This window comes from Aristolochia californica, unplaced genomic scaffold (assembly GCF_029961685.1).
Source record: "Aristolochia californica isolate CCGP_79_NKW_82.1479 unplaced genomic scaffold, dmAriCali1.0.hap1 SCAF_1, whole genome shotgun sequence".
Lineage (NCBI taxonomy): Eukaryota > Viridiplantae > Streptophyta > Magnoliopsida > Piperales > Aristolochiaceae > Aristolochia > Aristolochia californica.
In genome coordinates this window covers 53,870,286-53,940,791 of record NW_027181770.1, presented here as the reverse complement: position 1 = coordinate 53,940,791, position 70,506 = coordinate 53,870,286, and the positions used below count along the sequence as shown (strand labels likewise).

General features: G+C 37.2%; 7 protein-coding genes across 12 annotated transcripts in view; 4 read left to right on the top strand and 3 right to left on the bottom strand.

The window, feature by feature from the left end:
* Positions 1-3,509, bottom strand: part of LOC137951195 (protein atp11, mitochondrial) — a 9,007-nt gene extending 5,498 nt beyond the window's left edge. The window contains exons 1-2 of one of the 2 annotated variants that reach the window (XM_068797787.1): positions 3,420-3,509; positions 1,967-2,046 (exon numbers count right to left, since the gene is read on the bottom strand). In XM_068797787.1, coding sequence (XP_068653888.1) covers positions 1,967-2,046; positions 3,420-3,455 — 116 coding nt within the window. In that variant the 5' untranslated portion in view covers positions 3,456-3,509. Of the gene's footprint in view, positions 1-1,966; positions 2,047-2,664; positions 3,068-3,419 lie in introns of those variants that run through there. The other variant, XM_068797782.1, reaches the window with a different exon arrangement.
* Positions 3,510-4,624: 1,115 nt separating this feature from the next.
* LOC137961218 (peroxidase 19) lies at positions 4,625-6,827 on the top strand. The gene is made up of 3 exons (XM_068808361.1): positions 4,625-4,870; positions 5,142-5,339; positions 6,192-6,827. The coding sequence occupies exons 1-3, from the start codon at positions 4,625-4,627 to the stop codon at positions 6,765-6,767; spliced, it is 1,020 nt and encodes a 339-aa protein (XP_068664462.1). The 3' UTR covers positions 6,768-6,827.
* A 168-nt stretch (positions 6,828-6,995) lies between these two features.
* Positions 6,996-18,269, bottom strand: LOC137960549 (uncharacterized). 2 transcript variants are annotated; one of them, XM_068808210.1, is made up of 8 exons: positions 18,184-18,269; positions 17,986-18,077; positions 11,788-11,854; positions 11,515-11,545; positions 11,255-11,395; positions 7,528-7,553; positions 7,386-7,444; positions 6,996-7,310 (listed from the first exon to the last, which is right to left on the bottom strand). In XM_068808210.1, the coding sequence occupies exons 1-8, from the start codon at positions 18,223-18,225 to the stop codon at positions 7,307-7,309; spliced, it is 462 nt and encodes a 153-aa protein (XP_068664311.1). In that variant the 5' UTR covers positions 18,226-18,269; the 3' UTR covers positions 6,996-7,306. The 2 variants fall into 2 exon arrangements, with proteins under 2 accessions (XP_068664311.1, XP_068664304.1); XM_068808203.1 differs by having other exon boundaries at positions 6,996-7,287.
* An 11,178-nt stretch (positions 18,270-29,447) lies between these two features.
* Positions 29,448-32,307, top strand: LOC137960530 (uncharacterized). Its single transcript, XM_068808180.1, has 6 exons — positions 29,448-29,719; positions 30,287-30,723; positions 30,840-30,892; positions 31,127-31,164; positions 31,347-31,779; positions 31,997-32,307. Exons 1-6 carry the CDS (start codon positions 29,703-29,705, stop codon positions 32,192-32,194), a joined length of 1,176 nt encoding a protein of 391 aa, XP_068664281.1. The 5' UTR covers positions 29,448-29,702; the 3' UTR covers positions 32,195-32,307.
* A 259-nt stretch (positions 32,308-32,566) lies between these two features.
* On the bottom strand, positions 32,567-39,297 carry LOC137960520 (ubiquitin-like modifier-activating enzyme atg7). The gene is made up of 14 exons (XM_068808170.1): positions 39,094-39,297; positions 37,112-37,329; positions 36,700-36,891; positions 36,564-36,618; positions 36,391-36,485; positions 35,283-35,472; positions 35,067-35,172; positions 34,843-34,987; positions 34,615-34,773; positions 34,336-34,524; positions 33,915-34,097; positions 33,631-33,746; positions 33,304-33,460; positions 32,567-32,910 (listed from the first exon to the last, which is right to left on the bottom strand). The coding sequence occupies exons 1-14, from the start codon at positions 39,260-39,262 to the stop codon at positions 32,749-32,751; spliced, it is 2,136 nt and encodes a 711-aa protein (XP_068664271.1). The 5' UTR covers positions 39,263-39,297; the 3' UTR covers positions 32,567-32,748.
* Positions 39,298-46,591: 7,294 nt separating this feature from the next.
* On the top strand, positions 46,592-48,785 carry LOC137960513 (U-box domain-containing protein 45). The gene is made up of 2 exons (XM_068808159.1): positions 46,592-47,061; positions 47,823-48,785. Exons 1-2 carry the CDS (start codon positions 46,670-46,672, stop codon positions 48,673-48,675), a joined length of 1,245 nt encoding a protein of 414 aa, XP_068664260.1. The 5' UTR covers positions 46,592-46,669; the 3' UTR covers positions 48,676-48,785.
* Positions 48,786-60,263: 11,478 nt separating this feature from the next.
* On the top strand, positions 60,264-67,285 carry LOC137951171 (UBP1-associated protein 2C-like). Of its 4 annotated transcripts, none has more exons than XM_068797765.1 (2): positions 60,264-61,664; positions 66,010-67,285. In XM_068797765.1, the coding sequence occupies exon 1, from the start codon at positions 60,341-60,343 to the stop codon at positions 61,661-61,663; it is 1,323 nt and encodes a 440-aa protein (XP_068653866.1). In that variant the 5' UTR covers positions 60,264-60,340; the 3' UTR covers position 61,664; positions 66,010-67,285. The 4 variants fall into 4 exon arrangements, with proteins under 4 accessions (XP_068653866.1, XP_068653868.1, XP_068653863.1 ...); XM_068797767.1 differs by lacking the exon at positions 66,010-67,285 and adding an exon at positions 64,748-64,915; XM_068797762.1 differs by lacking the exon at positions 66,010-67,285 and adding an exon at positions 64,408-64,708.
* The last annotated feature ends 3,221 nt before the right edge of the window (positions 67,286-70,506 follow it).

Sequence of the window (70,506 nt, the reverse complement as noted above, 5' to 3'; positions counted from 1 at the left end):
CTGGATATCACTGGGCAAACACTATAATACCGAGCAAATGGTTACGTTGAGCAAAATAAAGGTAAGTTGGTAGCAAAGGGATACTCTCAAACATATGGCATTGATGTGTTTGAAACCTTCTCACCAGTTGCCCAACTGACTTTGGTATGTATCCTGGTATCTGTTGTTGTGAATCAAGGTTGGCCATTGTTTCAATTAGATCTCAAAAATGCCTTCTTGTATGGTGACCTAAATGATTAAGTATATATAGAGCAACCTCTTGGGTATGTTGCTCAAGGGGAGATTCAAAAGGTGTGTACACTCAAGAAGGCATAGTCTAAACAGAGCCCTATAGCCTAGTTTGAGAAGTTTAGCCAGGTTGTCATGTCTTTTAGGTTCTCTCGAAGCCACTGTAATCAATCCCTATTTGTCACGAAGAGGCCATCTAGTATTGTTGTCTTGCAAATATACTCAGATGATATCATTTTATCTGAGAGTAATATAGAAAATATTGAGGAGATAAAGATACATCTTTCAAAGCATTTTCAGACTAAAGATTTAGGTTCCTTGAAGTATTTTCTTTGTATTGAGGTGGGTAGAAGCAAGGCAGGACTCGTACTGACACAGAAGAAATATGTGTCTAATATGTTACAGAAGTATAGCTTGTCAGGGGTGAAACCAGTGGAGACTCCTATGGAAGTTGGTCATGACCTTCATGATGAGAACAATGATGAGCTCAAGGACAAGAGAGTATATCGCAAACTAGTGGGAAAACTGATTTATGCCACAGTTACCCGTCCTGATATATCCTTCTCTATCAGTGTGGTCAGTCAATTCATGGATCGTCCACACAAGGTACATCTCGAAGCTACAAAGAGAACATTGAGATATTTGAGGGGTCTCTTGGAAAGGAGTTGTTTTTTAAACCTTATGATCACTTATAGAACCTTCTCAAATACTGATTATACTGGCTCTAAACTGGACAAAACGTCTACTACTGGCTATTGTGTGTTATTGGGAGGAAACTTGATAAATTGGAGGAACAAGAAATAGAATGATGTGGCATGATCTAGTGCTAAAGTTGAGTATAGAGCTATGACTCATACAGTTAGTGATTTGAAGTGGGCTAGGTAAATTGCCCAAGAATCAAACCTAAAGAGCAATGGGCCTATGACTATGTATTGTGATAATTAGTATACTATATTCATTGCAAGAAACACAAATTGCATAGTGTCATAAATAGCTATTCCGGGGATTACCCACCCGCCGGGAGAGTTTATAAACAAATAAAGATCCCTGGTCGCATCCTCTATACTGAGATATATCATGAGACCTACAATTTGATTTGAGATCTCGCTATCAATCTCTTGCCCTAAAAAAAGTAATCTTTCTCGATGAAGTCGGTTGACATATAGAAGTTGGTTGTTACTTTGTTCGAGATGCAGTGATGAAGAAGTAGTGGTTACCCCCTATGTTCAATCTGGTGATTAAGTTGTTGATATGTTTACAAAAACCTTAGGTAAACGTGAATTTGGAGCTTTCTGTAACAAGTTGGAGCTTATGGACATTAATGCTCCAACTTGAGGGGAAGTGTTAGAAAACAGTATGAAGGGTAATTTGGTAATTTTACACAGTCCATACCTCCAAGATAGGGTATTTCTTTACTCAACATGTTTAAGTTTCCATACAGTTTCATTTTCATGTAATTTGGAGGTGTAGCGTGGGATTTAAAGGAGTTAATGGAATAAGGGTATTTTTATCTTTGTACTCTAATTTTTCACTTAAGTTATAAGAGGTGTTAGGGGTCAACAACCCTATGAGAGCTCTGCTTTTGGCTCTCTTGCTGCAGCCATCTTCTCTCTCTCTCTCTCTCCTTCTCTCCTCCTCAATCTTCTTTATTCTATTAGTTCACAGTTATAGTTAAAACAATGAAGAAAAAAGAGAGAGAGAAAGAAATACAGAAGTACAAATGGTGAAAGTAGATTACCAAGAGGCTGATCTTTCCACCAACAGACGGTGCAATTTTCCTGTCATGGACGCACCAATATGACCTCTACCCAAGTGGTACTGTTATATTAAGGAAAAAATTGTCAGTCCTCTGAAGCACCAAAACGTCCACATTCATACCTGATAATAAGGAAGTAGGAACACTATAAAGATGAGCTAATTTCATGATATCGGATAGCACTAGGAAACATTACACTGTCTGAAACAATGCAAATAACAGATTAAATCCGGGGAATGTATTATACAAAATCAATGCATTCAAATAAAAACTTTTAGCAAAATATTTGACATTAATTCTTTGAAAAGTACATCCCCCTTTCCTAAAGTATTGCTAATTGATCAACACTCTGTTCTATAATGACGCACTCAACCACATCTTACTTGTATATACGAGTAAATGAATTATTTTCTTTATCTTTTGGGGGAGAAAGAAGTAATGGCAAATCTAAATGCGATTCCGTTCATAATTTCAGATCGACAGCACTTATACTCGCTTTTCATCCATTTTAAATTTCCAAAATCATAACAAAGGTAGTAGATATGCAGAAGATACTTTTAGCTTCAACAGAATAAGACTATGGGTCCTGGATGAGTAAACTATATGAGAAGAAATGTATGGACAAAAATATAAAAAAAATTCTGTTATTTCAAAGTCGGGAAGTGGCTTTGAAGACTCACATCATCCCATATACTAATAAGATCTTCCGGCGACTGGAGTTTAGCCCTTTCCATGTCAATGATGGAATCCAAGGGCTTATGTTTGAGAGGCGAGAAACCCGTCGCAAATCTCGACCCTCTGCAGGGTCCCAGAGAAGACCATCTTACAAACCGGCTTGGAAGAGACTGCAATTGCTCTTGAGACGCTCGTAGTGACAAGCCACTAAGGGATGACTTCTGAATGGAAATTGAATCTGAAATCGATGAAGAAACACGGTAGGCATTGACTAGTTCGGGAAGGAAGGACCGAAAGTTGTGAGCAGTAGCTTTCATTATGCGTTGCATTGTCGCTTATCAAATGAGAAGCGGAAGAGGGGCGGCTTCTGCTGCTCTGATGATTCAAGCTTTGCTGTGTAACCCCAACCCGTTTCGGAAGTAATGAAACGGTTATCTAATATGAGCCTTACCGGAATATAAGAAAGTATATGGTATTAATAATAAATAATATCATTTTAATATATAAAAATAATTAAAAAAATATTTAAAATTATTTAAAAATGACTAAAATTGTATAAATATCACAATTTACTCAAATAAAAATATTAAATTATCATTATATATTACCAGGTATTGCTTAATAAGCTATCTGTAAAAGAAGCCACCATGAGATTCATCCAACATTTCCCATTACGAGATTCAGTGATGTTCGTAGATTACGAATTGAATACCTGTTCATGCTCTAGAGAAAAAAAAACATTAATTCTCAGTGTCTTTACCTGATCAGAAATCTTGCACACAAGGTATTCGTCCATTTGCTTGCCAAGAAAAACATTCAGTCAGTCCTTTCGTCGCCGCAAACACTATACACCACCGCATTTTTCCAGAGAATGCCCGTTCCTATAGATGTGCCTGCTGCAGAAGAAGTCAGAGTAACGTCTGAGAGCCTGCTTTTGGGTACAAAGGGACGGACCCCAATTAAAGCTGCAGCTTTCAAGTGAAGGGGGGAAAAAGGAGAGTAGTTCCAGAGAATCCAGACTACAGAGCTTTTTATCGTAGAGACCACCGGGAACCGGAAAGGTCACCCACATGAAAAGGGGCGTCCAGCATCGCCATAAACAAATCTGTGCAAGACTGGATTTACTCCACCAATTGAAGTTGACTGGCCACCATGTGCGCAGCATTCATTTCATATATACTCTCCCTTGCCTTCGCTTTCGTCCCAACTTTTAATTGCTTGCACATGGACCTCACAGACCAACGCTCGCCTCCCCTTACCTCACCTCCGATACCCACTAAGAATCATACTTATCGATATTGATACAGTGATACCTTCATTTGATTAAGGAAACAGTATCGTTTTCACCAAATGATTCTTATAATCATAGCTGTTAGCGACACAATCTGCCCAAAAGAACCTTTCCTTCACTGGTATTACAGTCAGTAATGGAAAGCTCTCCAATCTCCATTGTCCATGAGAGTGACTTTTGTACGTATGTTGTTGGCGTGCTTTCAGCACATGGTGTATTTGTTTCCAAGCACGGTGTCGCTATATGGAAAACGATCTACCACGAAAGAATGCGGATCATCGTCAGAGCTAATTCAGGTAATTGAAGCCAGCCTCTCGTTCACGTAAACATCCGCAGATTGTCTCTTCGTCGTCAGACACTCAGAAGATTTCTAGAGTTCAAGTTGCTGCAAGTAATTTCTACCAATGACAAGGGTGTTTTGGGCGTGCTGGTCAAATTAATGCATCCTCATCTTCTTCTGTGGTGTCCTTTTGTTAGAAGGAAAAAAAAAAAAGGAACGAAATCAACCCCTTCTGTGTTCTGTTATATATTTTTTTCATCACGGGTATCCGTATGTGTTTCTCTCTCCATTGATAATATATTCTGCGTACATATAGATTATAGACAGGGAGCAAATGGTTATGTAATAGTTCCCCTTCTGGTTCTCCTGGGTGGAGTTCCCAAGCTGCAAAAACATGTCTATATTGCTTTCAGCCATATCGGCCGTCTTCTCTGTCTTCTTCATCTTTCTGCCGTCCACGGAGTCGTATCACAATCTTACCAGCAATGGCTACTCTTCCCAGCTCGCCGTCGATTTCTACTCCAAGACTTGTCCTCAGCTCGAACAGCTCGTGCTGTCGGTCACTTCCCAGCAGTTGAGAGACTCTCCAGTTTCCGGGCCCGCCACGATTCGCCTCTTCTTCCATGATTGTTTTGTCGAAGTACACGCACGCTTTCTTAGATTTCATTTTTCAACTGCATTAAACTCCGTTGATATGCCTGGTTTTTTGAATTTTAAGTCTGTAGGTCGTCAACTTTGCTTTGTCTACTAGAGACATCCTTCTTCTATTGGTGGCCAGTACTACTCCTAGTGACGAGCCTGGATTGTGATTTTTGCAGACTTACATATTATTTTTTCTCTCAGACATTGAACTGAATGGTTTGGTTTGTTTTTCTTCTCCTTCACATTGTTTTTCTCGTTTTCTGCTGCAGGGTTGCGATGCTTCGATATTGATATCATCTAAACAAGGAAGCCCTCTGGCTGAGAGATACGCTCGGTACAACAAGAACCTTCGGCCGGAGGCGTTTTCTACTGTTGAAAAAGCCAAGGATTTGGTCGAAAGCAAGTGTCCGGGCGTCGTCTCCTGCGCAGACATCCTCGCTATTGCTGCTAGAGACTTTGTTCACCTGGTATTTTAATTATTTTCCTTCCACTGATACATGGTAAATCAAACAATCACAGATGAAGTTACAAGAAGTAGGTCAGTAAGGTGCCTTTCTCTACCTTCCTCCTGTCAGCTTCCGTTTCCTATCGGCGAAGACTTCGTCAGAAGTTACAATTTGTTGCTTACTAAAACTGAAATTACAGGCCAAAAAGGACAGAGAGAGGTTTCCTGCACGGTGAGTCCACCCCAAAGGACAGTTGACGATCTTAACACTTGTTTTTATCGAAATGACCGGAAAATCGCCCTTCACGAGAATCGAATATCTTAGCATGCGGTCGGAAATTTCTTGATTGGACGTAGTTTGTCTTTTCCAACGGTGGTCAAACCCATCGGAACTACTTCTCCGGTTTTTATTACTGTTCCTAATCTCCTCCTCAGCCTGTCGTATCGGTTTCTGAAAACTTTTCCGAGTTAAACAGTCCGTCTTCCGATGTGTCTTCTTCCGGACCATATTATTTTAAAAAACTGAGAAGAGCCGACGGGCAGTTGCAATTGCAGAGGCGAGTAGTTTTATCGATTAGTCTGGGAGGAAAGACCCGGCTACTGTATGTGGACTGTGGAGTTTGAAAGCTAGGTATAGTAGCGTCACTCTCTCGGCTTCCCCCAGAAAAAAAAGACCAGGGTGTTTCTGATTCTCTCATTAATACTCCATGGAAGTCACGGCCTCCTCGGTTTTTCATTAGGATAGGAGAAACGGCTTGCCATTTATTCACCTGGTCGTATTCAATTACATAAAGAATACGACTGAGACTTAACAGAAGCATCTTGTAATTGAAAGAACTCTTTATGTTTGTCATCTCTTTGTATCTTGTTGCAGACCGGAGGGCCATACTACGTGGTGAAGAAAGGAAGGAGAGATGGTCGAGTTTCACTGGCGTCCAAGGTGAAGCCCAACCTCCCCGGTTCCAACTCCACAGTGAACGAGCTGCTCGGCCTCTTTGGCTCCAAGGGGCTGAGCCAGGAGGACTTGGTGGTGCTCTCCGGTGCTCACACCATCGGGTTCGCGCACTGTAATCAGTTCACCGGCCGACTGTACAACTACCGCCAAACCAAGAAGGCCGACCCCTCCATCGATCCCAGGCTCCTCAAGGCCCTCAGGATGTCCTGCCCGCACAGGGGCGGCAACAAGGACATCGTCGCCCCCTTCGACGTCAACACGCCCTTCCTCTTCGATCACGCCTATTACAGCAATTTAGAGGCCAAGTTAGGATTGTTGGCGACGGATCAAGGGTTGTTCATGGATCCAAGGACTGTGCCTCTCGTACAGGCTCTCGGCAAGGATAAGGCCAAGTTCTTTCAGGCCTTCTCCTTGGCCATGGAGAAGATGGGCTCCATCGGGGTAAAAGTGGGAAATCAGGGCGAAATAAGGAAGGACTGCTCTCGGCTTACATAATCCACAGCCCTAAAATCTGTTTCCATTTTTCTTCATTCTTCCATTTACAACTGACCTCAAGAGTTGCCGACGTTCTATTTGTTTGTCTTCCTTAAACATCGAATGTCGATTCCATTTTTACACATGCAAACCCCTTTGAGAATTAGAGTCAAGACTGGAAAAACTCAGATAGATAAGAATTAACATAATTTGAGAGTGAAAACACACTTCTACACTCTTAAACATGTAGAACCCATGTCATATCCATTTGTATAAAAAAGAATCTGAAGGCACTTTGTGCATTCCATACTATCTAGCTTACCTCTCGAGAAGAGGTGATTGTAGTTAAAAGTGCTCAATACACTAATAACTCATTTTGCTGGTAAATTATAAACGTATATTTCCTCAAGTAAATGAATCTGTATAAGATGGTGTCCACAGAATTATATTACTGGCTCATTAATTCTATGTTCACCAAGATATTGTGATACCTTAGTATTTTAATCATGGATCAGTAGCTTCTGCACCTTCACTTTTGCTCCTGATACATTCCATGAACATTAACTAAGAAGTTTTGGTGTTTATAAGCAACAGAAATAAATGACAGTGATCGCATTTTCCATCAGGAAATATACTCACTTGCACGACTGTGATGAATCAAGTTGCACAGTAACTGGACCATCATTGACCAAATGAACCTTCAGGTGACAAGAGAAAATTCAGAATTTGCTAGTCAGAATCGAAATGCCCTGCATGAAAATTTGTAATTGCAATTGCTAACCTTCATCATTGCTCCAAAGACACCATCTATTAAAAAATGGCCCAAAGTGTGGCATTTATGACAGGAACCCACAATAAAAGAACATCAGTCTGATTCCAGTCTTAACATGCATAAATAACAAAAATATAAACAGATAATGCTTAATAATGAATTCAGAGTATCTACTGCAATTACCGTACTTCCTTTTCCACAATTGGTTAGTTTATTGATCATTGGTTTCTTTTAAAGTTTATCATTCAGTAAAATCGACATAAAAAAAATAAAAAAAAATTCATTTTTATAAATAAGAATTTGGCACTCTTTTTTTCCAAAACAAAAAGCCCAAAGCAAAATGAGATATGCAACATAAATGTGTTTTTCGAGGACTCAAATCAGTTCCATGTCTTCAACAAGCAAAATGACAGAACTGCTGTTCAACCATATCAGCTTACAGTATGCTAGTTTCAAGCCTTTTGATGTCATTGAAGTACCAGAAACTTCAATATTTATGTACCAGACAAAAAAGAAACAATTTTTAGAAGGTTTTCACAATAACCTTGATGGATTCTAGGGTTTCATGTCTGAAAGTGTTAACTAATGAGAAGAAAAAGAAGGAGAAAAGAGGAGTAAAAGAGAGAGGACAAGAGAAGGAAGATTGAAGAAGAACAAAGGACTAGTGAGAGAGAGATGATTAGGGAAATGTATTAAGTGATGTCTCAAAGCCTATGTAATACATGCTAATAATACCAGCTTGCTAATTTTTAGGTATGTAATACATGCTTATAATACCAGCTTGAGGTTTCTCTTGAACAAAATGATAGGCAATCTCTATGTGTTTAGCTCTTTCATGAAAGACCAAGTTGGTGACAATGTGAATTGCTGCTTGGTTACCACAAAGGAGTAGCATCAAACTTGCTGAAAAAACAAGCTCAGCAAGTAATGATCTAAGCCATAACATTTCACTAACAGCAGAAGCTATAGCACAATATTCTACTTCAACACTTGATCTTGACACCACTCTTTGTTTCTTACTCAGTCAAGTGACAAGATTTCCTCCAACCACTAGATAGTAATTAGAGGTTGTTTTTTGTCATCAAGAGAACCGGTCCAATCTACATTTGCAAAGTCTTCAATGTTGGTGTGACCATAGCATTTATAAAGCAATCCTTGACCAAGATTCTTTTTTAAATACCAGAGGATTCTCTCCAAAGTTTGCCAATGAGAACTTTGTGGTTGATGCATGAATTGACTAATAACACTAACAGCAAATGAGATATCTGGCCTTGAGACTGTTATATAAATAAGCTCACCAACCAAGTGCTTAAATCTGCCCACATCAACTTCATTTCCAAACTCGGCCACATAACTTGACATTAGGATCCATTGGAGTCGTAGTAAGTCTACAACAAAGCATACCTATTTCTTTTAGGAAGTCTGGGGCACTTCAAATAGGACTATACCATGACTGGATTGTAACACTTCTATTCCAAAGAAATATTTCAATAGCCTAAGGTCATCAGTTTGAAAATCCTTTGCTAAGTCTTCTTTTATCCATTGAATAACAATTTTATCACTCCCTCTTATAATAATGTCGTCAACATACACCGCCATAAGAATAACACCCTGACTTGTATGTTTAATGAAAGCAGAATGTTCAACTTCACATCTCTTGAAGCCAAAATGAAGAACAACTTTGCTGAATTTATCAAATAATTGCTCCAACCTATAAATAGAGTTAATCAGCAACCTTCCCCACCTAAACAACATAGCCGGGTGGCTACAACATGTACACCTGCTAAGTAAGATCACCATTAAGAAAGGTATTTTTATTATCTAATTGATCAAAAGCCAATTGAAATTTGCAGTAAGAAAGATAATAACCCGAATGGAATTGAATTTAGCAACTAGAAAAAAAGTTTCCTCATAATCAATGCCAAGGGATTGAGTACACCCTTTTATAACTAACCTAGCCTTATTTTTTAAGAAGAAGAAGAAGAGTGTGCTTATATTTCAGCAAAAGAGATACTAAACTAGCCTTATAACATGCTATACTACCATCAAGATTGTGCTTGAGGGAAAATACCCGCTGGTACCCAACAACCCTCACATTTGGAAGGACAGAGGTCAACTCCCAAGTCTTGTTATCATATATAGCCGCCATTTCTTCATCCATGGCAGCTTTCTACTTTGGAGTAATCCTCTCAATCGTGCAAAATAATCGTGTAGATTATCCCCTTGCTTAGTATTGTATCATTCTGGGAAAACATCATAGAGCTTCTAAAGACTATCGGGAGCAAAATATAATTTAGAGCTTGTGTCCCAAATTGATTGTATTGTGACTAAATGTACTAAATTGTTTGTAACTAACTCTTCCAATTGTTGATGAACCAACTAATAACTAGAGTGTCTTCCTTCAACCATCTCTAATAAGAAGGATCAACTTCATTAGCAGAGGGGGTAACTTTGAGAGGTAACCAATCAAGTCTCAGGAAATTAAAAAAAATAATTGTTTCCCTTGAGAATAATTGTTGTAATCTTCAAAAAATCATGTTTCCCTGGTTCATTAAGGAAACTCATTGACTTGTTTACACTTTTAGCTATGTTTGACAAGAGACTTGACCAAAAATTGAAGGAAAAATTGACCACGAATTTGAGAATAAATGCTAAGTAGCAAGATGATCGGTACCTACTATATGCATGAGGGAAAAAAAATAAGAACTTAACTAATGCATGTAGGACATGAAGAGCTGGATTTCAAAGGTAAGTATGGCCGACTTAAGGCATTAGCAAGTCACTCTTTTGAGGCTGTAATGGATGTGGGTTAGATGCAAAATATCTGAGTAACATTAACTTATGGGTAAAGAGTTTGAAAAACAAATACTACATGCATAAATATGTAGTTAACTATGGCTGGAATATATCAAACCCTAATTTAGGGTTTCAACCCACAAAAACTAATACAACTCTCAAAAGTGTAACAGAATAAGGAAGCCATGAAAGAAGAATATTTGAAATCTATTCTGCCATGCAAAGCAAGAAGAAAAAAACATGATTTGATCAATTCCACTAGAAAACAAAGAACTGGGTTTTTGGAGATGTAAACTCTCAGGCAAGTACATCAAAGGAAACCAGTAACAAGGGACTGAAGGGTACTCAAATACTGTAATGACCTGGGATAGAATAAAACAACTTGATTTTAATTGAAACTTATCTGGCAAACATGGATAAACTTGAGCTTTAATTTGAAATGTTGAGGAGCTTCAATAAAACCGTAGAACCCCTGCTCTGGTACCATGTTACTTCTAGGTTTGAAAGTGTTAAGTAATAAGAAGAAAAAGGAGAAAAGAGGAGTAAAAGAGAGAAGACAAAAGATGGAAGATTGAAAAGGAAGAGAGGATGAATGCGAGACAGATGATTAGGGCAACATGAGAAGTGCTATCTCAAAACCTAGCACTTCCATTCTCCTTTTATTTATATATCACCATCTTTATAAATACCTATATACCCTTGTCCTTAAACCAAAAATTAACAAGAAATAAATATAAGTGCTGAAATAACTATTCTAAAACAACGTTTTCTTTAACAAACCTCAAGAGGTAAGATTCTCATTTTTATAGACTAACAAGACTTCATAGAAAATGTTCAACTTGCTACTTAAACATCAAATGGTAGCAGAAACATCTCATTTGCCTATAAAAAAGAAATGTAGAAGGACTAAACGGTAAGAAATGACCAAAGAGTATCTTACCCTTTACAGCTTCTGTACTGTATGATTGACGAAATTTATCTACTAGTGATGAGTAGAAGGTCTTTGCCTTCTCAGGTGACATGGCCACATGAAAATCTGGTTTGTTACCCTTAAGAATTCCGTACAAAGTAAACTGGCTCACTGCACAACGACACCAAGACAAGTACTAATGATAAGACTAAATCCTTATGCTTCTATATAGTGGTATCAAGTAGAACCAAAGATTATAAGCTTCACAAATATTTAGTGTGTCCAAATACCCATAAGAACTTCAAAACTTCTCTGGATGACCTGCACATGTAAGGAGGTTATGTTTTAATAACTCCAAGGCAGAACAAGTCAGATAAATAATACTTTCTTTTTTTTTTTTTTTTTTGAAGAAAGATAAATAATACTTGAGAGAGCAAAGACTGCAAGCAAGATGGCTGAAACTCTGAGCACTAGGCCTTTGGCTCAATGACCACATGGGGTAGTTTCTAATGTAAGGTCTTGGGTGGTTGAATGTGAAATAAAAAATAAAAAAACAGGCTTACACTTTGATCCCATGCTTTTCCAGACCTGTCATTTGGAAAGAGCCTCATATTCAGTACCTTCCTGCATCTGCAGAGCAAATAAAAAAGGTGTCATTTCAATAAAAGAACAATTGACAAAGATATCATTTTCTTCAGTTATAATTTGCAGTCAAAGAATTAATAGAGCTTAGTAAAATTTCACCACACGAACTTCAAGTTCTGCTCCTCTGTTTGAAAAGCGTCAACAATACATTAAGCAGATAAAGAGCATATGCAAGAGTCAATTCGTTTTTCTTGGAAGGTGAATGAGAAATTCATTATAAAAAACAAAGAATACAAAAGCCCACAGAAAGGAAAAGAGAAATAAAAATGGAAAGAAATTAAAATTAATCCAGCAAACAAAGCAACTAAAGAGGAAATGAGTTGGCCACAAAGCATTGTCAAGCAAAAACCATCCCTAGCAAGCAAATTGCCACCACATTAGCTGATCTTGGGGTATGAATGCAAGAGATAGAAAGCTGATCCATGTCTTTAAATGGAGAAGGTCAACTTCTAACTAGCAGGGCCAGAACATTTGCACAAGATATAACAACATCTAGTTCTTCTTTCAGAAAAGTATACTAGAATTAAGAGTTCTATACAACTAAGGCTTCTGAAGAAGGCCCAAAACACAGCATCTGTGAACCTGTTTCACGAAGAGGACCAGAGTAGATCAGCAAGACAACTCATGTGACCTTTGTCATCCAGAATAACTCCTAAAACTGCTGGACCCGGATTGCCTTGAGCTTGGGTCCAAGTTGAGTTTAAGATGGCCAACTGGAAAAGTATCCAAGAGAAGTGCTACAAAATACTGGGAACAGTAGCTCTATTTTCTCTAACAACAGAATTTGGGAAATTACCAGAACACCTTATAAAAATTATGAAGTAGATCATGGAGTGCTCTTCATGGAAAGATCCTCATGGCGGACAATCTTAGAAGGAGAGGCAATACCGCCCCTTCCAGGCTCTGCCCACTATGCTCCCACACTGATGAAACGATCCAACATTTGCTGCTCCATTGCCAATTCTCGCGGCAAATATGGACTCCGATCCTCCGTCACATTGGCATTACTTTTGGTATGCCTTAGCATTTACCAGATTGCCTTGAACTTGGGTCCAAGTTGAGTTTAAGATGGCCAACTGGAAAAGTATCCAAGAGAAGTGCTACAAAATACTAGGAAGAATAGCTCTACTTTATCTAACAACAGAATTTGGAAAATTACCAGAACACCTTATAAAAAGGATGTGGTAGATCAAGGAGTGCTCTTCATGGAAAGATCCTCACGGAGGACAATCTTAGGAGTGGCAATACCGCCCCTTGCAGGCTCTGCCCACTATGCACCCACAATGATGAAACGATCCAACATTTGCTGCTCCATTGCCAATTCTCGCGGCAAATATGGACTTGGATCCTCTGTCGCACTGGCATTACTTTTGGTATGCCTCAGCATTTACCGGATTGCCTTGAGCTTGGGTCCAAGTTGAGTCTAAGATGACCAACTGGAAAAGTATCCAAGAGAAGTGCTACAAAATACTGGGAACAGAAGCTCTATTTTCTCTAACAACAGAATTTGGGAAATTACCAAAACACCTTATAAAAAGGATGTAGTAGATCATGGAGTGCTCTTCATGGAAAGATCCTCACGTCGGACAATCTTAGAAGGAGAGGCAATACCGCCCCTTGCAGGCTTTGCCCACTATGCTCCCACAATGATGAAACGATCCAACATTTGCCGCTCCATTGCCAATTCTCGCGGAAAATATGGACTCGGATCCTCCGTCGCATTGGTATTACTTTTGGTATGCCTCAGCATTTACCAGATTGCCTTGAGCTTGGGTCCAAGATGGCCAACTGGAAAAGTATCCAAGAGAAGTGCTAAAAAATACTGGGAACAGTAGCTCTATTTTCTCTAACAACAGAATTTGGGAAATTACCAGAACACCTTATAAAAAGGATGTAGTAGATCATGGAGTGCTCTTCATGGAAAGATCCTCACGACAAACAATCTTAGAAGGAGAGGCAATACCGCCCCTTGCAGGCTTTGCCCACTATGCTCCCACAATGATGAAATGATCCAACATTTGTTGCTCCATTGCCAATTCTCGCGGCAAATATGGACTCGGATCATCCGTCGCATTGGCATTACTTTTGGTATGCCTCAGCATTTACCGGATTGCCTTGAGCTTGGGTCCAAGATGGCCAACTGGAAAAGTATCCAAGAGAAGTGCTACAAAATACTGGGAACAGTAGCTCTATTTTCTCTAACAACAGAATTTGGGAAATTACCAAAACACATTATAAAAAGGATGTAGTAGATCATGGAGTGCTCTTCATGGAAAGATCCTCACGGCGGACAATCTTAGAAGGAGAGGCAATACCACCCCTTGCAGGCTCTGCACACTATGCTCCAACAATGATGAAATGATCCAACATTTGCTGCTCCACTGCCAATTTTCGCGGCAAATATGGGCTCGGATCCTCCGTCGCATTGGCATTACTTTTGGTATGCCTCAGCAGTTATCGGATGCGGGTCTATTCCTACTGCACCTCCCCATACCCAAGTTGGGGCGTATGATTGCGTCGGCTTGCCTTGGGTACATCCCATGGCTGATCTAGCAAGAGAGACACAATAGACATTTTAACTCTAAACTTCTCTCTATTGAGGCCATCATAGAAATGATTGTGGGTCAGATCTCAGCTTGGCTTGGCACCAAGAAGGACTTCGGCTCTTTTAGTGGCTCCTCCCTGAGTTACATCCTCTTCTCATACGCAAAGCCAATGGGAATTTCTGATTCCACGGCTGCAGAGATCCGGGTCTTATATCACGGTTTAGCCACTTTAAGAGACCATTGCCCATGGCCCCTTCATTGTTGAAGGAAACTCTAGTGTTATTATTCATTGGTGCTTCACCGCTAGCCGCACCCCCCCCCCCCCCCCCCCCCCCCCCTCTCTCTCTCTCTCTCTCTCTCTCTCTCTCTCTCTCTCTCTCTCTCTCACACACACACACACACACACACACACACATGGAGACACTGGCCTTTCTATCATCGTGTTCTAGACATTGTGGCCAACCTTTCTTGTACATGGTCTCCTATTCCCCGTGCCGCCAATTCCTTGGCAGACGGGCTTGCTAAACATGGGACCTCCCTTCCCGCAATGGTTGTAATGGGAGACCCCCTTAGTTTGTAATTTTCTTTTCTTTTTTATACATTACCACTTTTATAAAAAAAAAAGGATGTACTAGATCATCTTTTGAATTACTTCACTGATGAGTAAGATTAAGCTGAAAAAGTTCACCCTATCTTTCAAATCATAGACACCAGAACACTACCTTGGTTATAAGTGTCAAAAGAGCTTGCCATGCTGAGCATAGAAGTTTTAAGAATCTCCTCAATGAGGCTAGAAAGAGCATTTGGGAAGCAGAAGCTTGACTAAAACCTAGGGATTGCAGGAGCCACTTAAATGGGAATTAAGGTTGGGTCAAGATCCGTCCCAAAATGACTAGCCAAAGTTAGGAGATTTTTTTCCCACTGATAACCATATAATTCATATGAGATTACTACCACCAACACTGGCATCAACTAGACAGTAGGAGTGATGATCATCCTCCCAAACCTCTTTTCAAATTCTCCAATATGCATGTTGCAAAGTGATGATCATTCATTCCTTTACTACCAATTTTCACTGTCAAACTGAAGTTCCTTTCTCGATGATATGCATAGGGATGGTAAATGGGCCTGATCAAGGGACCAGGGCAGAAGGAAAGCAGAGTGGTGGGAGCCTCCCTCTTCTTCGCGGCATGTGTGCAGAGTGGAGGAGCTTTCTCTTTGTATGGTGGAGAGAAGGGGGAGGCCCCCTCTCGCCTCCACTACTCCTGCCACTGAACAAGGAGGATGGCATCCTCTCTGTTATAGCCAAAGGAGTGAAGAGATGCCCCCCTTCTCCCTTGGTTGAGCAGAGCTAAGCATCCACATTTGACATCTCACTTCTCTCTCACTTTTTCTCCCTCTCCGTTTCATCTATAAGGGCCAAGGTCAATGAAACCCATCCTCAACAAAATCTAGGCAGTCTTTTATGCCAGACCCATCCACAAACAGCAGAGGGAGATGGCCTCCTCGTATCTATGTTAAGTAGGGAAAAGCAGAGCTGCTTTCTCGTTGATAATGGAGGTGATCCCACATGAATTAGTATGAAAAAAAAATTGTATGGTAATTAGTTGGGAAAAACCTCCTACTTCGGCTCGCCCAACTTTAGCCTGGTACTGAAGTAGGGCAACCCAATTTTGTGCTTCGTTTAGTTTGTACCATGTTTGTGTTATTCACGTCAAAGTACCAAAACAAAGTACTTTTGTCAGACAGTAACTTTCCAGTAATAGAAACAACAGTAATTTAATCTTTTTTTCCTTTTCATCTTCCTTCTTTCATATGTCTTTAATTGTTGTAAATGACTTTCTTCTTCTACAAGTGAATCATGTACTACATCAGTTTGGGCGCCTGAGGACCTAACATGCAGTGAGCCGCCAACACATCAATGGGAGAGAGTTGATAAGTCCTTGGACCTTAATCATTATTAGTATATTCTCGAACTTTAATGTCATTTATCTTGTTAATGGGGATAGTCCCACTTAGATAAGTGTTAAGAAAGTTTGTCAGTTTATAAGCTTGAATTATAGGCCTCCTAAGTGGCTAGTTATTTTAGAATGGAATTAGACTCAATCTTAACATGGTATTAAAGCATGATGTCTAAATGTTGGCCCCAATTTGATCCCATTAAGTTTGTATCCCCTATATTTTGGCCACGTCTTAGGCCCGTTATTCAAGTGTGTAAGCCTGGATGTAACAGAGAGTGTTAGTGGTAATAGTTCCACTTATAGATAAGTGTTAAGAAAATTCGATGGTTTATAAAATTGAGCAGTATGCCTCCTAATTGGCTAGCCATTTTTGGATGGAACCAAGCTCAATCTTAATAGATCATAAAATTTTCTCCATACATGAAGATTCTAGCTTTTTCCATTCTTGTTCATCTCGTTACTCTCAAGCCCTTGCGTTCTTAGCATTTCAAATTTAGCTCCTAGAAATTAAAGACGTACATTTTTTGCCTTATCAACTATTTGGAAGATTTTTTTAGAATATCCAAGGCTTACTTGGATGAATTGAGCGTCTAACAGTTTGTTGAACTTTGTTTCATTAAGATCAAGTAAAACGACTCCTTTCTTTTAGAACTCCTTCAAGGTTTTCCCCAAAGCCTCGGTTAAACTTGCTAGTGCATTCAGTACCCAATCACCTCAATCAGTAATGTGGGGCCCACCAAGCTTTGATGTCAATCATTGAAAACACTTGTGGATCAAAACAGACATAAAGCAGCACATGTATTGATAAAATGTGCTCTCTCTCTCACAACACCTTTATAGAAGGACTCTCTCTGAGAACTTTCAAAGCTCCTTAAGAGTTTTAACAACTCTCTGAAAACCTCTTTCTCCCAACCCAACTTATGTTCTTCCTCTCTAACTCATGATGCTACATGAGGAAGGCCAGCCCCCTATTAATAAGAGACTTTGCAGCCTAAGGAAGGTTGGTCAAAGCCAACTTTGCTAAGTAGGTTTTGAAACCTACTCTCTTTACCACCAACCAGATAATTCAGGAGAGGCAGTTTGAAACTTTTAACAAACTTGGCCAAATTGGTGTTTCTAGACCGGGACACTTTTAATGCATGACTAACACTCCAGTCCCCCGTCCCGGCTCCAATAGCCTGTCTAGATTTCTACAAAATCTGAGACATCTTGGTCGAGATGCCAAAGAATGTAAAATATGGTAAAATGCTGATGTCTGATACATGGCAAGGTCAGGATTTTGGTTCAACTGTAAACCAAAGCCAATGAATTAGAACTTGAGGCTTGTGTACCAGTTAACATTCGGACAAACACCATCAAAATGCCCGACTTCTGCCAAGTTCCAAAACATTACGCGGAATGATGTCAAAAACAGCAAATACAGCAATGCCAAGTAAAAATAAACAAAGAACAATGTCAAAGACAAAGCAATCAACGAGTTTCTGCTTGATTAACTCGGTCAAACGTAGGCATAGAGGGACATTTACCCACCAAGTTTAAATCGTGAGCGATTAGGGAATAGAACTTGGTGAAGACAGAAAAATGACAGTTAAGAGGTTCGTCGACTCACAGATAATCTGCGTCAGATTCAACATCAGATTCGTGAATTCCAACAAGAACGAGGATGCCTGGTCCAATCTCCGAAACAACGCGCCCATCAACCTGAAATTAGTGATAGCGTGATTGTGAAGATCAAGAGCATCCCCTCTAGTCTCCATAAGAGGATACCGTCCGGTTACTAGAAAAAGACCAAGTGCACGAGAGTCACCTCAACACTTGCAGAAAGTACCCGCTGAACAACAGCTCGCATTGCGCTGCGCCTCTGGAGGACAAATGAGTAGGACGACAGGCGTCTCCGATAGTACGTCAATGACCCGCCCCTGACGCCCAACTCTCTAAAAGGTCTGGTATCGCGCACAGTGGTTGGTTTGGTGGGCTCCATATACGTACCGAGTAGTGAAATTTCGTTATGTATCGGGCAAATCGGGCACTGAAAATCAGATACATTAGGGTGTATGTGTATCAGGTTAACGGACAGGATGTATCTAATAATGATTAGGTAGATAAAGGCGACAAGTTGACAGGGGGTAAAAAACATTTTTAGGCAATTAAAATTTATAATAGATTATTGACTTGGTATGCTCAAAATAAGCAATTATCAATTTTTCAAAAAAAACCATACAAAGAAAAAAAATATATAGAATATTCACACACCACAAAAACCCGTACTTGGAAAATCCCACTAATTTATGTCTATTAGTTGGAATTTACATAAAAGAGATTCTGATTATATTTAAGCCATGTATAACTCAAATATATGTTTTTACAAACAATTTCCCCAAGAGTTTGGTTAGATTCTAGTTTTAGCTAGACCTTTTCCATCTAGATTTCAATTCTAGATGAAACCTTTCTTAAAAGAAAAAATATAAAAGAAAGGAAACTCTTTATCACTTGGAGAGAATCTTCTCTTGGAGAAATCCAAGTTTCCGGCTTTGTAGCATAATGGAAATGATGGAGTTTGTCTAATGCAGATGTAATGGAAAAGATTTGAGAAAAGAGTATGAAATTTTTCGAGAGTGTAGGGTCACTCTTTCTCACAAAAACACTTTGGGAGGATTTTCAAAGAATTGAGAGTAGGCTAGTAAACGTACAATAAATGCTCATTAAATTTTCAAAGAGAGGTTTGGTGGGGGTATTTATAAGTTCCTCAAACCAAACTAACATTTTACTGCCGTTTGCAAAAAATAAGAGTTTACATTGATTGATCAATCAATCAATCGAGTGTAACAACTATTTTTTTGTCAAAATGTGTCTTATTGATGATGGTATGATTGATCAATATCTTTCCATTAGGTCAAATATTTGAGTTGATCGATCAATGGCATGGTATGAATGATCAATCAAAATTTCTTCTGGCAGTGTATTGGAAGTATAATCGATCAATGAACTTCCCGTGATTGATTATACTTTATGTCCCTCACTAGCAAAGTTTTGTATGATCGATTGGTCTTATTATAGGTTGATTAATCAGTCTTATAGGTTGATCTATTAGTCTTATCAGTTGATTAATCAATTAGCATGAAATTCCTTTGCCTGGACAATATTGATCTATTAGTCCAAATGGGATGATCGATCATGCTTTATAGCATGGTTTGACCATGTTCTGGATGATTGATCAGTCAACTTATGTTGATTGATCATGCTTTATAATTTTGGCATGTGAACTTTTGGATGATCAATCATTGACAGATATTGATCGATCATTCCGATGCCAGTTCACGTAATGTACTTTTAAAGCATGAGAATGAATAATCCTAAATGCTTATAACATGTTTGACATGTGTTCATTACAGTTTTAAACTATGTTTGAATGCATATTATGTCCTAAATCTCGCAGTATACATTGTACCTCAAATTGGAAGGAGTTGGATATCTCTCTTTTACATAGACTTAATTTTGACATTTATTAGTAAGTCCTAAAACTCTAGTATTTAATTTGTCTTCATTTTCTAAGGGTGCTTCTTCAAGATTTCTTGACTTTCCATGATACTTGAAGTATCTGAGAAGTTAAATGTGCAATTTTGAAACCTAATTTTATGATGATAAACCCTAATTTTGAAAAATTAAAATTACAACATCCATAAGGTTGGAGCACTAAAGTTAAATATGCAATTTTGAGAAACGACTACCCCTTAATCTATGCAAATCTCATTTTAGCTTTTAAGTTTCAAGTTTTAATTTTTAGTGTGCCTATTGGGTTTGAAGTACTTCCCCCCCTTTTTATCATACTCAAAAGGATAAGCAATTGAGACAGCTGAGTAACAAAAAGATTGGCTCAAAGGCCATTTCATATTAAATTTCAAAATTTACAAAAGGTGTAGTATACACAATTGCTCAAAAGTAATTACAAGTAAATTATAAGCAAATGTAAATACAAGGGAGTCGAAAGGAGTGTCTAAGGACAACTATGAGGGTGGAGTGGATCGGCTGACAATGGCCTTAAGCATACTCTCGAGCCTCTGTAGACTGGCTTGAATCTTAGTCTGTCTGGTCTTCAATAGCTCTTAGGTAGCTAAGATGGCAGCATGTGAAGCTTGAATGCCATCTACAGCCTCCTCAAGTGCAATCAATTGATTCGTAGAGGAAGGAGCTTCATTTGTAGTCCTTCTCCTCTTGGCGAACTCGAATTGGTGGGCTTGGGGTTCGGGGCTCATCTCATCCCCGGAGCCAACTGCTTGCGGTGCTTCTTTATGGATTATGTCCTTTTGCACCTATTGACCTTGCCACTTGGCGAAGCCAAACTTTCCTATTTTGGTTTCACTGATAGACATTTTCTTTGTTATTTCCACACTTTCCTCATTAGTGAGATCCACTCCACATTGTCGGAAGATGGTGGTAATCTCTTGAGCAAACGGAAGGTTGTTCGCTCTGGAACTCATCGCTATGTCCATTATGAAGCATGCCATGAAATACCCAAAATCAAGTCTCACCCGCTAGGTAATGGCCCACATCTAGAAGATTCAGCCGTGGACTAGGAGAATGTCCCCTTTCTCGGGTTGAGGATATGGGTGACAATTTCCATCACCACCTATTGAGCCATGGTGAGGTCCTTAATCTTTACCTCATAAGAGATCCCGGTTGGTTGCCCAAACACCAATAGGATAACATCTTGAATGTTCTGCAGACAATCACTATGGAGATTCACTAGCCAATTCTCTTGGACATATCGTGTCATCTCCATGAATATACTGCCAAGTAGATCATTGAGCTCCATGGATCGTATCGACACAATGGTCTTTTTGACATACGATGTCAACTTCAAGTTGTTGGGGCCGAGCTCCTCAACATTCAAGTTTGAGTAGAGAACCTTTACCAAAAGTGGGTAAAAGGTCTCTTCTCACTCCAACAATCCCTTATAGGGGGTAAACATCTCCTCAAAACCATCTTTCTTGCAAAAATCCACATCTACCTTGCTCGATTCAATAATGCTCTTTGAAGCGAAATTGTGGAAGTACTTACTTCTTTTTTGTCGAGTTCAGAAATGCTCTTTTCTCCCACACTTCGGACTCCTTGACGGGAGTCTTCTTCTTTGGCATCACTTTTATGCGAACTATTGTAGGATTTTGATTTTGGTGGAAGGGGTGAGAAAATTGAGGGTTTTACTTAGGATTTGAGGGAGGAATGCCCTTCAAATTGCAAGGAGAGGGGATTAAAAGCTTTGGAACTCTAAGAATGGCGTGGTTTTAGGTTTTGGAATGATTTAAAGTGAAGAAATGAGGTGAAGATCTATTTAAAACTCTTTAACTTGTCATTTTGCACCATGAATGATCAATCATTTTATTTCATTTGATTGATCAATCGATGCCTTGTGTAGAGTGACTAAAATGTAATCTTTTGATTCACTTCACTCTTATGGCACTACTAGTGTGGGATGTGATCTTTAAGAACATATTTTTCAACCTAAGTTGATTAAAGAGGGTGGTCATGCCTAGTTCTCCTCGAAGCTTTGAGAACCGATCAAATCCTAATGGCTTCGTGAAAATGTCCCTAGTTGATTTTCTATGGGAACAAAGTCAATTCTAATTACCTTGGTTTGACCCAACTCTCTAATGAAGTGACGTCTTATTTCTATGTGTTTTGATTGAGAGTGGTGAATCGGGTTCTTAGTTAGACTTATGACGCTCATATTATGGCAATGGACTGGAATTTCTCTTTGCTCTAAGCCTTGATCATCTAGTTGTTGTTTCATCCAAAAAAGTTGAGCACAACAACTTCCACATGCTATGTATTCAGCTTCGGTGGGGGATAGTGTAACTGAGTGTATTTTCTTGGAAAACAAAGAGACAAATATATTTCCAAGTAATTGGCAATTACAATTCATACTCTTTCTATCAATTTCACAACCGGTAAAATCAGCATTGGAGTAACCTACTAGATCAATGGTTGATGGGTTTGAGTACCAAAGACTTAAGTTTGGTGTTCCAAGTAGATAACGAAAATCCTATTCACTACAACTAAGTGAGATTCTCTACGGTCGGATTGAAATCTAGTACATAGACATAACGAGAACATTATATCTACTCTACTGGCTGAGAGGTAAAGTAAGGATCCTATCATATTTCTATAGAGTTTTTTTTATCTATGGCCCTATCGGAGTTGTCAGAGTCAAGTTTCAAGGATGAACTCAGGGTGAGCTAATTGACTTAAGATTTTCAATGTTGAATCTCTTAAGCAATCCTTTGGTGTGTTTGGACTGATTTATGAATGTATCATTCTCGGTTTGCATTACTTGAAGTCCAAGGAAGAATATGAGTTCAACCATTAAACTCATTTAAAACTCATTATTCATTGCATTAGCAAATTCTTGTCATTGAAAGAGGTTTGTAGAACCAAATATGATATCATCCACATAAATCTGAATGTTAATCAATTTTTTATCATGGTTTTTTGTAAATAGAGTTATATCTACTATACCACTTTTATAACATTTTTTCTCTACGAACTCTCTGTTGAATTTCTGGAAAAGAGAAAAACTTCACTAACTCGATGTAACATTCAAATTCCCTTGTCCCAATTACACCCAAAGTTAAACACTAAAAGATAAGTCCTAGAATAATTGAACAATTGAGCCATGAGATATCGTCCTGTGAGACTCCTATAAGACTCCACCATAATAATTCTGGCTCTATGAGACTTCTTACTGTGAGAGTCATGTAAGATTCTTTCATATTTGCTCTTTAAAACTCAGTTTTTCATACCATACCCTAGGAGTTTTCTTTAACCCATGTAGAGCTTTATGAGTTTGCTCATGTCCTCAAAACCTTCGAGTTGTTCAATATAAACTTCTTCTTGAATGTACCCATTTAGGAATACACTCTTTGCATCCATTTGGTACAATTTGAACTTCATGTGACAAACATAGGCTAAAAGGATTTGAATTGCCTCTAGTCTTGCCACGAGAGCGTAGGTTTCTTCCAAATCAATTCCTTCATCTTTGTTATATCTTTTGGCAACCAACCTAGCTTTGTTTCTCACAACTTGGTTTTCTTCATTAGTTTTGTTTCTAAAAACCCATTTAGTTCCTATGACTTGTTGATTTTGGGATCTAGGTAATACAACACAAACTTGGTTTCTTTCAAATTGATTCAATTCATCTTTTTCGGCTTGAATAAAGGTTTTGGGCTCTATTTGAGAAACGAAGGCACTATTTGCCATAGTTTTCATGAGTTGCTCTTCTAGTTGTAATTTTACTTTGAGGGTCACCAATGATTTATTCTAAGGGATGATCAGCGATGAACATATAATTCTTTGGCTCCATAGGTGGCTCATCTTGATTATTCAGGTCATTTGGGTTCTCTTCAAGATTTTGGTCTTGAGGTTGAGATCTTGAAGATGAATTGAAGGGTTTCCCTCTTCGTCATCAGAAATTAGAGTTGGGGTTGTATTTGGCGAATTAGATTCACCAAGCTCAACATGTATCGACTCCTCAACTCTCATAGATGTCTTATTATAAACTCTATAGAGTTGAATAACACAAGAGGATTCCTATATCAGCCCTAGAGTCAAACTTCCCTAATCTTTCCTTTGGTTCTTTTAATATAAACTTCTTACATGCAAAGGTTCTAAAGTAGGTAATGTTGAGAAGGATGCTCGTTTACAACTCATAGGGACTTTTGTTGAAAAGGGGCCTTATGCTTGCTTGGTTTATGATATAGCAAACAATGTTTATCATGTGGCATATTGTATGCATGTAGCATAACTCTACCCATCTCAATCAAGGTTTTATTTCTTCTTTTAACAACACCATTTTGTTGAGGAGTTTGACGTGTTGAAAATGTATGGTCTATACCATGCTTTGTGCAATATTCTTGAAAGTGTGAGTTTTCAAATTTTCCTCCATGGCCACTCCTAATTTTGACAATGTTATAACCTGACTCTTTTTGAACTTTTTCACATTGTTTGGCAAAAGATGGAAAAAAAATCATCCTTGTGAACTAGAAAATCTACCCATGTGAGTCGATAGTAGTCATCTACCACCACAATTAGGGTTTTAATACCAGAAAAATATTCAAAAACCTTAAAGCCAAGGCTTGACATTCAAGAGGAGTGGTTGAATTTGATACGATAATCCAATAAACGTAGTTATACAATGAATGACATAAAATCTAGGAAAATGAAAATTTATGCATGACTGCTAGGTGTGCATGAGTATTGACTTGAACATGCATGGGAGAAGAAAAAAAGGACTCTTTGGCATAGAAAACTTATCTCAAGGGAGGTTAATGTCAACTTTTTGATTTGTTGCAGCTTCACTTGTTTGCACAATCATATAATGTCTTTCAGTTCTCCAAAAATGAATTGAGCAATAATATCTAGGTCCTAGAACCCCTGCTTTTAGGGGTCACATCGAGCCGAGTCAAGCTCAAACTTGCATATGTTCGAGCTTGGCTTGTTTTAAATACTTCAAACTTGAGCTCAGCTTCGATCCTAAAATTGGAAATGAGCTCAAGCCAACATTTTTAACAGAGTTTGAGCCCAAGCTCGAGTCGGGTTCGAGCTCCAACCTACTTTTAAAACTTAAAAAATAAAAAATACAAAAATAAATAAAGAGAATATTGTAACCTTGGTACCATTGAATTACAAGGTATCACAGAGGAGTCCAAGATTTCGCAATGGAGTATACAAATGTATAATAACCAACTTAATAGACTTAAAAGAAAGAGCACACACCTTGATCAATAATATTTATTCCATTGACGAACGACAACATTAGATGTTGAAGGACCCAAAAGCGTTGAACGATTGATCATCTTTGAGGTTTGAGCTAAATAAGAGCAACTATTAACTAACTAAAAAGGGAATTGAGGAGAGCAATTAGAGTAAAAGGTATTTTCGTAAAGAAATTATGCTAAGTTGAGCTTGGAAAATCTCAATTTTGGCTTGTTATACTTGATGAGTTTTATTTCAAGTTTTAGATCGAGTCGAGTTCAAGTAAAAACTAAATTGAGCCAAGTTTTTTTCGATCTGAGCTTGAACAATTTGTAAGACGGTTTGGTTTGGTGTCACCCCTACTTGCATTGATACAATGTTAAATTCTCAAACCTTAGTGCATAGAGAATACGTTTAGGTAGAGAAAAAAACAAAGAAGGAAGAAGTAAGAATTAAGTGTAATGAAGAATGAAGGAAAGGAGGCCCCCTCGTAGAGCATGGGGCTCTACCAGGGGTGTTCGGTGAATTTGGACTTGATGTGTGTGGGTGTGTGTGTGTTTGCATTGTTTTGCATCTCCAATGGAAATAGTTGATTAGTTTTGGAATGTTTTAGAATGTTGTTTAAAATTTTTGAAGTGCTATGGAATGTTTTTGCCATGTGGTGAGGAGATTCGGGTGTTATAAATATCCACCACATGGTATTTTCTTATTTGTGGTTTTTGTTTCGTGACAGGTAATGGTTGTCTGATAAAGTTTTTTCCATGAGGACAATCTCGGATTTAGATTGAAAATGGCTGCAAGAAAACAACCAAGTGGTCGACCATATGACTTTTGGAGCTTTGAAGAAGACAACAAAATGTTCGATCTTTTAGTCGAGCAGGTATATATGGGGAACAAGTTGCCCAATGGTGTCTGGAAGCACGAGGTATATACGGAATGTGTCAGTAAGTTCAATGAAGACGTTGTCAATAAAAAAACTATTGAGCAACTTAAGAATTGAACAAGATCATGGAAGAAAACATACCAAACAGTAACGAGCTGTCTCAACACTAGTGGGTTCGGTTGGGATGCAACCACACAATGAGTTACTGCATGTCATTCTGTATGGCAAGACTACATTAAGGTCAGTAAATCATGATATATTATAAAACAGTTTGTATTGTTTCGCATTACTAAGAATGATGTTTTATTCTTGTAGGAGCATAAAGAGGCTGAGAAGTATAGACAACAAGGTTGCCCCCTTTACGACGAATTGGCTATTGTAGTCGGAAACACAATAGCCGTAGGGAATGGTAGTACAACTCCTATAGATCTGTGTGATGAAATTATCCATGATGAGTCGGCTCCTATCCCGATGGATGAGCTCGACAATGTTGATATAGTTATGGGAACTCCACCGCAATTCAATAGTGGAAATGATTCGACAGCGGATCAATCTTGTGGAACTAAAGGGTCATCTTCACGTCATCGTAGAAAGAGAAGCAAATTGCCCACCGAAGACAATAGACAATTAATTGATGTAGTTGGCCAGATCGCTGAAGCTATGAAATATAAGGAACGCGATGTCGAAGAACCTTGGGTCAATGCCCTCATGAAAATTCCGGACCTGTCAGATGCACTGAAGTATGACGCTCCTGAATGGATAGATACGCCAAGTAAGAAGACCATGTTTTTAAAAATGATAGTGGCGGAGCGGGTTCAGTGGCTTAATTATTGTGCAAACAAGTAATTGTAATGCGTTTTAACTACAATATCTTTTTTGAGAAGATTGTTATGTATTAAAGACGATGTTTGAATTATAACGTTGCTAGACTTATCAGTATGGTTAAGGTTTCTATTTTATATGTTTGTTGTCTTAATATATTATGTGGATAATATGGTGGATGAGTATTGATGTGAATATGATTATTGAGTTTGGATGAATAGGTTATGATTAAAGATTAACTATTATTTTTGTATATGACTATTTAGAAGTTTAAATTTGAAGATTCTCATGGATATTATGACAGAAGAAGATATGGATGTAATTATGATTGGATTGGCATGTATTATTGTCGTCATAGTAAAATATTATCTATGCCCTAGCAACAGAGGTGTACCACGTTATTATGGGATAATGGTCCGTTGTATTTGCAAAAGGCCTTAGACAAATCTCTTGTTAAATTTCGAAAAGTTTACAGGATAAATCAAATTGTATTTTACAAATTGGCAACAATACTTAATACCAGAGGGTTTTTATCAACGACAAAGACCATCTCAGTGGAAGAACAACTTGCCTATTTCCTCCTAACTGTTGGTCAACAACAAGCGTATAGTGTCACAGCAGAGATGTTTGATTGATCGAACTGGTCCATAAGTAAATATTTCAACAAGGTGTTGGATGCTATTCTCAAACTTCACTCTGATTATATCAAACAGCCTTCAGAACGCACACACTCGAGGATTTTAATCAATTCAATGTTTTATCCATACTTCAAGGTAACATCACTTGCCCTCTATTTAGATTACTATACAAATTTAGTCAATACTAATGGCCCCGCTTATATAATTAGGATTGTATTGGGGCTATTGATGGAACGCATATCAAAGCAAACATCCCGCTTGAAGAACAACCAAGTTTCTGGAACAGAAAGGGTTATCTCTCACAAAATGTGATGGTTGCATGTACATTCGACATGCAATTCACTTATGTACTAGCTGGATGGGAGGGATCAGCAGCTGATTCTCGTGTATTGAAGGACACATTGACTCGCCGAATAGACTATTTGTACCTGAAGGTAAATAATATATTTTATACAGTAATATTTTATCTATTTTATCTTTAATTATTTAATGTAGAAAATATTTGGTATTGTAGGTAAATATTATCTAGTCGATGCTGGTTATGCAAATGTACGAGGATTTTTGGCTCCATATCGAGGAACTCGATATCATTTGCAAGAATTTGGAGATAATATTCCTAAGAATGAAAAAGAATTATTCAATCGAAGACGCTCGTCTTTGCGGAATACTATTGAGAGAACTTTTGGTGCTTTAAAAGCTCGATTTCAAATATTGAAAGACACTCCTCCATTTTCTTTTAAGGTGCAGACAAAAATTGTCATTGCTTGTTGCATATTGCACAATTATATACGTGCAGAGGATTATAATGATATATTTGATTTGGAAGATGATGATTCAGATGATGAGTTTGGTGGAGGAGGTGATGGGGTTCAATTACGTGCAACGGACGATACAGACAACGATGATAGCGATGGTCTTGTGGAAGAGGATACCCAAGTAACAAGCTTTCGGAGGCCGCGTGCATTAGAATCCACAAGAGCTGCACAATTTCGAGATGACATAGCGACTTGCATGTGGAATGATAACCGATGAGTGTATCTTTTATTGTATTTGAACATGTGTTGTTCTTATGTACTAAACTTGTAATTTGATGATTTTAATGCTAATCACGAACTGCTTATTACAATAAAACTCTATTACATTAGTAATAAAGTTGTATATTTATTTATATATTATATTTATTAAATTTTATTACTATATTAAACTAGATATTTAAGTCTGATAAATAAAATATAGTTACAATATGTATTTGATCAATTGATTAATTTTAATTTTTGGAAATATATTATCAATTAATACTACGCATATTTCGTTTTTAATAAAATAATTCTTTATTTACGCATTATATTTATTTTTTATTTATTGTATTATATTAGTGATTTAATAGTGGTAATATTACGTACAAATATATAGCGTATTAAAGTTATGATTAAATCAATTTTTTCTCTTAAAACATTCATTTTTAGGCTATATTATAATTAATCATGTGCGTATTTCATTGCCTCACGTAATTACTGTATTAATGCATAATAACATATCTAATTCAATTAATAAATATATTCATATATTTGAATTATAATTTAATAAGTTACTCGTGTAGTAATAATGATGGTTTTGCCTAATTTGGAGGATTATGTTATAATTATAAGTGTACTGTACAGGTTTAGGGATTCTCTTGTTTTTTATGTTTTTCTAATTAATGGGCACTATTCACTAGAAACTGTTTTCCTGTACATGAAGGCGTCAACACTAACACTAAATTTTTACCTGTTCTTCGTATACATGACATGACATGATCTTCATATTGGACATGACTTGATCTTCAAGAATCCACTTGGGGCACTAACCCCCCCCCCCTTAAAGTCACAATCTTACCCTTGAGGCTTAATGAAAGAGGGTTATGTGCTGTGGTGAATAAAAGTTAGTTTCCGTCATCCAAATGGTAAATTTTCTTTGAAAGGTTTCCTAGTGATTGTTTATTGTCCGTTAGGCACCGGACGCATTTCGAAACGCGAGTCATCCGACACAGCAACCCTTGCCCCGACAACAACAAAAAGGGAAAATCTCAGGAGAACAATTTTTACCATCTGCCTACTCTCCTGTAATGCTATCTACTCAAGTCGGCTTTACACCCTCCAGTTCGAGTTCCGACTCATCTATTCCCCTCCAATTTTCAGAGAAAGAAGAGAAGATTTCCTCTGGCAATGGTTGCTGAGAAAAACATTTGTTTCTGAGATGCCCCACTCTCACCTGTAAGTCCAATATTTTTTCCAGGCTTTTCATTTCGCTGTTTGCTTCTGCTTCTCCTTTGAGCTTTCATATCTGGAATGCATTCGTCTTCCGGTTTTGCTTCTTGGGTTACTAGGCTCTTGGTCTCGGATTCTACCCAAAATCACTCTCTTTTACAGAATTTTGTTTGATGTACGACTTTTGTTCTGGACATAGGAGTGCGTCAGAAAACTTGATTTGTAGCTAATATATCACCAAATTGCTGTGTACTGATTTACATTTGAGTTGGATTTTAGTTTGCTGTCTATGTTCCTTCTTAAAGCATCCTTCGTCTATAGTTGGTCTCGATTCTCGTGGCCCTTAGCTTGTTAACTGGAGCAGATCGATTAGGAAAACGTTTCCAAACTCAAAGGTTGGACATTAACAAGACCTACTTAAAGCACCTTCAGAAGACATCCAGTTTAGTGAAACCCTTAACCTGATTGTTTAAAAACTCGTTTTGCTGTTATTGTTTGTCAAAAAGTAGTATAGGTTTAATTGCACAATTTTTTGGAGTGAAATGTAACTGCTGACCTTCATTTTTATGCCAGATTATCAGCTGCAATTTCGCCCTGTAATGGCATCCCGAGCATTCTCTCACTGGCCATATGCCATTCTGTCATGCATCGTAGACATCTGCAACCAACTGTGATGCTCCCAAAATATCATATGCTTTTACTCAATAATTTATCACAGGCTTGTCTTGTTTATTCTTTACCCAAACCACAATATTATGAAGCCCTGCAACTAAATTCTAATGAGGAAAATCCACAAGTTTGTGGAGGATCATTATGGCAACCCACGAAAAGTGAAGAATCTTCAGGTGATAAAAGCAGTTCCCTGCAATTGAACGGATTCAATTGGACTCTAACCAAAGGCGCCAACTCTTTGGAATTGATTTCTAATGAAGAATATGAAAGAAGAAGAAAGATTGGTTTAGCAAACAAAGGGAAAACTCCATGGAACAAAGGCAGAAAGCATAGTGCTGGTAATGCAATATTGCTTGCTAATGGCTAAATGAATGGAGATAATATTTTTCTTGTCTAGTTGGCTCTGAAGTTTCCTCCATTGTTAACTCTTTGCACACAATGTATTTCATTACAGAAACCAGAGCACGCATAAAGCAACGGACTGTAGAAGCCTTAAGAGATCCCAAGGTGATGTCATGTAAGAATCAGTTCAAAATGTTTCTTTTTTTTCCTTTGTTTTTCATTCTAGCAACTGAGCACATGGGTTGAGCTTTGTTTAAATGTGAATTGCTGCCTGCAGAGTTGCTCGTAGCAGAATTTCCATGGTTCAACTTCTGTTTGACACAAATATGTAACTAATTGGAAGCTACTGGTTCTCTTTTATATGTTTTCATTCTTTTCATTTTTTTCCTAATTTTCCAGGTCAGGAAAAAGATGTCAGAATGCCCTCGAGCTCACACGTATGGATACTAAACTCCAATAGCTATGTGAGCAATTCTTTCCAAAAAAAAAAAAAAAAAAAGGAAAGACAAGTTAGGCCAAAAAATGGCCAAGTAGACATTACCTGGATTAACAAGACTTGTTGAAGGCTCTCTTTGCCTCTAACCACTCTTGGAGACTTAATCCAAAATTGCTTTTGCAGTGCTGAAAGCAAGGCAAGGATTGGTTTAGCACAGCGAAGGGTTTGGGGAGAGCGCTTGAAGATAAAAAGATTTCAGGGAAAATGTTATTCAATATGGGCCCAGAGCATTGCAGAAGGAGCGCGGAGAGCCAGCTGTGACCAACAGGAACTAGAATGGGGTAGTTATGAGAAAATAAAAGCAGAAATTATTCAGCAACAGCAACAATGCGTGGCAGATAAGGGTAAGGCAAAGGAGATGGCTAAACTGAGAGCTGAGCAAGCGGCCAAAGCTAAGGCAGATAAGATGGAAAAGCTTGCCAAGTTACGCAAGGAGCGGGAAGATAAAAAAAAGGCAGAAGCAGAATTGAAGGCGAAAGTTCGCAGGGAACTGCAAGAGCAGAAACAAAAGTTGGTTGTTTTGAAAAGGTTAAAACTCAAAGCTCGATTAACAAAGGTATGCTAGTGCTTTCAGTTTACTCAAGTGTGCAAATGTCTAGTCTGGTCTTGTGTTTGTCTTGTACTTGATAATCTAGCTGATAGAAAGACACGTTATGCATAAGTAAACAAAAACATAAAGGAAGAATTGAAGCACCGAGTGTTCCTTTACCTTGTACACTTTTCTGTTTTATGTCTGACTAACAATTTTGTCAATGTTGTGCTAAATAAATCAGAACAAACCCATAACTCTCCCGGATGCTGGTGAAAGAAAGGTCATAAATCCTCCCGAGTTCGTCATCGAGGAATGGGATCTAGAGTCGATAAAGAAAGAGAAAATGAGAAGAGAAGTTTCACTTGCAGAACTTATACAGGCAGCCAAGAGCAGAAAACTAGGATATAGCGTGGAGGATTCCAAGCCAGGAAAAACTTAGAGCATTTTTTACCTGAACCAAAGTGTACAATGCTTTAATTTCTGTGCTGGCTACCAGTGTCTTTATTTATGCAGTATTTTTTTCTTAAATAATTTACAATTCTCTTTTGCACCTGACCTGATTTCTGTAAATTATTTGGGTATTCATTGTTTGAGGAAAAGATAATTTAGAATCCAACAAACGCACTCATTAACCGTATACAAAAGATAACTCAACAGATATTGGTCTGAAATCACTGTGTCAATTGGTCAGACTGTTCAAAGCACAAGCTGTATGACTCCTTTCTATATTTGCATTGCTTCCAGACGCTCTCAGTAAAACGTCTATTAGTTACAATAAAACAGGGCCGACACTTTCAATCAATGAGAAGTATAAAGAATGGTATTCAGAAAGTTCATTTATCTCACCATAGGAACTTCAATAGAACTGTTTCTGTGGCAGGTATTTTCAGTAAATTTAATGTTAGAAACCTGGATATCAAAAGAGGGTTCATCACCCAAGTTTTATAGATCAGCATAAATTCTTATACAACAAAAGATTGCAGTGGAGTTGCTTCAAATCTCATCATCCACATCAGTTCCTTCATCCCAGTCCAATTCGTATGAGCTTGCGGCCTTCATAACTTCTGTCAGTCCAGTGAGATCTTCCAAATAATTGGGGTGGTTTATAGCTTGTAAAACAAAGTCTAAGCCTCTTCTTCTGTATTCCGACACCACCTGGAATTTGATCAGTTTAGTTTACAGCTCACTATGTTAATGAAAACAGGTAGCAAAATATCTAAATTGACCTGCCTGTACACAGAATAAACATCAAACATCTGAATATTATGCAAAGGTAAGCCTTGTTTCAACTACTAATTTTCCAGAAATCAAGTGAAGCTAAAGGGTTTGTTTGGAACCCCATGGAAAAGAAAAGAAAAAAAAAGAAAAAAAAATGAGAATTTGACTGTTATTATTGCCAAAAATAGTTAGTGAAAAGGAGAATTTGATCATTATTTCATTTTCACTAACTATTTTTGGGAATAATAATAATCAAAATCTTATTTTCTTTTCTTTTCTAGGGGTTCCAAACAGACCCAAAATGTGTCAAAGCACAAAATAGAGACTCACGATGCTGCTACATGCTGTACAACTGGTAGAGGAGTGACCAATAAGTGTGATCTGAGAGAACTGGGAGAAATTTCCACGGATTTGATGAGGCAAGATACCAAGAGGTTGCTCTCCACTACCACCAAGAGAGTTGGCAATGTCACCTGAAGCATTTATCCTATACAAAACCAAGTCAATCAACATCTCATATCAAACACTGAAAAGCGAGTAAGTTCAAAAATAGTGCTAATACTTTTTCCTTTTTGGGTTTTAGTTTTTGTTCACCTTCATAACAGGTCACGTATACTTATCACTTGTCCAACAGAATATAACAGATCATGCCTTTACCTGTCTGGATGATGTAGAATCCCAACAAGTAATTCTACTGCAAGGGCAGATGCAACAGGCGCAAGACCTGGACGTGTAACTGTGCATTGCTGGTCCAATGTACGATTGGAAGTGGACTGTATGAAAAAATAACCGAAGGTGGAGTCAGCTCCTCATGTATTGTGCTTATCCTTAACTAGACAGTCAATGATCCTGAGGAAGAAAGCTTTCGACTTTTTTTTTTGACGAATCATGAGGTAGTAAGCTGTAATTGGGAGGATACAAGTTTCTTGTAAGAGGATTACATCTATAGGAGCAACAACATCATTGCAGAAGTAACATCCTAATCTATGCGGTCTATCAACATCTTTTATGGATAAGCTGCTCATCCCTAAAGTGTCTTCAGCTTCATCTTTAGTAATAACAGGCCCCGCTCCATGCCGCATGACAAGATAGCTGTCAAACCCTAAAGCAGCTGTAATAGCAATCTGCAAATAGGAGAATATAATCAAACGAGGATTCTTACATCTGAAGGTGTGAATCTGGATTTTCATTTCCTTTTGCCTATTTATCATCAGCTCATCATCATAGAGGATCAGTTGGATGAGAAAAAGGACTGCTCCTAACTAAATAATAAGTTTGTTACATAATATTTTTAACTATAACATTATAGAACAAGTGAATGGTTTATATTCAAGGAAAAAATAATTTAAATAAAATGACTACCTTATTTGAATTTGCACAAAGAAGTGTTGGGAGCCAGCGGCTTTCCCTTGTGTCAGTTAACAAGAAAATCACATCATGGGAAGCAATCAACTTTTCAAGACGTGTACAGTCTTCCAGAACCTTAGCTGATTCCTGGGGAGGAATAGGATGGCCAGGCATTGGTATCGACATAGCAATACCATCTGCTTCCTACAAAAAGACACCCATGGAGTACAATTAACTTGCCCCTTTTGGTCAAAACAAGAAAAATAAAATAAAAAATAGAATTCAAAAGTTTACCACAGCTGGAAATATGCGTTTAAGACTCTTGACTGCTGCAAGTGATTTTAAATCACCACCATTGTGACAATCATCAAATGTATAAAGAGACTGCCTCAATGGATTAGACATGGCCACTCGGCCATTGTCGAGTAAAGTGATTTTGCGGATTCCCCAAGCCTGAGGAAGATATTGATTAGAGAGAGAAAGAGGGAGAGACAGACAGAGACAGAGACAGAGAGTACTGACCATAAGCATACGAGCAACTTGGCAACCAAGAGTACCAGCTCCCAAGAGCAGGCACTTACAATTGGACAAAAGATCTAAGTTAAGCGATGGCAAAGTGCGCCACCTCATGAGCTTTAAGTTTAAGCCTGCAGAAAATTCTGCTGACCTGCAAATCTTTCCTATGAGTAATGCAATACCAAGAAAGAAAAAACTAGCTCTCTAATAAATTGACAGTCGTGGATTACATGATAGGATCCATCGATTGTGCAAGGCTTACACACATGGGTCCAGACTTTCCTCCATTTACCTCCCACCCCATGGCACTAGGGATAGATTCAGGATCTTTCCAGCCTAAACAAAATAAGTAATTGGATCAAGCAAACCAAAGTCTTAAAAGCTTAAGAAAGAATACGAGCTCAAACAGAAAAAGAGAAATTACCCATTTTCTGCATTTTTAATACCTTCAGGTACCTGAACCAAGGCTTCACCAACAAGAGAAAGTCCCAAATCTGCTAATCCATATTTCTCCCGGTAGCAGAAGAAGTTTATTCTAGTGATCCTCCATCTCAAACGAATAAGTGCAAGGAAGTTGCAGAGAGGCCAACCTGGATTTGTTTGATGGTTGCTTGGATCATAAAATCCAAACAACAACTGCCAGTACCAGGGTCAGAGGAAAACAAAAACCTAAATTACAAATTTTGATAAACAATAATAATGATTAATGATAAAAATTATAGTAATAATAATAAGAAGAAGAATAACAATACAACAATACTATAATCATAATAAAATTAATTTAATATTAATATAATAACGAAAGTACTTCTACTAATTATTGCAACAATTGAGAATAACAGAAATGGATTCAAATCCATATATAAAATAAAAAAAATCCACATAGGCTAGGAACACCCACTTTTAAGTTTTACCATTCAATTCATAGCTAGTAGTTTAGATTAAATGCATAATAACTAGCACACTTTTACCGTTAATTAGATTTTACTCAGGGGAAATGTTTTTCCCTTGTCCTATGTGCCACAGCAGATGACGATACAGTTTTTTTTTCTTTTAACTTTTTGATAGTACCAATGATATTTACAATGATAAAGTTCTGATGATATTTATCCATTTAAAAGAGTGAGAGAGGGCTGAATTCAAGTCCAACCAACTTTGGCTGCACCCACCCTCATTCTTCCTTAGAAAAGCTGCATTATGTACAAGAATGTCTTTACTCAAAAAAAAATGTACAAGAATGTCATTTACTTTATAATATTGTAACAGTACTATTATCATAATTTATCATTAAGAATGCTAAAAATAAGAAAAAAATCTAAAATGAACATCAACAACTAATGCAAGAGATAGGAAAAAGAAAAGTATAATAAGAAGAAATTAAGTTTTACGTCACTTCAAACTTGATAGTTAAATTAAAATTTCGGAACATAGATAGACTTAGATTCATAAACCTTTGTCCTATACATAGAGTATATAAAGATAGATAGATAGATAAATATGAATATAGATAAACACACATTATCCGCACCAGACATCAAAATTAAAACGACAAACCTTTCCATCGTCATGTTGACAGTGTTTCCAGTCCTTGAGAGGTCTAACAGTGGCCTGTGAATTTGATGCAATTGTAATCAGAAAGAATGGCACTTCTGCAATGGACATTAACAATTTAGTTGTAAGCATAAGAAAGAAAGCTCAACTTTTCTACAAAAGTAAGACTTTTTTACCCATGGTTGCACTTGAACGGCGCCATTCATTGCAAGCTGCTGATACAGATTCCCCCTACCCAGAAATCAATATTAGAATTGCCTAAATAATAATCCATATCCAACCTTATATTGAGGAAAATTCATGTTTTGGCACCTCTGCCTGACTAAACCACTGCATAGCTGGTCGAAGATCAACTAACGTTGCAGGAGGATCAAGCATCAAAGCGGGAAAGGCAAACCAGTAATAGAAGTTCCACTTTTTGAGGTCTGCAAAAGAGATCAGAAGGAACCTTGATAGAGTTTCAGGTTCCTCTTCAGCTCTCCCTGAGTAGATGTCCTCCCAAATCTAGATTCCAACAAAAAAAAAAAAAAAAGGAGAATCTGAGAGAAACATTAACCTGATTTTCTGTAAATGTGTTTTCTTCCTCTTTCTCTCATCATTTTTTTCAATTTTTTTTTTTTTTTGGATAGATATTTTTTGATAGCCAAGGAAATGCAGGGCAAGCGAGTTAGATACAACACATGCTTCCTTTAGAATAAGAATGAAAATATTTCATCCAAAGTACCTTTTTCGCTTCAGTCATCAGCAAAATCTGCTTGTCGAGTGCATGAAAGCTTTCCAGAGTATTTGTATTGTAAAGGATGCCTGGAATAGAGCATCTATTCCGGTTGCCTCGACTAAATTCTGATGTTGAGGATTGTTGATTCAGGTCAGATGGTAAAGATTCTGCTAAGAGCATCAGACGATTTGGGACTTTTGCATGTGAACATGGTGCATAAAAACCTGCAAATGAAACAAAGTAAGCCTTTTACAAGAACAAAAATCTATCATAATTGAATGGTTCCATGATAACAACATATGACAAAGGTGAAACTCAGTCAAGCTGAAAGTTGCATTACAAAAATGTACCTGCCATCTTATCCCTGTTCAAGTGGTGAGCAACAATTTGACGTGAGGAAAAAATAACTATAGGAGAGAAACTGTCTCATTGCTTGACCAAAAGACAATAGCATACCGAAGGAAACTTAAGAACAGGACTCTCTCTCAAGTAGCTTCGGTTTGTGTCTTATTCTTATTTTTTCTTGTATACTTTTCCAACATAGCGAAATTTCTCTCCGGTTCTCCCTGTGGATGCAAGGAGTCTTGCCAAACCACATCAATCTTGGCATCTCTTGTAGGCGGTTATCTTGGATCTTATGCTACTAATTCATTTTCCTTATTTTCAATTATATCTTTGCAACTATTGTTATTGCAATTGTTCGCATAGGCCTCTCTACAGTGAAAATCTCTACTCTCTATAACCAAAAATAAAAATAAAAAAGGGAATTGAGAAATAGTTTCAGTAATTAAGCACATAATATTGCAATATTTAGATGTGATAACAAGAAGATTTTTGGCATTTAAGTTGCAACAATTGATTACTGTGTATTTGTTGACAAGCTTCACTAAGATAGGCTTGCCAGAAAAAAATCACTCATTATGGATCTGCCAGAAAATGGAAGAAGATAGAACTTTTCCCACTCGCTGGTTTGCAATGAAAATGGCAACGAAAAGAGATGAAATACAAAGAAAGTAGAGCACAAGAGAGGACTCCAAGTAGCAACTCACTGTTTACTAAACTTTATTTGTCCGCTGCTGGTAAGGCAGAACCTTTGATAAACAATAAATTCTCAAAAGATGAAAGGAATAATAGATAGAGTAACAATAGTAAAATAAGAGTTAAACTTATTTAGATTAAACAGATTTTCAAACATCCGGATTGTTTTAAAAGTCATAATCATTCCAACAAAAGCTCATTTTCAGCAGTTCCCGTCTATTCCGTATTAGAATCTGGTCCAACATACTGTGATGCGGGAGCCAAAACTTTGAACCCTGCTTATCTGTGTCCCATGTGCATGGTAGACATGGATGGCAGTGATTAATCAGTAGATGTTCCAAGATTAAACAGTCCCTTTCGCCAATTAGACTCTTCGAGTAGACTCATACTTTTTTGAGATATTCTATAGAAAGGAACCACTAATCGTTAAATGATAGACGCCAGATACATTTAATTTCCGCATCTCTGAAAAATCTCAGAGCATGTCATCACAATCTAATTAACTTTGAAGCTTTCAGTTACATTACAATTTTCCTTTATTATTTATCTTGGAAACAGGATAAAGGCTTAGAAGCAACTTCTACGATCAGTGACAACGGGAACTTCAACATCCAATACTATTTGGTGTTAAGCACCATCCCAGGATTCGCTTCCGTCCTAAACTCATTCCTAGTCCAAAAATCAACAACCATATCTGCTAACATCTCTCACATCCCAAAAGAGGCCGGCATTAATTGACATCAGAATTTAGAAGTAGCCTTTTTAATACAAGTTTTAGAATAGTTTCACAAGGCAAAAAACTGTCAAAAGCGCAAAATTCTGGAGAGAAAAGTTTCGATTTTTATGGTATTAAAAATGCAAGATAATTCATTGCCTATATAATGCAGACTAAATTCAGCAGAAGAAAAGACACCAAAACCCAATAAATAAAAGTTGAGAAGACGATCTACCGGTGATTTCAATTGGCGACTCGTCTAGCTGTAAGGAGTCTAACTTGAGGGAAGATAACTTTCTCCAGAATCCTTCCTGGACGATGCTCTGCATCTGGGCGTAACGGAGAATTCGCCCTCCAGTCAGATTTGAAGAAGGGGAAGCTAGGCTTTTTTCGCTCCTCGACATATTTACAAGTATTTTTGCTCGTCTGCAGCACTACTCGTTTGCGTTCGACAGGCAGAAGATGGAATTAGGCGTTATATGCTTTCTTTCTCGTTCCCAAACACGAAAGAGTCGTCACCGAGATTTTTTTTTTTTTTTCTAATACTGATATTATATTTTCTATACGTCAAGAACACTTAAATAAAATAAAATAAAATAAAATAAAATTTTAACTATTATTATTTTTAAAAAATAGTTAGTAAAAAAAGAATTTAATCATTATCTTATTTTTATTAATTATTTTTTTAAATAATAATAGTCAAATTCTCATTTTTAATGAATAAAAGGGTAAGAAAAACAAACTGAACAATTAGTAGCAAACGAATATACAATGTTCAAAATATATACAAAAAAAGGAACCAAAAGTTAAGCACATTGGTCTAGCTCAAATAACATGGTACCCTATGGAATACACCTATATCAAACAAAATCTAGTATCTTCTAGTTGTGTGAGTAATAGCTCGCTTAGCAAGAATGGTAGATACTTATGTCATGGGATTGGCAATCTAGAGGATATTAATAAATATTTAAAATTATTAATGATGTACATTAAGTATACCTTGTAACTCAATCCTGAAGGAATTTTTTGGTAGTATATTTGTTTCAAGACAGTTCAAATGGTACAAAAAGGGACAAGCAGCTCATATAAAAAAGCACACCAGTTGTCCACCATAGTAGCACCATATGATCCTGACAAGAGAGCTCGGCACAACAAGCAAGGCAGAGCCGTCTAACTAGACATGCCTCGTTCAATTGAACATGAGAAAGAAAAGGCTCAATTAAAGTTCTTTCACCCAAATGATCAAATTGCTAGCCCAATGAAATCAAGAAGGAGAGAAGAAGAAAACAAGACCATCCAAAGTAGGCCTTCCAACTGGATTACCCCTATTTGATCAGATATGAGAGAGAAAAAGTACTATAAACACTTGTTCACCCTATCATGGCTGAGTTGAAGATTAGTAAGTGGCTTATTGAAAGTTCACCAACAAGACCAAGACTGATTGAATGACAAACGAAAGGAAAACTACTGTAAGCATACGTTTGACCAGCCAATACAATGAAGCCAAACATCCAAAAGAGAAGAAAGATGCATCTAAAGAAGATTGTCTGAATGGTGTGTTTTAGAAAAAAAAAAAAAAGAGGCTTGGATTCCAAAATATATAAGTGCCCTACCTATTCCCAAATCTCTCTTGCTCTCCTCCCTCTCCTAAAATCCATACTTCCCCCTCTCTCTCCTTTTCTCTCCTTCTTTGCCTCTCTCCCTCTCTTCCTTTGTCCTTCTCTCCCCCTTGCCTAGAAGCTTTCTTGTTTCCTTCCTCCAAGGTCCCCATGTGGTCCCTCTTGTCCCACGACCCCTTGTCAACTCTTATAATCCCTTTCACTATCCCATCAAGCCTCTTTTATTAGGAATTAAACGCCCTAATTCAAAACTAACGAGAGTAATAATAATAAACGTGAAAGAAGGGAAAAAGAAGCACGAAATAAAGACAACAAGATTTATAAAGGTTCGCATCAATGTGAGACTACGTTCTATCTTTTGCTGTTGTAGTAATCCACTATGAAGATAAAATAGTTTACAAGAGAAATCGCACACTTACACATGTTTCTCTCTAACCTCTCGAGTTGCAACTCTAGACGCTCCTCGGATTAAGATCATCAAACCCTAATAGTGGTGCCACTCAATTATAAAGAGAAAATTAGGGTAACCATGATAAGAGTAAAATTCTCAAACTGCCTTTAATGAAATAAAAATTAATATATCGTGGACCGAGCGGGGGCTTCGCCCCCACGGCGACCCAACCGTGAAGGTCGATCCACGACCAACTCAGTGTATGACATTAATTAGGCTGCACAACTTAACATCTTCGATGAAGACATTCCACTCACACACAAATTCCAATTTTTTTCCAAGACATCCAGCCACAGTTCCCTTATTGAAAGCTGAAAAAGATAGGACCTTGACGAGGTTTCTCTCAAAACTCCACACAAAGTCTCTATCTAATCTAAGAGAATAAGCAAAACAAGTGAAGACTTTTCGAAAATTTAGTGAAATTGAATGTTTCATTTGAAATGGAAATGAAAAAGGAAATGCAAATTAGAACAAAGTAAGAAAATAATGTATGGGAAATGAAAAAACCCATAAATCTAGAATAAATAGTAATACATGAAAGTGAGACGCATATGTTGTTGGAATAAAGAAGATTATCAGGTATATAAGTACTCCAAATCAATGCCTGAAGCAATAGCTAGACATAAGAGAATAACATGCATAATCTTCAAGACGTGCATGCATAGGAACATGGTGTTGACGCAGCCCACAAACTTAAATCATCCAACCATCAATTCCAGAAATTAAAACACAAACTTAATGCTGGTTAAAAAAATGTGAAATTAGACCATGATCACACTTCAGCCTTGAATTTAGATTGATAAACACACATAATATAAGATTTTTCCAAAGATATTCTTCAAAACCCTAACTTAGGATTTTTCCAAAGAGCACGATTTTTTTGAACGAGACAATATGGATTCCAAAACGAAATTTGGATAATCTAGACAAGATTTTTTTATGAACCAAAACATGAATTAAGGATATAAGAAACTTATCTGGGATTTAGACCTTGCTGGAATTTATAAAACAACACCTTTCCTTATTCAAAAACATGTCTTTTCTTCCTTCACTTGCTGGGAAATTTGTCTCATTTGTATACTTCAATCACTTTTGAGCAGATTTGATTGACAACCCTGGGATCCCTGCTCTGATACCACGTTGAATTTTAGTGTTGCGTACTTAGAGGGTTTAGGGTTTAAGAAAAGAGAGTGTAAAAAGGAGAAGAGAAGAAAAGAGAGAAGAGACAACTCGTGTGAGAGAAAGAGAGGTGAGAAAAGAGAGAATTAAGGCTCGTCCCCTTGAGCCCTCCACCTTGCTTCCTATTTATAGATGATAGGGCTTGTAGCCTTAATACATGAGTAAAATAAATAATATTATTTTATACATAATTACATCTCATGTCATTCACTCACTTAATTACGTACAATGTCTCTATTTCCTTTACCAATGCTAACACAGAATAAAGGGCCATGTCATCTACAGTGAGTGAACTATTATGGCTTAAGCCGGTAATGTAGAACTTGAGTTTAAAATAACTAAGCCCATATTGGTGGCCCAAGTGGCTTCTTAAGAAGGGGACGAATTGAGAATTTCAAATTAAAAGCTTAACTTAGGTGTGTAATAGAAATCATGCAATATATCAAATTCAATGTAAAGTAAACATTCATACACCATAAGAGACAAGAATTTTTCTTAATGATGTTCCCCTATTGTTATTCACTACCCAAGAACCCTTGGGAAATTCCACAATTCAAAGCCCCAATAGCTAGAATTACACAAAGATTTTGGCTCATTAAGCCACATGTAGTTCATTGCATGTTTTTTAAAAATACAACCTCCCCAAGAGATTGGCTAGAATCTAGCTCTAGCTAGCCCTTCTATTTAGATTAGATACGTTCTAGATTAACCTTTCACACAATAAAATCAAAGAAAGAAAAAAATCACTTACACCCAATACATGGGGAGTACCTTCTCCTTGAGAGATCCAAGTTTCCACTTTTTTTCAGCACAATGAGAATGTATAGGAGTTTGACTATGTGAAATGCAAGGAATAGGAAAAACAAAGAGTAAAGGATGTGCAAGGTTGTAGCTCTCTTTCATTCAAAAGCACTTTAGAGAAGATTTGTAAGACTTAGAGTATAAAGGCTTATGGATTTGCCGATAACTGCTCATTGACTTCTCTATGTGAGGTTTGGTGGATGTGACTTATTGATCAATAGACTGATCGATCAATACATTAATATTGGTCCTTTAAGTTGATCGATCATTACCAGGGGATGATAGATCAATCAGAATTCCCTCTAATAGTGCAATGTAAGTATGATCAATCAAAGTATTTCATATGATAGATCATGTTTTATGTCCCTAAGTGGCAAGATTCTATGTGATCGATCAATCATGAGGGATGATTGATAATTCCATGTATTTTTTGCTTGCTTGTATAGGATTGATCGATTAATCCAAATGGGATGATTGACCATGCTTTATAGAATGAAATGGTCATGTTATGGATCATCGATTAGTCGACTATGGTTGATTGATCATGCTTTATAAGCTAGGCCTGAGCACTTCTAGATGATCGATTGTTGGCAGATGTTGTTTGATCATTTCCCTTGCTAGTTCAACTAAGGTAACTTTTAAAGCAAACCCTTCAATCTCATCCCACCACTTTTTAGAATGTGTCATTCAGTTGATTCTCACTCAGTTGTTTGATCTTCATTGGTTGCCTCTTTCTCATTTCAACTTCATTTAAATAGGTCATCTAGTCTATTCAGTTAAGGACTTTGTACTTTGTGTCTCCTCTAGTCCATTTGAAATCAATCAATCAACTTTCTTTAGTACCCCTTCTTTTTCAGGCCATCATACACCTTCTTCATCCAGTTATTTCACCATACAACTTCCAACAAAGACTTTTTTGTCTTCAATCGTTTGGTCAAGTCATACTCAGCTGGTTGGCCTTCATCAAATCCTCAATGTTCGGTCAATCCAACTTGAATGGATAAAATTCTTTGTCATTCATTTTTTACTTCTTTACATGGATCCTTCTCTAGTTGGAAAACTTGTTTTCTTTCTTATTTTTATTTTTATTTTATTTTTTATTTTCTTCTTCTTCATTAGGGCTTTTGTTCTTTTGCTTTGATTGGATGACCTTCTATACTTGGTCTTGTTTTCTTTAATGGGGTTTGCTTTCTGAACATGTTGACCTCTCCTTCTTGGTCAAGCTACTAAGTTGTTTGGACGATGAATTTTTTTTCATGAGTTGCTTGCTCCCCTTTTGTACAGGTCATAGGGTCAGTTTTGTGCAAATCAAACGAGTATGCTACCAAAAAATTCATTTCAAAGAATTTTTAGCTGCAAGTCATTCTTAATGCACATTATTAATAACTTAAATGTTTGTAATCATCAAAATTATCTCAATGAGGATCTTAAGACCAACATACCTTGACAACATAGAAGATGACCAAACAATGAAGAGCAATGACTTTCCAAGTTTGTTTATCAGAGTCTCATATTTGTTTCTTTCTTATCTATTTTTTTAAATTTGATCATGGTTAATTACAAATTTGCTCCACAAAAGTTGATCATGTTTATCTTTTACCTATTATTTTGAGCTTTTCAGATTGTTACCTCATGTTCTAATTGATAGTGAAGAGAAATTTCCCATTCCCGATCGTTATTGCTGGAAGAGGAGGATTATTCATGGGTGACAACTAACCTTTCTATCCTAGCTACTCCAACCTATAGGAGAAGAGTGTTTTTCATCGGTGTAACTGAGCCTATTTCAGATTTTTTTCTCCTGGTTACTATTGCTAGAAGAAAAGAATGCTAATCATCAATGAAAAGGTTCTCTTCGGTTTTCACTCAAATCCCCTATCCAAGGAAAGATAGAGAGAGACAGAGAAAGAGGGAGAGGACTGAAAATGGGTCAGATCCGGGTTAAGACCTTCTAATCCTATCCAAATAAATTTTAAATGGGTTGGATTCAAATTTGGACGTCTTTCTAGCAAGGTGGAGCAGCTTCTTGCTTATCCAAAACACATTTGAAATTTGGGCTTAGTGTGAAAATTACAAAGAGATCAAATGGAGATCGAACTGTTTCAGATATAGATATAGATAATTTTTACCTGGGTTGGAACTTAAACTTATCTAAAGCTTGATGTGCAACCGTGAATCATCCTTATCTGCTTATCTTTACTCGTTGAAATCAAAACTGAAACCGGATAAACATTCTAGGGATTACTTGTTTGAAATATATCTCAAGGTGAGCCAAACGTGAGCAATGTATCCAGCGCACAGAAGGAAGCCATAGGCGAGTGATCGCAGGAAACCAGACCCTGAAGACGTCTCTGGAAGACGCAACAGCTGGAAAGACCGAAAATGGCGACAGTAACTTGGGGTGGCCAGTTTCATCATTCCTTGAACAAACCAAATGCTCTTGCACCAAACAAACACTCCTAGTCTCGTGAGATTGCTGGTTTATCTGATCAATTCCTGAATTCGACCCTTTTTTAAGGTTTGAAAGTAGTCCAAGTTGGATTCGCTCGGCGGCTGTTACTCTCGGTACCAATCTTTCTTTCCCAAAGTAGGAAAGCTATGAGAAGTTATACACGGAAAAACTCAGTGGGAACTCCATCAACCATCTCAGAGGCTAATTCTATGTTGCCTTCGTCAACAGAAAAGGTGAGGTTGGGGTTAAGAGTTGATGATTGGACAGCTCGCGGCACCTTTTCTCGCTTAATGCTCGTGATTTTTTTCACCCTGTTCAGAGGCTTCCTACTATTTAGCTCGTGGAAAGAGAAAGGCAGATGAAAACAAGGTGGAAGGAAGCCGGATCAGAGTTTGGTAGTGCGGTCTAACGTGGATTTTCTCTTTTACGTTCTTGTCCACTTGGGTGTTTTAATCAAGTGCGGCACCGTGACACAGTCCTCCCCGTCCGCCATTACACGAAAAGCTTACCCTGTAAAAGTTAAAAAGGAGGGGGACCCAAGATTGCAGAAATCCAGGAAGCCATGCATACCGATTAAGAAAATAATATCAAATGGAAATTGTAGTTGCCATGGTCTACGGTGGTGGAGGAAGACATGTGACCTCGCCAGAGGTTAGAGACAGAAACTGTTGAGGAAGCATTTGTTATCAAGTAGATCACCGGGAATCCGACGCATGTGCTGTGTATCGACGGTCGGGACTGGTACGTCCGTTTCCCGGCATGCGAAGACTTCGAATCCAGGACTTGTCTCCAGGGTTTAATACGCCTAGCTAACTGAAAAATTACTTTCGTATGAAACGAACATCTGAACTAACAATTAAGGTATCGTGTTAGGTTTTTTTTTTGGTATTCAAATCCACTTTTTGCTTCTTTACCGGATGTTAAAGTATCAACTAGGAATATATTCAGTTCAAGTTTGGCAGGGATGATGGGACTTTATTGTGCCGTCGTCTCGGTTCTACCTTGGTTGAAAACTAGTAGTTTCATGACAGATGTAGATTTACGAGTTGGAAGATACATTTATGGGTTCAGCTCTGCCCTATAAATAATACTCTTTTGAGTCGAACTCTGTGTTTCAGGCTTTTTGTTAAAAAAATTCCGCTAAGATTTTTTATTGAAAACAGTGTTTCTGCATGTGATGTCTGCGATCACTGCGCTCATTGTCTCATCTTCGTCTCTTTAAATCCTTCTACTAATTAGTCTCCTTGAAGGAGACCTAGACCTCTGTGAATCTCTCGAAATCTCTTCCTTGTTCACGTGGTTGTTGAAAAACATGTCCAATTCTACCTGGTTCTCCTCCTCCTCAATCAAGCTTCGATTCTTCACCAGAGTAAGGCGATTCTTGCAGAATAAGACATGCAAGAGCCATGAGTCTGGTGAAAAGGCGAAAGCGGAGGAGTTGGTGATGGAAAGAGGGAAGGATATTGAAGAAGCGTCTGTTCTGCTGCAGAGATCGGTGAAGAAACTTCACTTTGGAGATTGGGAAGAGAAGGAAATTGCCGCCAAGGAAATTTCAAGATTGGCTGCAGAGGATTTACGGACAAGGAAGTCGCTTGCAGCTCTCGGGGTAATACCTACTCTGGTTTCTATGCTGGATTCTGATGTCGCCGGTCACCGGATGTCGGCTGTTCGGGCATTAATCGAGCTCTCTGATGGTACTCAAACGTAAGTAATTTACTTTGGTCATTTACGCACTTTTTCGTAAATTTCTTCAGGTATGAAAATCTATAATCTATATGATATGGTGTGAATTATGGGACCGATTTGCAGCCATGGGCATTCAGAACTCCCCCTCCATTAACGAACCGGCTGTTCCAATATTAGCAGTGGACGGCAAAAAGGACGGAGCAGTTTTTTTTTTTTTTTTTTTCAATTTTTTCTCGGTGCGAACTCAGCTTGATGCGATAGATTGAGACAATTTGAAAGTGAGAAAATGAAGCGGTACCCACCATGTTCGCCGTCGCCCGGTGGATCTCCCCCAAGAGGGAGGATTGCCCCAGTTCACCGACTCATACATGTACAGGTCGACCCTGACCTAACGAATAGGCGAGTAGCACAGAAGCAGTTAATGAAAACTTCGTCCCCCACAGAGTCCCAGCTTTAGTTCCTAACCATGCCCGCCAAGTTGGTTAGACATTGACTTTGATGAACTTGTTGTTCTGAAAGATTCATCAGTACATCCGTCTACCCTTTTTGGCTTTTTAGTTGGTTCTTCAGGTAGAGGACGCCAACTTTGACAAACTAATCGCTCCATTATTTCAACAAACTTGTAGTTGACAGATAATATAAAAAAATGCCTTCAACAACCCACTTGCATGGAGAAGATCCTCAGACTAGGAAGGTTTTAATGGCTGATATTTGATTTTTGTTGTTAATTAAACAAAAAAAGTGGGCATTCGTTGATATCTTTTGTTTTGTAATTTCAGCAACAAGTCTGCCATTGTCGATGCCGGAATCTTTGCAAGGTTGTCACAGCTATTCAGGAACCGGGAAGAATCGGACACAGAGGATGTCGTCTCGCTTCTCCTCTCTCTTTCCTCTCTCCCCAGCTCCCAAATCTCTTTCCCCACCGCCGACATCCTTCCATTCCTCGTCGGAATTCTCGATTCTGGGGATACCGAAGAAACGAAACTGTCATGCCTGGACATTCTCTACAACCTCTCCACCGTACTAGACCACACAAGTGCTCTCGTCTCGAGTGGCATCGTGCAAACACTTATAAGATTCTCGTCGGATAAAAATACTACGGAAAGAGCATTGGCGATTCTTGGGAATTTGGTAGTGTCAATGGCGGGGAAGGAAGCCATGGAAACTCATCCCTCTGTCCCAAATAATATTATAGAGATTTTGACTTGGCATGATAAGCCCAAGTGCCAAGAACTAGCTGCTTACATATTGATGATTCTAGCGCATGGGAGCTCCGTGCAAAGAGAGAAGATGACCCGATTAGGTATAGTTCCTGTTCTTCTGGAGGTTGCGCTGCTTGCTTCTGCTCTGGCCCAGAAAAGGGCTTTAAAGATACTACAATGGTTCAAAGACGAGAGACAAATGAAGATAGGAGCGCACTCGGGGCCGCAGACGAGAAGGGTTCCTGTCTTGACAGGTTCCCCTGTGAACCAGAAGGAGATTCAAGAAGGACGGCGAGCGATTAAGATGATGGTGAAACAGAGTCTTGATAAAAATATGGAATCAATTATGAGGAGAGGTAATGTTTCGCAAGATCCTTCCAAATTAAAAGGCTTGATTGTTAGCTCGAGTTCAAAGAGCTTGCCTTATTAACGATTCCATGAACTGCTTCTGTTATATACTTAATTGTTCATGCTTCGTGGAAGCTGTACATTCGGCAAACTCTTACTCAAAAAAAAAAAAAAAAAAAGAAGATTAATGAGAATTTGGACTGTCATTTTGTTCGTCTCCTTGCTCTTTGGATTAGGGAAACCCTTTTTAGATTAGGGAAAGACTCAGATAAAGATTTGTTTGGCAAGAGCTATACAAGGAAAAAGTGAAAAGTTGACTTTATCATAAATCAAACACAAAATTCCACTAAAACTTCATTGGAAAACAACCTCCTCATACTAAAAAGTCATAAACAATGTACAAAATGATAATACCTATACTTAGTGAACATTAAATATTGATATATTACTTCTAAGTTAAATGTAATATTTATTAATCATTTATACCATGGAATAATTATTGTAAAAATGATTGCAACTAAGTGTCCAAAGTATATTACCTGCTGAACATTTGGGACTTACGATTTGCTACTACAGGGTAGAAGTTCTTAGGAATTTTCAATAGTTATAAATCAAGTTATCCTAGTCTTGATTGATTTACAATCACAATGATTTCTTATTTATTAATTCAAGAACAATAATGTCCATTAAAAGACAAATATTACAATCAACATCAATAAAAAAGGTTACACTCAGTTGAATTTCTGGAAAAGAGATACTTCACTGACTTATTCATAACTAAGGACTTATCTTTAAGTGTTAGAGTTTGGGTGTAACTGGGATAATGGTAGTTTAATTGTAATCGGGTTTTACTACTTTCCTCTATTATAAATAGAGGTTCATATACTCTGATTACAAAAAGTCAATGAAGTATTTCTCTTTTTTATAAATTCAACATGATATCAGAGCTAGTTATGTGAGTTGACTCGGTCAACCCACAAAGATAATGTGATCCTTTTTCTAATCTATTATCTCTAGCAGTTTAGGTTCGTATCTATCTTTGTTTTTCTCTTTTCAATCCCTATACCCATTGTTTGCTTTACGTTTTCACTTCTGTACTGAGTTTTTAATATTGCATATTATATATTGACAGAGTTTTATTATGAGAATCATCTTCTTCTCTATTTTGTTTACTACTGAATCGCTATTCTACTGCGAGGAGGTTTCTGGTTCTCCGTGTCTCCAGCCTCCCGCACCTGGCATGAGAGCACAAGCTCAGCCTTGAGAGTACGACTATTTTTGCTTATTGAAGGGAATTTACTCTCAGATCCAACAAGTCCGTTGTACTAAGTATATCTCTGCTGGTATCTTCATCATTCTCATCAATCCAGTATAGAGCCAACGCAGATTACTGAATCTTGCTCGTCTCTTCGCTGGGCTATCCTCCATCCCGTTATGTACTGATAGAACTTGCTAGATCGAATTGGTATGACACAACTATCTTTAGAAATTTTTTTTTGCCAAGTCATCCTACCATTTTTGTTGCTCCATTAACAGAGGAAGGTTTTCTTCATTGTTGTTATGTATTTTTCCAACTTCATTCGGAAACTCTGTTGGATTGATTTTTCATTCAAAAAGTTCTCGAAAACTCTCAGCTGGTGACTGTTGTCGAGAGCTGAATTGGTTTATTGCCAAGTGGTTTCTATTTTTGGAAGATCAAGTCTCTGCTCGCTGAATTATCTATCGTCTGAGTTGTTGTCTCGTGATGGTAATGCCAGTTGGGTTGCCGTTTTGGGAAGATGAAGATGCTGGTCTTTCCTTTGCCAGCTTCGGCAACAACTCGCCTGCCTTCTCTGGTTTTATCCCACTCTGTTTGGTGTCGTTGGGAAGAAGATGGCTTTGCCAAATTACATGTTTAATCCTACACTGAGCCCAACTCGGACCAGACCCACCCAAGTTAACCTAGCGAATCTGCTAACCTGAGGTTGCTTCTGTTTTGTTGAGTCAACTCGGTCCAGGTCAACCCAGGCCTTGGTCAACCTCACTTAGCCCACTTATTTTCTGCCTCGGTTATACATGTTCATGTCCTGAGTTCTATACATATTTCTTCAGCGACTCGGTTATATTAGTCTACTATTTGACTTAGTTCAACTCAGTTATCTATCTCTGGCTGAATTATCTTGGATTATTACTTAGTTCCAACATACTATTTTGTGCAACTTCCTTATTTACTAATGGACTCGTTGTGGACTATTTCATGTGTCTTTATTACTCTTAAGGACTTTCATTATTTACGCATTATCTACTACTATACTACTGCAAATTTGGTACATGTTATTTGGGCATTGGCCCATTTTCGCTGTTGCTATTGTGTATATTTGATTGAGACATTATTTCTGAAGAAGAACTCCTCAGTTGCTTGCCTTAGGTTCATTATTTGCTGACTATTGTCGGCATTGATTCGTCTGATGTAGAATTTGAATTTCTTAGAAAAGTAAAGCACATGGGGGACTTAGCATCTTATCTTACTCTTTACCCATTACCCATTGGTTATTTGGCAGCTTTTCACGTACCATCCTTTATTTGTCTCTCACATAACCCTTTGGGCCAACCTCTCGTGTATTGCTTCGATTGGTTTACATTTAAACACACACACACACACGCGCGCGTGTGCATATATATATAAGTGTTTTAAGTCTATTGAGACTTTTTATATGTATCCGTGGGTCTTTTATCGCCGTCTTGTGATTGACAGGTATTACCCACTTATAACCCATTTCTACCTTCGATGCCCGATGTTGGGACACTGTGATGGAGGAACTTATTACTACATCTATGTTATTTGTTTCAAGCTGAGATCATTGTCATTACCTCCCTACTTGAGGGGGGAGAAGTAGAAAAAGAAATACAAGAAAGAGGTATTTTATTCCATAAAGTTTTATGGGACCAAAATATTCAAGAAAGAGGGAGCACAAAATAAGAAGTTTTTACATCTATGAAGAATTGTATTTGTCAAGAATTTTTTGTCAGCAAAAGAAAATTGAAGACCAAGAATCCTTTTCACTGCAAGCTGAAGTTATAAACTTCACCTTGAGGGGGAGTGTTGAAGAAAAAATATGGAAGATTCTTACATGACTCACAATAAGAAGTCTTACGAAGCCACAATTATTATGGAAGGAGGTCTCATAGAAGAGTTTCATTTTAAAGGTGTTTTAGTTATGTTACTCTTCTATTTATATTAAATTATTTAATTATGCTAGGACTTATATTTAATTGTCAGAGTTTGGGTGTAATTAGGACAAGGGTATTTTAATTGTAATTGGACTCTACTACTTTCCTCTATTATAAATAGGGGCTCATGTACTTTGATTACAAAAACTCAATGAAGTGTTTCTCTTTTCCATAAATTCAACAACACAATATGGGAGAAGAAAATTATTTCTAGCCGTATGACAAAGCTCCATACACCAGTCAAAATGGTCATAGTCTGAAACATACTCCTCTCATTTTTAAAGGCAAAAAACGACTCAACTTTAAGGCTTAACAAAGAAACTACACTTTTTAAGGGTGGCTCAAACACAAATTACCTCTTGGGTGAAAAATAAAAGACTTGACTTGAGCTGGATGTTGGACACACTCCTATACTTTTTAGGTATTAAGTGTAGGCATTGCTCTGAAGTGATAAAAACACAAGATGATCAACAAAATAAATACTAGAGGAAAATAATTTTAACTGGAAGGAGGTGACTAGGGGTGGCATCGAGCTAAGCTGAGCCCGAACCTGCCTATGTTCGATCTGAGCTTCGAGCCGAACCTCGTCTCGAGCCTAAAATTGTTATCGAGCTCGAGCCCAAAAATTTTAATCGAGTTCGAGCTGAGCTTCAGCCGAGCTCGAGCTTCAACATACATGTAAATTTTTTCAAAAAATATATATAAAATTATGCATATATTTTACATAAAATTGGGCATGACCTCTACATAAAATTGGGATAACCTATATATGTAATACATGTATAAGATTGGGCATGACCTCTACTTAAAATTGAGTATAATCTATGTATATAGTACTTCTATAAAATTCGGTATGACCTCTACTTAAAATTGGGCATAATCTATGTACATAATACTTGCATAAACACTCCATAAAATTGTCTATACATTCCGTAAAAACTCCATGAAATTGTTTATACACTCCATACACTCCATAAAATAGTCTAAACACTCCATACATTGCATAACATTATGAATAAATTCCATACAACAATCAAACACAACAAAATTAAATGAAATATCACTATCAATTTACAATCACCCAAATAAAACTATAAATTCTTTAAATAAAATCATATTACTATTATAGACTTACTAGAAAATTACAAGAAATATTTTAAATTTTTCTTAGGAAAGTTAAATGGACCTCTTTTGCCTTTTCTAAGGAAATAAATAAAAATTAATAATTAATCTAATATATTATTATACTTATCGATAAATTTTTAATCAAATAAAATGTCAAACACAAAATTGCTATGAAAATTGCCTCATGCTGAAAGTATTATATCATCAACTGTCAAATACTTATTCAAAAATTTTCTATACGGTTTTCTAGCCCATCTTGGCAAGAAAGTCTTACTTAGAAAATTATATATTTTTTAAAAAAAAATTATAATTAAAAAAATATTTTCAAAAAACATGAGGTACTAATGGTCCCTATATTTCTACTAAAAATGTCTTTTCAACATTTATTGAAAAAACCACTAATAGTCTATAGAAACGTATTTCTACTAAAATATATTTTTAATTTCTTCAAGAGTCATGAGGAAGGGACAAAGAGTTTTTTTTTCTTGTTTATGATCTAGCACATAGGGGAGGTTTCGGATAAATTATATATAAAATTATGCATACATTTTTTTAAAAAAAGAATGATAGGGGAAGTTCAGAATTGAATTTCAATAATGGATTAAAATGCACCAATATTAATCTTTTTTACTCACAATTGTTGTCTAGTTTGTTTTGTAATTTTTGAATCAGGCCATAAATTTACTATGGCCTCCTTAGTGCCCCTAGATAAAAATTTATATTCTAGGAGAAACTAGAAATATTTTTCTTATGATACATATTCCCAAAAAAAACTTTAAATAAAATCCTATTACTTTTAGTGACTTATTAGAAAATTACAAAAAATATTTTAAATTTTTCTTAGGAAAGTTAAATGGACCTTTTTTTGCATTTTCTAGGGAAATAAATAAAAATTAATAATCAATCTAATATATTATTATAATTATCAATAAATTTTTAATCAAATAAAATGTCAAACACAAAATTGCAATGAAAATTGCTTCATGCTAAAACTATTACAACATAAATATTTATTCAAATTTTTTTATACAGTTTTCTATCCCATCTTGGTAGGAAAATTTTAATTAGAAAATTATATGATTTTCAATAAGAATTTTCAGTTCGAAAAATATTTAAAAATAACATGAGACACTAATAGTTCATCGAAACTTATTTCTATAAAATGTATTTTTATTTTTTCAAAAGCTACGAGGAAGGAGAGTTTAAGGAATTTTTTGTTTTTTACTTCACGTGCAAAATCATTTTCGCGCGGGGGAGGGCGGAGATTATTTCTCCCCTGGTTCTGGTTTTCCACCGAGACGAGGAGGAGGGAAGGGGGTTACGACACCGGGGAGGACCTATCGTTGAGGATGACGGCTGCGATGGACGCGGCGGTGACAGAAATGGCGACGACAAAAACAGAGGCGACGACGAGGAGAGGAAGTAATTGGAGGAAGAAATAGAACAGATGGCCACAAAGGCGGCCGACGAACAGCTGTCGACGGTGGTAGAGGCGGTGACAACAGCCGACGGGAGGGGCTCGGCGGTGACTAGGGAGGAAAAATTCCCCCCCCCCCCCCCTCGCTCTCGCTCACGCTTCCGCTCTCCCGCTCCCGACCCAATACCGATCCAGACTCACTTTGAGCCGGCTCGCGAGCCAATGAACCAAACTGGCTTCGGTCGAGCTCGGTTCGTTAAGGTAAACGAGCCGATTTCAGAGCTCAAGCTCGGTAGATAACGAATCCAACCGAGCCGGCTCCGAGCCGAACTCGAGCTGCTCGCGAGCTGGCTCGGTTCGAAGCCTCCCCTAGAGGTGACTATGCAACACTCATACTTCAAAATGAATCTAGAATGAGACCTTTTTATGTTTGAAAAACCAGGGGAGACTACAACAATAAACTTAATAAATTTGACTACGTATAACATTTTTTTAGGTTATCACAATTTTTTGGAGTTGATGATGCGGTAGATACACAACCAAGTAACAAAAATGCCAAACATGAAAATGTCAGAAGATGGGTTCAAGCCCACACGTCAAAGTTAGAAAGCCCACACATCCAAGAGGTGGAATCTTGGTAAATAAGAAGACTTCACATAAAGATGTAATTACATGTCTATTTATGTCTCTTTTCTTGTAAAGATTGTAGTCCTAAGGGCATTGAAGTCATTGTGACATACACTAAAAAAACTATAAATCGAGGCCCTTGGCTAAGAGGTAGAGCATTAAGTTCTCTCCTCTCTTCTCAAACTCGTCCAAGCTCTCCTCTCCCTTCTCTTAGTAGCCAAGCTCTTAACTCTCTCTCCTTTCTATCTTCTTCTCTTCTTATTCTCCTTCTTGTTTTTCTCTCCCTCCTTGGCTCGAGATCAATATGATGGAGTCCTCAATTATGCATGATATCAGATCTTAGGATTTAGGATTCCCACTTTGAAATGATGTTTAAGTACCTTTGAAGGTCTCAAGCAAGTTCCTCTTGAAGGAAGAGATTCAACCACAAAAAGATATGTGATTTCTGGTTATTTTTTTCATACACTTATGTTATGTACCAAACCTTTAATCTCTATATTTCATTAAGAAATAAATGACTTTCATATGAGAAATTGTCAAAGCTAATAATTGTTGTTTAGAGGATATTATGACCTTGATGTTCTTGTACTCAAATATTGCAACTTGCAAGTTTGATCAAGATCTGCCTACAAGTTTTATGAAGATCTATTGATTATGAAGTTGATGTGTATATGATGGAAGAATAATATGAAACTTTCATGTGACTTAGCTTGATCTCTCATTATTAAATACCAGTAATTTTACTTGATTTTTTGGATTAAATCAAATTTCTTTATGGTTTAAGGTACTTGAATTCTCTAAACATGAAGAAATTGTTTGTAGGATTTTTTCGAGTTCAAAGAACAGTTGTTTATGGTGATTTATGATATTTGGAAGTTGCTAATTCCGTGTCAACCGCTTTTAAGACTTATGAGCATTTTCATTGCCTAAATGATTTCTAGAAATGAGTAAGGGAAAGGTGTATTTTAAGTGATAAAGATGAGACCTATTGTAAAGGAGAATTAAGCCAAGCTGGTTTTAAGATTCAGCCACTAGTTCTTGAGTTTTTGAAGACTAAAAAGGGATTTGACTTGGAATTGAATGTGTGGATGATCTAGTTCACTTACGAGACATTTTTTTGGTTTCTTTAGCGCTGATTTAGTGGCTGATTTGGTGGATAAGTATTTATCATTATTTGAAAATGGCTAGTTGGATAAGAAGGTTGTTCAAATGTGATTAAGTGGATTATTTTTTTTAAAAATGAATTATGGCTATTCTCTTCAAGCATGAGCCTCCCAGAATTGAGGTTTCAAATTTAATTCAAGTTCAAATTATTTTTGAATTCATGAAGGTCTTTCTTGAGTTAAAATTCGGATAGTGAGGAAAGTTACCTCATTCAGGTTTCCTCCTTTTTTTGGACAACATATCATTGCTTTAATTCCTTCTCAAGTTTGACAAAGTGACCTTACTTCAATCCAAATTAGTTCTTCAATATTGGATTATAGCAATTGTGTCAGGTTAATTGTATTTTCACTTTGATTGGATCTTCATCATATCCTCTTCTTGTTTGTGCTTTGCTAAGAATTTGTTGACTTAAGATGACTGAAGGAAATACAAGTAGTAAGAGTGATATACTAAAAAATACTACTATTCCCTTAAGAGGATTATCCAATTATCTTAGTTGGTCTTAATCAGTAAGAAGATTTCTTATTACTCGAGTCCTTCTCGGTCTCTTAATCAAGCTTTCTCTACCGATTGATGAAAAAAGTCAATCCTATTTAAAGTGGGTTAAGGATGACAATTTGGTAATTAGTTAATTTTTAATAGTATGGAAGAACATGTAGCCAATTATGTTATCCACTTAGAATCAGCCAAACATATTTGGGACACCTGTATGAAGTTATATTTAAGTACGACGACTTTAAAAAAGTTATTTGATGTGTTGCAAAACATGCTCAAAACTATGCATGGAGACAATCTTCATGAATTTTTGGCTTGGTTTCGAGGTTTAATTCAAGAGTGGAAGATTACTAAACCATACTCCACCGATATTTTGGTTCACGAAAGGCAAAGGGAATCTTTGATGGCAATGATTTGTTTGACAAATATCAAGTCATACCTTGAAGTTGTTAAGACTCAACTTCTTAACTCCTTTGCACTTCCATTCCTTTGGTGATATAAGTGCCACATTGTTGTGAATTCCCGATCCTTCTCCTAACTCAAATAATGATGTTTCATTTGCTATGTATTCAGGTACTAGAGGGATATCACCCTCCAATTGAGGTTGCGATAGAAATATAGAGGAGACCGAACAAGATGTGGTAGAACCGATTTTAGTCCCTCTCGCACAGAGCCTCGAGTATGCACTTATTGTAGTGGTCAAAACCACTTTGTAGAAACTTGTTGGAAGCTTCATGGCAAACTGGAATAGGCCATGGCTACTTTGAACTCCATTACTAATGATAAACAGGAAGAAAAGGCTAAACTACAAACTTAGAAGATGACTCTCACTCATGAAGATTATGAAAATTTTCAGAAAATGAAGTCATTAATGGGGTCTTCCCTTACATCTTCACATACGGTTGCTACCACTATTGCTTAAGCTATGCTTTCTTCCACTTCCTCTTCTTCATCTGGGATAATAGACTCAGGGACCTCTGGACATCTCTCAAGTAATAAACATATGTATTCCTGATAGTTTATTACTATGGCTAATGGTTCCCAAACCAAAGTGTTTGGCAATGGATAATCTTCTATTACACCTTCTTTCCCACTTCGATATGTCCTATTTGTTCCTCAATTCCATTTAAACTTACTCATGGTAAGACAACTTACAAAATATCTCAATAACTCTGTTACCATCTCACCCTTTTCTTGTGTATTTCAGGATCTAACAACAAAACGGGTGGTTATTGGAGGCCATGAACAAGGGGCTTTGTATTACGTGGACCTGCCTCTGTTACATGCAATTTCATCCTCTCCATCCGAGGCACCATTATGGCCCAACCGGCTTGGCCATCCTTCTCCATCTTCTCTTCTGCATTTATTTCCTTCTTTAAAATGTTTGCCTACTTTAAATTGTGAAGTTTGTTATTTAAGCAAACACTAGAGGAGTACATATTCTGATCGCCCTACCAATAAAAGTGTTGCTCCTTTTTATTTAGTACACTCTGATATGTGGAGACTTTTGAGTGTCTCAAACATTTCTCAAGTTTAATATTTTGTTTCATTTGTTGATGATTTTGCCCGGGGTTACTTGGTTATAGTTGTCTAAAGAACGATTTGAATTTTTTTTATATATTTAAGGTCTTTCATGGGTATTAACCCAATTTGGCAAGAAAATTCAAGTACTGAGGTCTAATAATGCTAAAGAGTACTTGTCTAGTGAATTTTTGTCATTTTGTCAGGATAATAGTCTTATCCATTAAATATCATGTGCTTACACACCTCAAACAGAATGGTGTATCTAAGAGAAGGAACCACCATCTTCTTGAGGTTGTTGGGGGCCTCATCTACTCCATGAAGGTACCCTACTTTTTATTGGCCTCATACTATACTTATGGTCTGCTTTCTTATCAATAGGTTACCTTCATACGTACTTGGTTATAAGACTCCATATTTTGTATTATTTCCTAGTGAAGACCAATTTTCTCTTCTCATGAAGGTCTTTGTGGTTTACTTGTTTTGTCCATATCACATCTGCAAAGAAAAGTAAATTTCCTCTTTGCTTTATGAAATGCATTTTCTTGGGTTACCCTCTCACCCAGAAAGGTTATATTTGTTACAATCCTACTCTTTGGTGGTTACTTGTGTCTAGGGATGTGACCTTTTTTAGTACACCTCATTCTATTCCTCGAATGATGCTCATCTGGATCTTTCATTCCCTTCGGCCACTCCTCATCCATTTGTGCCTTGTAATGCTGATGTCACTTAGCCCCCCCGAAGCATCGACTGATACCACACCTATGGAGTTTTTGGATCCTACCGAGGTAAGTCTTGCTTCCCCTATTCCATTTGGTCAACAATTTGATACTCGACTCATTGCTCTTAGAGTTTTTGGATCCTATCGAGGTAAGTCTTGCTTCCTCTATTCCATTTGGTCCACAATTTGATACTCGACCCATAGCTCTTAGAGTTTTTGGATCCTCGAGGTAAGTCTTGCTTTCCCTATTCCTTTTGGTCCACAATTTGATACTCAACCCATTGCTCTTAGAAAAAGAACCTCACACTTATACAACTTTTCATCATATCTCCAACTTTATGTCTCACCATTGGTTGTCTTTTGCATGTTATCAGTTCCTCCCATCTCTTTCTTCCATCTCTATTCCATAGTCCTATCAATAGGCCTTGAAACATCTAGGACAAAAGCCGGATATGGATGAGAAAATGCAAACCTTATATGAAAATCTGACATGACCCTTAACACCCCTTCCAATAGCTAAGAAATTCGAGGGTTGTAAATGGGTTTTTACCGTCAAACATAATTCAGATGGATCCGTTGCTCACCTTGAATTACAATTATTAGATCAATTAAGTTTTGCTAACTCTGAATTCTAGGGTTTTCATTTTTAGTGTGTCAAGTCTCACCAACTCAGGTGCTCCTCCAAGGAGGACGACCCCTACCAAAGGCACAAGTCCTTGGTACCAATCTTTACAACATTTACCCTATGTCATCCACTCAACGCAATTCCACCAGCCATCTCCACACAAGTCCTAGTTAATCTAGTTGAGAGACTTAACTATCTCTTCTCTAGAGTTCCCTTGACCTCCCCATAGGTCAATGTGCTTTTAGAATTCCTTAATTATCTTCCTCTCACACCATCTCTCCATTACCATATATTCTCTCTAAATCTCCCATCTTCACTCCCAAGTCCCCTAAACCAAACCCAATGGCCCCTAGATTTTTCTTGTCCTTATCTCAACCTTCCTTGACCTAGAAATACCCCTCCCCATCCACTTAGATCTCCTATAATCTCCTTTGAAGAGCAATGACAAAATGTGACATAATGCTCTATTAAGTCTCTATGTCAAGTTAGGCCAAAAATGTACATTACATCTCATGGGGCAATTTTAATCATAAAAAAATTATTTATTATTTTTAATATATATCCAAATAAAATAATTATATTTCTGATAAAAGAATTTTTTTTTATTTTTTCCTTTTTCTCTCTTCGGTGTTCCAAACATAACCGTACGATTCTTTGACATGTAAGGTGCTGTTACGATCGTATGCGGTCAGGCATTGGCCCGCAGATAAAAAACGTAATATAAGGACCTTAGCGCCCTTTGTATCCTCACAAGCTCTTCTATTTCTTCCTCGGTTGGGCTAGGGTTTTCTACAAGAGTATCTACGGATCTTCGCAACCCTCTGACCTCGTCCTTAAAATCCATGGATCCAGCAATTAAGAAGAGAAAGGCCGACGAGAACGGCATTGTCGTCGACGTCTCCACCGGCTTGAAGCTCACAACGGAAGACGCTCGTAAAATCATCGAGCCCTTCACGCCGGAGCAACTCCTCGAGATCTTGCAAGATGCCGCTGTCCGCCACGCCGACGTCCTTGATGCTGTCCGCGCCATCGCGGATCGTGACCCTACGCAGCGCAAGCTCTTTATCCGTGGTCTTGGGTGGGATACTACCACCGAGGGGCTTCGTTCTCTCTTCTCCTCCTATGGCGACCTCGAGGAAGCTGTTGTCATTCTCGATAAAGTCACTGGTAAAAGCAAGGGTTACGGTTTCGTTACGTTTAAGCACATTGACGGAGCCCTCCTTGCCCTCAAGGATCCCAGCAAAAAGATCGATGGTCGAATGACTGTCACGCAGCTAGCTGCTTCTGGGACTACAGGCCCTACTGCGAACCCTCCCCCTGTGGATGTCTCCATGCGAAAGATTTATGTAGGGAATGTGCCCTTCGATATGCCTGCTGATCGCTTATTAGCGCACTTCTCTTCTTATGGAGAGATAGAAGAGGGTCCGCTTGGGTTTGATAAACAAACTGGGAAGTCGCGTGGGTATGCCTTGTTTGTTTACAAGACAGCTGAAGCTGCGAGGGCGTCGCTTGTAGATCCGATGAAAACCATAGACGGCCATCAGATGGTCTGTAAGCTCGCAATTGAGGGAAAGAAGGGAAAACCTGGTGCGCCAGTTCCTGGGCCTGGTCCAATTCAAGGGCAAACACCGGGTGGTCCAGAAATCGCCGGGACCGAAGGAGTTGGAATGCCGCCCCCTTCTTCAATGCCCGGGACCCTCTCGTCTCAATACGGTGCATCTGGTGGCCTATCCTCCTTTGGGGGTTTGGGTGGCTTCCCTGGTGGGCACCAGGGTCCGGGCATGGCGCATCATCATACACTTAATTCAACATTGCAGTCTTCAATCGGTGGACCGGGACTAACATCAGTGGGAAGCCAGGTTCCTTCCTCCTTGGGAGGTACTGGCGGATATGGTGGTGGATTGGGTGGTCAGTACGTCTCCTCGCAGTATGGAGGGCCTGGGACTGGTGCTTATGCTGGGTTAGCTGGTGGCTCTTCTTTGTATCGTGTGCCTCCGACGTCAGTAGGAATGCCAACTGGTGGGTATCCGGAGGGCGGGCCTGGCCACTATGGATTGTCATCTTCGACGTATCCGGGACCGCATCATCAACAGTCAGGTTCATCGCCGGTGCCTAGAGGGGTTCCTTCTGGAGGGATATACCAGAACATGCCTCCTTACTATTGAGGTAATTAATCTTGCTTCCCGGTATATTTTGCACCTTCCATTGCCGTGCTAGAACATTTTAACCTTTTTTGGGAATTCTGTGTCTTGTGCCATACATACATGCATTTCCCTTCTATGCTCTTAGTACTATTTGATGGTTGTCTATCAGGTGGGTCAATTTATGTCTTATTTTTATAAAGTCGTGCTCATGCTTAATATTCTTATGCTTTTGACTTTGCTTTGCAACTCCTTTTTTCATCTTTGATGTTGATTTGGAATTGAAATATTAGTTTTTCTCTTAAGTTGGTGTTTCAAATAAATACTTGGTCTGACCAAGTTATGGTTTTTGGATTGTACTGCTGTGTCTTTTGTTTGTTTGCCAACAGTTTTACTTGCGGAGCTAGCATTTTCTCATGATTTAATTTCTGTTAGTCCTCCTGCCTTTCTGTGACATAATTGCTACAAATGTGGAAAGAAATTACTGCTCTCTTTTTTTTTTTTTTTTTTTTTTTGTTTCTTGATGATTTGCCAACGATTTTGCTTGGGGTGGAGGAAGCTTATCCTCTTAATCCATTTTTGTAAGTTGATTTTGCCATTCTTGCATGAAATAATAGTTTAGACTCTGTAAGGAGATTTTTCTACTTCTTTGTCTGCTTGTTGCATATAGTTTTTTAGAGGCAGGAAAACCTTCCACCCCTCGTTGGTTCTTCTTTGGTTCTCACTTTGATGAAGCTGTTTGAGTCACTTTAATTTTCTATTTCACTAACCTAATTTTGCATATTAATGACATTGTTCTTCACTTTTTTGTTTGGTTTTCCTTTTGAATTGAAATCTGTTGAAATTCTTCTTCTGTTTGTTTTAGTGTTTTCTGTAATGTAAGTAGTGTTTTCTGTGGTCACTCATTGTCCTCTTTCTTCCATTCTGAAATTTAAATGATTTTTTTTTCTTAGCTTTTTTTTTTTTGTTTCAAATTCGAGGTTGATGCTGGTCATTTTGTGATCATATGTATTGGAGCTGGTTGTATTTTCAAGTGTACACATTTAGGCCATAAAATATATCTATGTTTGATGCAGTTTTTTGGCAGTCCACTGAAATTGTATTTGTAGTTCTTGATGAAAACAGTTACCGAATAATTTAAGATGACTGTAATATTAAAACTGTTTTATGAGGTTCAATCTTTTTAGTCATAAAAGTGCATGTTTGATATTCTTTATCATTCTACTTCACTTGTATTTCATCACAAATGCTTTATAATAGTCCTGCACAGGCTTTTATATTATGTGATTCCAAGTTTCTAAGTAGAAGTTTCAATTCTTGTCCTTGTTGTTCTCTTTTGTTCTGTTTCTTGTGTCTTTATTCACAATGGAATAGGCTTGCATCCGTCATTCAGTGAATTGCTTTTGATTCAATTTTGTGGTGTTATCTTGTCATATAGTTTTGCCTATGTTATATGAGAAGCGTGCAAGTCATGACGGTCTGAGGTGACATATATATGTGCTGTTAAGATAGTTTTGAGTGGGAATAATGTTGATTCTCACTCCAGATGATCTACTTGATATTTTAGTCATTGTGTCTTCTGTATTTGTGGCCAGAATGTTTAGCGTCGGTTCTAGTACTTGACTTTGTATCTTTCATTTTCTCTTCTCCAGTCTAATATGTTTGATAGAACTTGGCTATCCCTGGTTTGTACTTTGGTTTAGATGTTTGTTCTGATATTTACCACTCGTGTGTTCTTCTTTATTTCAGAAATATAAGGGTAATAGCTTTAATTTTTTTCCTCTCCTGATGTGTCTATTGAAATTGAGTGGATTTCTGACAAATCCTGGTAAGAAAGTGTTGTATTGTCACTAAGCAGTGTTACTGGCACTGCGATCAGGAATGATCCACGGGGATTGATTTCCCAATTTAGAGAAAATGGGGGGTGATTGTTTGGTGGTGTTTGTTGTGACTGCTTTGGTTTTTTTTATGTATTTCAAGTAGTAATCAGCATTAGTTTTGGGATTGAAATAGACCAGTTTGCTGTCTCAAGAGTATTGGAGTGGTGAATAGAGTCTTAGCAACAAGTGACCTTTTTGAGAGGATCCCAACTTTATGTACGACACTTGACTATGTAAGGAGTAAAGAGAACTGGTTATTTGTATCAACAAGAGAACTTTATGTAGAGTGAGCATAGGGTATCTTGATTCAAATTAGTACCATTTTAGACTGTTTCAGTGGGTTGTTTTTATTCAGGAGCAAGGCGAGACTTAAATTGACTTGTCCTATTGTTAAGAATTGCTGGAGACCTGTTTGTGGTGTTGACTTGTTGGATTGATCATTGAGAGTCTATAATCATTTAGATGAGCATGTTAACTAAACATGTTGGCCTCATAAATGTACTTTTTAATCTATTGCTGCAAGAAGTTGCATAAAGTAGATTTCCGTGGAAATTGGTGACTTGTAAACGAAACTTGGGTATGATATTTTCTGCAGAGGAAGTTGTTGTGACTTCACCTCTATATCTATAATTTACTGTTGAGAGCAGAACTTCAGTGTGTTTGATGGATCTTCCTGCAGATGATCCTTGTGTTTTTAGGTTTTCTTTTAACTATTGCATTGGATGCGCTTTCCTTGATTTTTTCCTTTAATTCTGGTGTAAATATTATATTGTTTGGTTTGGTTCTTTTAGCTGGATTAATTGCTGCTCTACTTTGTTGCAGTAACTTTCATTTCACTGATATGGAAAGGTGGATTGAGTTGTGATGAATGTGGCTATGTTGATTCAGGTGTATGACAGCTCTTGGGCGCAATTAAATGGTTGTGGTGAATGCAAGACATGTAATCTCTTCTTTGATGATGAATGCTTTGCCATGCTTTTGTGGCCTGCTGCTCTCTGCCTTTTGAGAATGGAGTTTGTTTGTGATTACTGGTAGATGGTATTTAAGTGAAATAGTCTTTAGCATTTATTGCCTGCTAACTCCCTCGGTGATAAAGATTGGTACACTTTTCTGGAAAATAGATCTATAGACTCTTTTACATAATGTTTTCTTGTTATCTTTTCTGCAAACTTGGATGTTGTGGATCGTTTGTCTGATTGGCTTTCCTTTTGATTTTCTGGTATTTCAGACTTCATTGTTTTGCTTTAACATTCATTTCGTAGCTTGGGAGGAATTCATTAGATCTGGAGCTGTCCAAGATGCTATGTCTTATATTGTGGGTATATAATAATATAAATAACTAAAGTTGTGGTGGATATATTGTCTCATAAATCTAGGGTGGTTGTTTTTCCTCGTACTTGGGTATACGACATGTTACCTTTGTTACTGCTGCAGTTGAATGGAATTCACCTGGTATGTTCTATCTGCAGAACAATATGTGATACTAATTGTGATATATGATGCGATTTATCAGATTGACTGGGCGCTTAAAAGTCAAAATTTCTGGGACTTGTACGAATGGGATAGATCTGTTTAGTCTGTCATTACGTAATCTGGGTAGCTGCAGAAGATAAATGTCAAGTCTAACAGTAATATTACTTGTTCATGTATTCGAATTTCATCTTCTAATATTACTAGCAATTTTATAGGCATATCTTGCAGTTGAACATGAGAGATATAGGGTTAGGAGCTTAACGAATTTTTTGACTTTTCCCTTTGGTCTGATATTATTTATTGCCCGCATTATAATTTGTGGGTGCATACTTGAGATCCACATGCTGTAGTTTAATTTTTTAAAGATGAGAATTAGGTTTTAAGGTGTTGGGTCTGGCATATTCATATATCTGTTTATGTAGCCTGCCATTTGTAATAGTTCTGTCAAGTGGGCTTTTGGCTCAGTAGCAATATGTGGGGTTCTTCTGTGAAGTCTTGGGTTCAAGTCTCACAAAGGTGCAGGTTTCATCATTCAAAAAAAAAAAGAAAAAAGAAAAAAGAAAAAAGAAAGATATAATTGTATGAGCTCTTCTGCTGGTGGGGGGCATTCTTCTGAGGTTACTGTTATTTTTTCTCCCGATGTTTTGGTGGGTGAAAGTGTTGATTGTACCATTGTATGTACATCACATTTTTGGTTTTACTGTTTGTTTGTTTTTTTCTGTTGTACTGTGTTGTACAATCTTTACTGACTCCAAGTCCTAAATTAATAATGGCTTCCACCTATCATTATCTAGTTTGTAATATTTCTTCCCTCTATTCCCTTGAGTATTGGTGGTTAGAGCTACAGTTCCTATTTTGTTGCATTGATTGTTGCTGTTGATCATGTGATTGGATCTCTGATCAAAGAACGTGTGGAATCTATGCACCTATCAAATGATCAATGGCTGTCTAAATCTCTAAGATCGTTCAAGGAATCTTTTTATGTGCTGATTCCATGTTGTGCTGTCCATCCTGTAGGTTGTGTGATCTTGTCAACGATAGTAGCATGGTGAAGTAGGTTCTGTCATGAAGAATAGGGTTAAGTTTAGAATGCAGTCCATTATATCCAAAGGCAAAATGTTAAAATTCCATAGGGCAATTAAGTGGGAGGGCAAAAAAGTTGTCCAATTATTTTTTAAAATCTATGCTGTAATCCAAAGAATTCAGGACTTGTGGAGTAGTGGACTTGATTTTGTGACTAGTAACTAGGGTGAGTGTAGTTAATGAGTTAGATGTTAACTTTTTTCAATCGTTTTTCTCCCTAATTCTCGGCTCTCACAATTTTATTTTATGTGTTTTCACTGTAAATTTGCTGTACTGATTGGGAAAGAATAAGCAACAGTTTTTAAGTTTTATATAGCCTGAAAATTTTGGTTTGGTTTGTCAAGGTAAACTACTGGCAAAATGGATGTTAGCTTCTCGACATAGATTAATTCAAAATGGATTTGTAGTGGTTTTTTCTTGTTATGTTTTTAGATGGAGTGATACAAGCCTTCCGAGTAAGTTATCTGTGACTCGTAATCGTGCTGGAGTTTAGAAAATTGTGAGAGTCTGTGTATAGGGGAGGCCTATAGGTGCATTATTTGTGCACACAAATTCAGTATTGGATCGATACTCTGTTTGACAGCCTCTGGATATATGAGTACGCTAAAGACTATGGAGGTTTCCCAGTTACCCTTTGGGTCTTTCAGGGGCGGCTTTCGAGTTACCCTTAGGGTAGGCCACCTGCAGTGTTTTTTTAATTATGACCTCGGTGTATTAGTGGGAATAAGAAGAAGTTGCTCCATCCGAATCTCTATGTTTTTGTCTATCAGAAGTTAGCAGTGAAACTATGACGTTGTTCTTGGTAATCTGAAGTGATTTACTACCGCTAATAATCATTTGCTTTACTTGTGAGTTGAGGTTCAATTTTATCCAATTTTATCGTGTTTTATCCGTTGGTGTTCTCTATTGATTATGTCAAGTTTAATGCTTAGTTAAAGAGGTATTGGGCTCTGATTAAAGAGTTTTGTTTGATGCTTTGCGAAGGCAAGCTTGGATACCGTAGCTTGCCTAATTTTATAAAGTGCTCCTGCTGTATCATTTAGAAATTTGCAGATTTGTTCGGTTCAGGGCCGTTAAGTTGAGTGAACTCAGCTTGGTAAGAAACCTTGCCAAGCTAAATTCAGCAAATTGGAAGTCTAAATTAATTCGTGAGGACTCGATTAACTAGTATTCTTGTTAATTTGATGCTAATTGGAGAGATTTGAGTAGTAGTGGCATTGAGTCGAGTTTGAACTTGCCTATGTATGAGTTTAGATTTATTTAAATATTTTGAACTCCAGTTTGAGCCAAGTTTATTTTTAAGACAAAATTTGTTATCGAGCTTTAGTCAAATAATTTTAATTGAGTTCTAATTTTAATATTTATTTAAAAGTTTTCAAAAAATATGCCTTGAGGCTGATTTCCAATATATTTTTAAAAGTTTTTAAAAAATGATAGGTAAATAAATTGTATATAAAATTATGTTTACATTTTATATAAATTTAGGCATGCGTTTTACATAAAATTGGGCACGATGTTACTTAAAAGTCGGTATAAGGGTGGTATCTAATATAGTTGTGAGGTTGAACATAAAATTGGGTGTAAGGATGGGATTGAATATAGTTGAGCTGAACAGCAAGTTGTGTGTAAAGTTGTAATTGAGTTTGAGTTGAATAATTTTAATTGAGTTTAACTTACATTTAATACTTAACATAAAATATATGCCAAATAGAGTATGTATAAAATTTTGTATATATTTTTAAAAAAGAATAATATGGGAGGTTTAGGATTAAATCTTGATAATGGATTAGAATGTCCCAATATTAATTTTTATTGCCCCAATGCCTTGTTTAATTTGTAATTTTTGAATTTGTTAATAAATTTATTATGGCCTTCTTATGTCTTTGGTTGAAAATTTATATTCCTATTATATATATTTTCAAAAAAATTTTTAAATAAAATATTATTATTATTATTGATTTTTTAGAAAATTATAAAAAATATTTTAAATTTTTTTAGGAAAGTAAAATTGATATCTAGCCTTTTCATTGGAAATAAATAAAAATTAATAAATAATATAATATATTATTATATTTATAAATAAATTTTTAATAAAATAAAATATCAAACACAAATTGCTATGAAAGTTGCTTCGTGTTATTACAACTATTACTTTCAAATACATATTCAAAAAATTTTCATACAAATTATTAGCTAGGAAAATTTTATTTAAAAAATTATATGATCATTTATAAGAATTTCCAATTAGAAAAATGATTCCAAAAAATTAGCCATCGCCTCCCTATCTTCTTTCACATTTGCTCTAATCATAGTTTATTTTCATCTCTTTATAATACTTGTCAATGTTTTGGTTCCCTTGATGGAGACTTTATCGTGTGAGGTATAGACATGGGTAGTAGGAACTTGGTATAAATCGTTGTCTCATCACTTTTTTTATCTTATAACATTTTTTTATTGGAGGTTCTCAATTTTGCATCTTGTTGATGCACAACTGGTCCCACCACACTGTAGCGTAATAAATAAATTTATTTGAAACAAGTTTTACCTTCTTTAATTTGGAGTAGTTGTGACTGTCGAAAACCAATGCCATCTTCTTTTCCCACTCGAGGTATCTTCCAGGATCACATTTTCCTTGAAACGTATGAATTTTCATCTTGATACTTCTCAAGCTGTTATCAATCCGGTTCCTAGCGTCTCTCACCCAACCATATCTCCTATAGGTGTCAATTGATATCCTATCATACTCTAAATTGTCACGTTCAAATTCACTAATATCCTCCTCTCTTCAAAGCAACTTGCTCTTCCTTGGGATGTTCAAAACAAATGTTGGTTGCCTATCATCTGTCTCGTCTCCTCCATTAATGCTTGCATTTGTAGATTCAGAACAACAGGTGATGGAATCTCTTCGTTTGTGTTTTTCTCTTGATTATACGATATGATATAAAATCTACAAACAAGGTTAGAAAAATATGCAAACAAAGAAAAAAAGGACCTTACCTCGCTCTTTCACGTGTTTCACACGAAAAATAATATACTTAAATCAAGCTGTATTTAACTCAATTTAATTTTGCTTTTACCCTCTAATATGCTAACACACACTACCTTTTTCCACTTGTATTCTTCTTGTAGTTCTTTCAAAACTTATCAAACAATAATATGAAGGATTCAAGTAGCAATCGTCACCTTCAAATTCACCAATATCCTCTTCTCTTCGATGCAACTTGTTCTTGCTTGGGATGTTAAGAACAAATGATGGCTGCCCTCTTTGTGTTCCTTCTTATATCCTATCTAACCTCCCCTATATATCTTCTAAATCCGCCTTTATCATCTGTGTCTTCTCCCCCATTAATGCTTGCATTTGTTGATTCGGAACAACAGGTGATGGAATATTTTCGTTTGTGTTTTTCTCTTGATTATACGATATGATATGAAATCTACAAACAAGGTTAGAAAAATATGCAAACAAAGAAAAAAAAGACCTTACCTCACTCTTTCACGTGTTTCACACAAAAAATAATTTACTCAAATCCACCCTTGTTTTACTTAATTTAAATTTGCTTTTACCCTCTAATATGCTCACACACACTATCTTTTTCCACTCGTGTATTCTTCTTGTAGTTCTTTCAAAACTAATCAAACAATAATATGAAGGATTCAAGTAGCAAATCAAGATAAACAAACTAAAACGAATCAAATTTTGTCACAGATTTTGATGATTGTTGACACTCAAACTTGGGGTTTTGGCAACAGAGAATCTAGAATGTGAGAAACAAGATTAAAACAAAAATTACAAACTAAACCTAGACCTAAATGCATGACTTTGACAAGGAAGAAAAATAAAGAATTAAAAGATAGACAAACTTGATGAATCAAAGCTTTGATACCAACTAATACAAACCACGTCAACACGTGACGAAACCCGATACCAAATCTGGAAATAGACCCCAAGTCCTTTCTAATTTGATGGAAACCTTGACTCGTTGCCTGGTAAAGCAAGAACCTTGGTATGATGAAGATGTTTTACACGGGGTATGGAAAATCCGTTTGATAAATTGGTTTAAAAGTCACAAGGAACCCTTGATACGTTTGAAAGTTTTTTCAAGAAATCAAGAAGAATAACTCATAAAATGAATAAACATAAAAAAATATCTTAATCCGTGTACAAGAGCCTCTAATTATACTAGAGGATGTAATAGTGTCCATGTATAATTAACTTCATTCTCCTAATTACATTCAACATTTAATTGTTAAAGATAAACTTACCATAATAAAATAACTCACGTAAACTAGAAGTCTAATATAATTCAAACTCTAACTCCTTATGAGGTCGTGACCCTTAGGATAAGATACCAACTCGTGGTTATCCTTTTGGGTCCCACTAGATCTTCAAAGCAGCTTGTGGATCTCTTTAGGACTCCTTGATCTTCCAAC

Coding starts and splice junctions, on each gene's coding strand:
- LOC137961218 (XM_068808361.1), top strand. CDS start 4,625: ATGTCTATATTGCTTTCAGCCATATCGGCCGTCTTCTCTGTCTTCTTC. Junction 4,871..5,141: donor TCCATGATTGTTTTGTCGAA/GTACACGCACGC, acceptor TTTCTGCTGCAG/GGTTGCGATGCTTCGATATT. Junction 5,340..6,191: donor CTAGAGACTTTGTTCACCTG/GTATTTTAATTA, acceptor ATCTTGTTGCAG/ACCGGAGGGCCATACTACGT.
- LOC137960549 (XM_068808203.1), bottom strand. CDS start 18,225: ATGCGAGCTGTTGTTCAGCGGGTACTTTCTGCAAGTGTTGAG. Junction 11,855..17,985: donor GAATCTGACGCAGATTATCT/GTGAGTCGACGA, acceptor TTTGCTCTGCAG/ATGCAGGAAGGTACTGAATA. Junction 11,396..11,514: donor AAGTTTTGAAGTTCTTATGG/GTATTTGGACAC, acceptor GTCGTTGTGCAG/TGAGCCAGTTTACTTTGTAC.
- LOC137960530 (XM_068808180.1), top strand. Junction 30,724..30,839: donor AGGCAGAAAGCATAGTGCTG/GTAATGCAATAT, acceptor ATTTCATTACAG/AAACCAGAGCACGCATAAAG. Junction 31,780..31,996: donor TCAAAGCTCGATTAACAAAG/GTATGCTAGTGC, acceptor TAAATAAATCAG/AACAAACCCATAACTCTCCC.
- LOC137960520 (XM_068808170.1), bottom strand. CDS start 39,262: ATGTCGAGGAGCGAAAAAAGCCTAGCTTCCCCTTCTTCAAATCTGACT. Junction 35,473..36,390: donor GTCAACATGACGATGGAAAG/GTTTGTCGTTTT, acceptor TGGTACTGGCAG/TTGTTGTTTGGATTTTATGA. Junction 33,461..33,630: donor ATTCTACATCATCCAGACAG/GTAAAGGCATGA, acceptor GGTTTTGTATAG/GATAAATGCTTCAGGTGACA.
- LOC137960513 (XM_068808159.1), top strand. CDS start 46,670: ATGTCCAATTCTACCTGGTTCTCCTCCTCCTCAATCAAGCTTCGATTC. Junction 47,062..47,822: donor CTCTCTGATGGTACTCAAAC/GTAAGTAATTTA, acceptor TTGTAATTTCAG/CAACAAGTCTGCCATTGTCG.
- LOC137951171 (XM_068797765.1), top strand. CDS start 60,341: ATGGATCCAGCAATTAAGAAGAGAAAGGCCGACGAGAACGGCATTGTC.